The sequence below is a fragment of the Theropithecus gelada genome, chromosome 6 (genome assembly GCF_003255815.1).
Source record: "Theropithecus gelada isolate Dixy chromosome 6, Tgel_1.0, whole genome shotgun sequence".
NCBI classification, from domain to species: Eukaryota; Metazoa; Chordata; class Mammalia; order Primates; family Cercopithecidae; genus Theropithecus; species Theropithecus gelada.
The window spans coordinates 86,832,966-86,905,054 of record NC_037673.1 but is presented as its reverse complement, the minus strand read 5'-3'; the positions used below and the strand labels follow the sequence as shown (position 1 = coordinate 86,905,054).

The window sequence follows — 72,089 nt, the reverse complement described above, 5'->3', positions numbered from 1 at the left end:
ACCTTTTACACTCCAATAAAGTAAATCACTTCCCAAAGTAAGTTAACTAGTGGGGTTAGCAAGGAAGCCTTATTATAATGTCCTATACCTAAGGAAGTGTGCAGGTATCTCCACTACCAGCTACAGAGCTAATATTTATTTCACCCAACTACATATCTACAAATCAAAATCTCCCTTTTTCATTCCCCTTACCCCCCTCATTCCTCATCTCTATTTATGAATATTTCCACTTCAGTGTTCTGGATCAATCAATTTCAGTTCAACACATTAGTTCCCAAATAGAAATGTACAGGATGATAAAATAGTTATGACTCAGGAGATGCTAAAAACCTCTATGGTGCTTTTTCCATTTATGTAACCGTTAACACTGCCCCCAAATTCCCATTACTAATAACCGTAAGAGAAGGTTAAGGGCTAGTGTCTCTAGAACAACTCTTAAAATACGGCAGCTCTGGAAAATTAGAACATAAATAGACATTCACATGTTAGGGGCTCATATGCTAGGAATGAAAAACTCAGCAGCAAATAGCATAGACCTTGACATTTAGCTGTGATGTGATCAGTTATCAGCAGAATCACAGATTGAAAGACAGAAATGAAGAAATTAGATGGCATAAGAAGTTATAATCTGGGAGGAGATTTTTTAAAAGTCGGTGCAATAAGGTGAACTGCTTCCATGAGAATGGTGGGGGAAGGTCCACATTTGTGTGGAATGTAAAGTTACAAATAAAATTGGGGATAAAAGTGAATGTTGATTTAGTGTGAAAAAAGAAATAATGAATTGCTTATTTTTAAAAGCTGACATACATGACATACCTTTTTAATACACTTTTCCACCTTTCTTATTTACATATTCTTTGATCACCTTTTCAAATGGCAATAATTTGGTCTGTCTAGAAAGAATAGAAAAGTAATCCAATCTTCCTTTAGCCTGGCTGACAGACTTTTTTTTTTTTTTTTTTTACCAATAGATTCTAAACGTTTCTTTCAGTTTCATTACCTAATTTGTAACATCAAGCAAATTTTTAGGGTTGTTTGCCAATTGGAGAAAACCTCCCCTTAAGTTTCTTTTATACGTAACTAGTTTTGGGTTCTATACAGTTCCAACCTGTTTATCTGTGCTGCCTACATATTTTCAGAGCCAAGGACAGGTTTACATCACAATATGTTCTCTGGTCTTACGCCTTCAAAACAAGCTGGCTGGTGAGTGGGCACACTACAGGAAGCCATTCCTACACACCCTTTAGTTTTGAAACCACATTTTAAATGTAGAACATACATCAGTAGCTATTTTATTTTTATAACATTTCTCTCTGAACCAAGTTACAAAATACAGAAGCATTTACAGTAACACACAGATGTACACCTACTTTTAATTATATTCTATATAGAGTAAATCACATGACTATGCCAATAACTTCCTCCTCACCAGAGCCATTGGTTTTTCTGATTCTGCTTTCTTCCAGGCCTTTTTAGGTAACAGTGCTAACCAAATTACCCAATTATTCATAAAGCTCAATGAAACATTAGATCATATTTATTTTCACTAATTAAATTCATACCCAGGTGCTGAACAAGAAAAGCACTCCTTCTTACATAAACCAAAACCAGTTTTACAAAGACATTGCTCAGAAAGAGTGAATGTAATTGTATTAGTCCATTTTTACACTGCTATAAAAAACTACCCAAGACTGTGTAAATTATAAAGGCAAGAGGTTTAATTGACTCATGGTTCAGCATGGCTGGGATGGCCTCAGGAAACTTACAATCATGCCGGAAGGCCGAGGGGAAGCAAGGCACCTTCTTCACAAGGCAGCAGGAAGAAGAAATAATGCAGGAGGAACTACCAAACACTTATAAAACCATCAGATCTTGTGAGAACTCACTCACTATCACAAGAATAGCATGGGGGAAACTGCCCCCATGATTCAATTACCTCTACCTGGTCTCTCCCTTGACACGTGGGGATTTGGGGATTATGCAGATTACAATTCAAGATGAGATTTTGGGTGGGGGGGACACAGTAATGAATCAGAATATCCTACATATAAAGTTACATGTAGCAATGCAGGCAGTTGCACACGTGTTCATTTGCAGATTATAGGGAAAGTTGTACCCTTCATGTTATTTTTTTCTTATAAAATTGTATGTTCTATCATAAACTACACAGTTTACTAAAGAATTGATAATAGTTCCCAAAGTGTATAATATTGAAGCTAGATTTTAAAACCACAAAATAGCCAGGCATCGTGGCTCATGCCTGCAATCCCAGCACTTTGGGAGGCCGAGGTGGGTGGATCACAAGGTCAGGAGTTCGAGACCAGCCTGACCAACATGGCGAAACCCCATCTCTACTAAAAATACAAAAATTAGCCGGGTCTGGTGGCACGCACCTGTAATCCCAGCTACTCAGGAGGCTGAGACAGGAGAATTGCTTGAACCCGGGAGGCGGAGGTTGCAGGAGCCGAGATCACACCATTGCACTCCAGCCTGGGCAACAGAGTGAGATTCCATCTCAAAATAAAATAAATAAATATAAAACCACAAAATAAAAATAATATTTCCATAGAACTAATTGAAAGTATCCATTCACACTATTCTTATGATGGCTATGAAGTTTCTGATTTGTATCCTTTGATTTTATAAAATTAAAAAGCTCTATAGGCATTTCTTACTCTAAATTTCATAGTTTACTGAAATACAGAGACCTAAAAATGCTTCTTTATCATGCATTTAGTCCTTTACAAAATTCCTTTTGGAAAAACAAAACAAAACAAAAAAAAAACACCTGTTTAGGAGTTCAGGACAAGACAAATGTTTTGAAACTCTCTTTGATTATAGACAATAGTAAAATGTTACTTAAAGTCAGCTATTCACAATCTTGGATGCATATTAAAATCATCGGGAGCTTTTAAAAGTCCTACTGTCCAGATCACACCTCAAACAAATTAATAAGAATTTCTGTTTAAGTCCCAGGCATCAGTGCTTTTAAAGGTCCCAAGTAATTCCAAAGTGTGTTCAAAGGTAAGAACAGTTGTTTTACAGTGTGTTTATAATCAGCTGGCAGACACAAATACATTTTAGAAAGGGCAAAAGAAAGCACTTTAATTTGCTATGATTTAATTCAAAGGGGGAAACTGTACAAAGTATCCAAGTTGGGAAAAGTAGTCATTCCAGAAATAATGAACCATCTGATTTGACTATAATAATGAAGCTCATAGGTAGGCTAGGCCCAAATGCTATGAGGAGTGTCCCAAAGTGGGATCCATCATATGATGGTACATGTGGGGCTAGTGAGGAAGAAATCCCTCTTCAATTCTCTTTCTCTTCTAGTCACAAGGAGATGGCAGTGCCAGTGTTCCTGCAGAACGTCTTCACGACTTACTAATACTGCTTTTGAATGAGAGAGCCAGCCTTGGGCTCAGAGTATCAAATGAGAATTTAATAATTGTCTCATTATATATTTAGCAGGTATTTTACAATTATGGCAAGTGTTGCTTTTCCATTTACAGAAAGGAAACACGTTTTTCTTCTAAAATAAAGTTGTTTAAAGTTTTTTTAGCTGAGTCTTTTTAAATATTAGAAGTAAAAGTAGAATACTCATAGAATTTTTAAAGTCACAAAATGAGAAATAATTGTTTTAAAATTGAGGTCCAAGTTGACTGAAAGCTATGGCCACAAAGTCATGTTTATTAATCTTTAGACTCAGTCTCAGCATCACTTATTTATGAATGGCCTTACATAAAGATGCAATGGATCCAAGTAATCAACATTGAAAACTCATTTATATAAATTTCTAACAAACTGCAATTATGACTTATTGGTCAGTTGGGAAAACAAGGTAGTGTGGGTCTTACCAACATAAATTTTAAAAATAGAATATATTAGAAAATATCAGAGTATATCATTATCATACTTAGCAAGCAGAAGGGTTATTTTGTGATACTTTTGTTTCATTTAGCACATATATATATATACTGTAAAATATGTTTCTTACTGCAAGTCTCGGCTGAATACTAAAAACACTGCTTCTTGTATATTAACTGAACTGTTCAGGCAATCCTATAAGGGCTTTATTATTTTTATTGTTACTATTATTATCTGTAGACAAGAGTAAACTGAGGCTAAAACTTAAAAACATCATTCATTTGCTCCAGGTCACACAGAGAAAATGGAATAGCCAGATAGGGACCTAGGCAAGGTGACTAATAGTTCAGGCTCTTAAAACAGTTCTCTAATTCCATGAGTATCTTTCTTTCCCTTCCATAACTGCTAATTCATAGGTCCATGGAAGGAGGCCTGCCCTCAGCCATCTATGGATGAATCTCCAAAAGAATTTGCTCTGTTTTGTTTGCTGACATGACACAAATTAATCTAGTTCTCAGTAAGAGGCTCAAGGATTTCTTACCAATGTAATAATATCTGAAAAACATTGAAAAATATGTCTGTGGTAGATAAAAGATGGCTATACATTCTTTGATGCTCTGTCTGACAGGAAGAGTTGATGTCCCTCAACTTGAATCTGAGAATACTATGACTGTTTAATCAATAGTGTATGGCATAAGTGATGCTACATGGCATTGGAGGGTAGGTCACAAAAGGCCACGCAGCCTCCTTAATAACTGGAACACTTGCTCTTCAAGTCCTGAACCTTCATGTAGGAAGTTCAGCTACCCTGGGGCTTCCACACAGAACAGGTGAGGTACACTCACTTAGGTAGACTATACCAGCTATGTACTGCCTCCTAGCCAACCCAGCTAAGGCCTCAGACATGTTGTGAAGTAAATGTGGGCCTCAGAGACCAGACCATTTATAGAGTAGCATTGAGAGACTTCTGCAATGTTATATAAAACAGAATAATCATCCAGCTGAGCCCTGTCCAAGATTTCGATCCTCAAAATGCAAGCTATAATACAAGGGTCATTGTTTCAAGCCACCGAGGTTTGGGTTAGTTTGTCAGGCAGCAATAGTTAACTGAACCAGAACTTGGTTGTGGGGGTGCTTTCACAACAAAACCTAAAACATACAACATTGACTTTAGGACCAGATGGGGTCAAAAACATATAGGCCCTTAAAGTGACCATTAGCAAAAGCTGGAAAGTCCTTAAGGAGGGTGTTAGAAACTCTGGACAGGCCTCAAAGAGTTTGGCCAAAACTGGAAATGAGGAAATTGTTATTGGAGGTTGGAAAAAGGTGACATGTTATGCAGAAGAAGCAAGTTTGCAATGCTGTCACCTATGAAAACATGGAAAATAGAAAATATTCCTAATGCAGTGGTAGATTTGGCCAAGATTTGTTAGGCAAAATGTTAAAAGTGCTAACTAGTTTATTTTAGCTGTGTATGATAAGATATGAATACAGAAAGATGAACTGAGAAAGGAACTATTCTGTTTTTAAGCAAAATTCAGGGGAACGATAAAGGAACCAGCACAAGTTAGGTTTCAATATAAAACTCTTTCTCATTCCCAGCCTCTCCAGATGACAAAAGGCTCTCAAAATAAGAAGCAGTTTCAGGATAGAGATTACTTACTTTAAGGATGTGGCTATAAGACTTTCTGTTGACCCTCTCCATTAGACAAACAGACTTCTATGTCTAACAGGGGCTTTGTCTCACAGTATCTTGACTGTCAACCCAAGCTGAAGAGGAACTGCTCTTGAACAGATTTGAGGGTGTGGTGTTATCTAACAGAGTAAACCCCAACAAAATTTATAGAAAACCCACAAAACTTTTAAGAAAATTGTACTAACAAAACACCATTGACTTAGACTAAAGGAGACAAGGAAGTTAAAAAGAAGAGCCCATAGGCCACCCATGTTCTACAGAGGTTAGAAAGCAAGTTGAGAAATCTATGCAACTATCTACATGGAGCATGGTAAACCAAAGGAAGGATGATCCAGGGGATAGAACCAAGGAGCCCAGAGGATAGAGCCCAAAGCACAAAAACATACTCAGGGGCCAGAACTGGGACCCAATCATGGAATTGGCAACCTGTGCCCAGCTAGAGTTCAACTGCTGCCATACCAAACTACCACAAATTTAGTGGAGTAAGACATCATATATTCTTTATCTTACCATTCTCTAGATTAGAAGCTATATACATTTTTTACCAGACTAAAACCAAGGTGTTGGCAGGGCTGCCTTTCTGGAGACTCTAAGAGAGAAGTTGTTTCCTGCTCATTCTGAATATTGGCAGAATTCAGTATCTTGAGATTACACTATTGGGTTCCCCACATTCTTGCTAGCTGTAAAATGAAGGTCATTTCCAGCCTCTAGATGTCATGATATTCCTTAACTCACAGCCTCCTTTTTCCATCTTCAAAGCCAGCAGCAGCCTCTGACTCACCGTGCTGTCTTCCCCTTGTACTTTCACAGAGTCGGGTGATTAGATTTGGACCACAGACAAACCAGAATACTCTTTTCATCTCAAGTCCTTAAACTGAATCACATCTGCAAAGCCCCTTTTGCTGTGTAAGGTAACATATTCACAGGTTCTGTGGGTTAGGACTGGACATTTTTGAAGAGGCTTTTTCTTCCTGTCATAACTAACTGCTATAAGCCTTCTGTTGTCCTCCTTTTAAATGGAAATTCCTTTCTAAATTTTTTTAAGAGGAGGGAGCTCACTACATTGCCCAGGCTGGAGGGCAGTGGCTATTCACACGTGCAAACATAGCACACTATATCCTCAAATTCCTGGCTTCAGTTGATCCTCCCACATCAACCTCCTAAGAAGCTGGAACTACAGATCCATGCCACCATGCCAAACTTCAAATGGGAACATCTGTTGTGGCTCTGTCCTAGCAGACTATGTGCAGGGAGTGGGCATGAGGAGGAGTGGGAGAGGGACAGATAATCTGCTCTTTAATGTACACATGTTCAGAACAACTACAACTGAATTTAGGAGCTGTATCCAAGGAACAACACATGAGAAGCCTCATCCACATCTGGATCTGATTCAAATGAGGAGGTCCTGGATTTCGAGCTGATGCTATAATAAACTGGCATTTCAAAGGACCTTAGAAGGGAAGTGAGGATATTTTGCATGTGGGAGAGATGTAAATAATTTGCAAGCAGAAGGAAGGCTGTGGTAGATTAAAGATGAATGCAAATTTTTTGCTAGTCTCCTCAATGAGAGGTGGAGGCTACTTCCCCTCCCCTTGAATCTTGTGACTGTTTTGACCAACTATGTATGACAAAAGTGAAGCAATGTGACTTCCTGGACCAATTATTGTGCCTATCAGTGACATAATACTGGAAAACACTTGTGGAACAGATCAACAAATGAAGAACCTACCCTCTGTAGAAGTCAGGGCAGAGGATTACTTTAATTATTAATCATTTCAGGCCGGGCGCGGTGGCTCACGCCTGTAATCCCAGCACTTTGGGAGGCCGAGGCGGGCGGATCACAAGGTCAGGAGATCGAGACCACGGTGAAACCTCGTCTCTACTAAAAATACAAAAAATTAGCCGGGCGCGGTTGTGGGCGCCTGTAGTCCCAGCTACTCGGGAGGCTGAGGCAGGAGAATGGCGGGAACCCGGGAGGCGGAGCTTGCAGTGAGCTGAGATCCGGCCACTGCACTCCAGCCTGGGCGACAGAGCGAGACTCCGTCTCAAAAAAAAAAAAAAAAAAAAAATTATTAATCATTTCATATGGTCACATAACCATTTACTGAAGACTTACTATGTGCCAAGCAGTATGCTAAGTGTTTTTACATGTGTATACAATTTTATTTGATAACTATTATATGAAATAAATATAACTATCTCTACTTTATAGGTGAGAGCAGAGAGATTAAGTAATGTGACTATAATCATACAGTTAGTAGCATAATTGGTGTTCAACCCTGAGTCCCTCTAATGCCCGTCATCTTCTTGCTTGCTGGCTTTCTTCTTTTCTTTAATTATTTTTAACGTCCTTCATACAGCCAGAAGAAAAATACAAATATCGCAAAAGAGTATACTCTGTGAAAAAGATAGCTCCTTCCTACCTCTGACCCTAGTCTTCCAGTTCCCATTCTCAAAGAAAGGCACTGCTATTAGTTTCCTGTGTATCACTCGATATATATCCTATATATATACAAGTATATGTGTGTATCCTTTTTCACACAAGTGATAGTATTTTAAATACAGTTATTCAACGTTTCTCGTATTACAAGATGTCTCCAAAGTTTTTATTATTTTTTTGGGTACGTAAAAAGTGTATATATGTATGGGGTACATGAGATACTTTGATATAGGTGATATGGTTTCGGTGTGTCCCCACTCAAATCTCACCTTACACTGTAATAATCCTCACATGTCAAGGGTGGGGCCAGGTGGAGATAATTGAATCATGGGGTGGTTTCCCCCATAGTGTTCTCATAGTAGTGAATAAGTGTCACGGGATCTGACGGTTTTATAAAAGGGAATTCCCCTGCACAAGCTCTCTTGCCTGCAACCATGTAAGACATGACTTTGCTCCTCATTCACCTCCTGCCATGATTATGAGGCATCCCCAGCCATATGGAACTGTGAGCCAATTAAACCTCTTTCCTTTATAAGTTACCCAGGCTTGGGTATGTCTTCATTAGTCTGTGAGAACAGACTAATAGGCATGCAAAAGTAATAATCATATCATGGAAAGTGCGGTATTCATCCCCTTAAGTATTTATTCTTTATGTTACAATCCAACTATACTATTTTATTTTTTTGAGACAGAATCTCACTCTGTTGCCCTAGCTGGAGTGCAGTGGCACAATCAAGGCTCACTGAAGCCTCAATCTCCCAGGCTCAAGTGATCCTCTCATCCCAGCCTCCTGAGTAGCTGGGACTACAGGCATGCACCACCATACCCGGCTAAGTTTTTGTGTGTGTGTGTTTTTTTCTTTGTTTGTTTGTTTTTTTTGTAAAGATGGGAGTCTCACTATATTTCTCAGGCTGGTCTTGAACTCCTGGGCTCAAGTGATCCTCCCACTTTGGCCTCCCAAAGTGTTGGGATTATAAGTGTGAGGCACTGAACCTGTCCTCCAAAGTTTTTAAACAATATGCTACATCCTCATACACCAAAAAAAGGTAAAAACTTAGAAATCTGATAGTAATTTGAGGCAGTCTGTTTATTAGTTTAAACAATAAAACATTAATGTGTTCAAAATAAATCAAATATTTTATTCCTCAGGGCTTTTTCAATGAAATCTCTTAAATTATCTGTTCTACTCCTTGTAATGGTCAAGGGACATCAAGTATTAGGTTCACTAAGCAAATGGATAAAATATGTGATGTAACTTAAGTAATAATATCAAAGTTATATTCAAAGTATGGACACCTATGCAGTCTCAAACAAAGGATAAATGGCAGAGGTGTAGTCTGATGCTATTGAACTGATTTTAACCACTATGCAGGGGAAATGAGGAATATAAAAAGAAAAAATATAAACATTTCCACAGATTCTGAAATACTTCTTTTTAAACATTCTGAACCTATTGCTAATCATCATATGAAAAAAATTACCTTGACTGCCTCTTAGATAGGTTTGCTTCCATCTATTATTGATGCAAAATAAAATTTGAACAGAAGTTTTCTGCGGAGGTAGCAGAAAATTTTATTACTATAAAACAAGAAAATATAAATTTTACAAAAGATGAAAGAAAGACTTTGCAATATGAAAGATTAATTCAATACTTCAAGAATCACTCTCCTGGAATAGGCATTTATGTTCAAAATATGAGAAAATTATCAAACTGCATCTTTCAGGATAAATTTGGCCAATAAATGTCATACAAAATAAAACTATCAATTAATAAAATCTCTCTTTCCTTTAGTAGTAAGAAAAAAATGGCCCAAATGTTTGGTTATAAATTTTTCATCACACCTGAGTAACTTATACATCAAAGTGACACCATAAATAATATACATGAGAATAATCCACATTTGTCTTAGTTTGGATTTCCCCTAGCAGCACACTCTGCAACCAAGATTCCCCTGCAAGTTGTTGATTTGGGAGGAGATCTCAGGAGACACTGGTAAAGTGGGAAGTCAGTGAAGTGTGTTTTATCAAAGCAGTTACCACTGTGGGAGACTCGGAGTTGGTGTAGAACATGCCCAACCTAGGGGCAAGAGAGCTGGGGTATTTATCCATTGGCTCTCATTGTTTGAGGGCTACTCCCTAGAAGTGTTGATTCATGGACCCTTCCCACCTGCTGGGAACACAGGCAGGGTGCTAAGACCGGAAGAAAGCCCTAAGGCAGTAGCAAAACCACTGCACTACAGGGGTAGGACCTGAGGACATATGGACAGTCTCTGATATGAGATATTTCAGAGGAGGGGTCAGCAAACATTTTCTATAAAGGACAAGAGAGTAAATATGTTAGGCTTTGCAGGCCATTACAATCTCTGTCACAGCTATGCAACTGTGGAGTTACAGCACGAAAGCAGCCACAGACGATACATAAATGAGTATGGCTGTGTCTCAACAACACTTTATTTACAGATACAAATTTGAATTTCATAGAATTTTCATGTGTTATGAAATGTTATTCTTCTTTTGACTTTTTTCAACCATTTAAAAATGCAAACACTATTCTTAGTTTGCAGCCACGCAAAAACAGACTGTATTTAGCCTTCAGGCCACAGTTTGCCAATCCCTGTTTTAGACTATGAAGATATTTACCAAGCACTTATAAAATCTCAAGGGAGATGACATTCAATTTGCAAGAATATCACATGAGAACATTTAATAACCAATTGAACACAAAATAGCCCTAGCGTTTCAAAAAGTAATTTATTTTCATGTTGGTTCACTGCTGTATGCTGGAGTTACTAATGAATTATTAAATGAAATCAACATGTATATGAAAATCCAACTGGTACAAATTATCTCAGACTGATTTAAAAGCTGATAGAGTTCATCTCATTAACTTGTTCTTTTAAGGTAGAGTAATCTTATATCTGATGACTACTAAAACAAAAACGAGGCCGGGCATGGTGGCTCACGCCTGTAATCTCAACACTTTGGGAGGCAGGCAGATCACTTGAGGTCAGGAGTTCAAGACAAGCCTGGCCAACATGGCGAAACCCCATCTCTACTAAAAATACAAAAAATTAGCTGGGCATGGTGGTAGGTGCCTGTGATCTACTACTCAGGAGACTGAGGCACAAGAATTGCTTGAATCCCCGAGACGGAGGTTGCAATCAGCCAAGATCATGCTACTGCACTCCAGCCTAGGTGATAGAGCGAGATTCAGTCTCAAAAAAAAAAAAAAAAAAAAAAAACCTGAATGACTACATCACAAAGTTTTTCAAGTGCACTGTGTTAATTTGCATACTTAAATTAACTATGAAGTTTAAGTAATGCAATCTTAAAAGGCAACTGCAGACTACACTGGGCACACTGCCTATACGGTAGCCCTGCTCTGCAATGAACAGTAAAAAAAAGGCAACTACAGAATGTCATTTTATAAAGGGATATCAGTGAACTGGTTGGAAGCTGGGGCTTCTTTGTCTTGGGCTGTTTGCATAACAAACACATTTTTTTCCTTATTCTATTTATTTATTTATTTTTGAGATGGGGATCTTGCTATGTTGCCCAGGCTGGTCCCTAACTCCTGGCTTCAAGCAATCCTCCTGTCTCAGCCTCCCAGATTATTAGGAGCCATTGCACCCAGACTACTTTTCTTTAAATTGTAAATTTACTTGGGTCAGGCGGGGTGGACCATGCCAGTAATCCCAACACTTTGAGGAGCCAAGGTGGGAAGATTACTTGAAGGCAGGTATTTGAGACCAGCCTGGGGAACATAGTGAGTCCCCATCTCTACAAAAAACAAAACAAAACAAAAAATTAGCTGGGTATGAAGCCACATACCTGTAGTCCTAGCTACTCAGGAGGCTGAGGCAGGAGGATTGCTTGCACTCAGGAGTTTGAGGCTACGGTGAGCTATGATCATGCCACTGCACTCCAGCCTAGAAAACAGAGTGGGACCCTGTCTCTAAAAAAAAAAAAAAAAAAGTATAGATTGTGATTGGAATTTACTCGGAATTGGCTTCCAGGGTGAAAGGAAGAAATGCTGTAGATTACAGAAGAACTCAAAGCTTCCCTTTATGCCCGCACTATAGCAGGTAAAAGGGTCAGAGTACCAAAGAATCTAAGCTCAGTATTGTAAGGGACCAACCTAACCTCTCTGATCATCATTCATTTATAGAATAGTCATTGAACACCAACTATGCAAAAAGCTCCTTGCTAGATGCTGGAGATAGACACAAAAACCTTCCTGTTTGTAAAATGGATATAATTATGTGCCTTAGAGCAAGCATTCTGAATACACAGATAGGCTTCAAGACAGTCTGCTGAAAAATATTTGTTGATTAAACCAATATTTCTCAAATATTTCCTATGTACCAAGCCCAGTGCCAAGCCACAGGCTTACCACAAAAAACAAACACACACTAGATAAATTTGATGAATTCATAGGACCTACAGTATATAAAGGATACAGACATTTAATGAGTAAACAAAGAATAAAACAATTATAGATGTTTCTAAGTACTAAGAAGAAAATGAGTACAATGCTATGATAAAGACAGTAACAAAGGTCTTGGAAATTTTTTATTTTTCTTTTGAGTTATAGTTTGCCAGGAACAAATTTTTCTGAGGAGGTTTCATTTCAGCTGAGACCTGAGAGGAAAGATAGAGAAAACATTAAAAAAGATGATAGCAAGTGCAAAATCCTTTTGTGAGAAAGAACTTGATCTGCTTTCAAAACTGCCAGCATGACCAACAGATACAAGGCAGAATGGAAATGGGGTCAGAGACAGAAGCGGGTGCAAGTCATGTAAAGCCCTGAGAACATGAAGATACAATTAGAGAGTTAAAAAAATAAGAGTTGGAGCTGACTCCCAATTTTCTGATTATAAAGGATTGATGGTTACGTGTAATTTGCAGAGAAAATGGAGACTGAGGAAAAAACAAGTTTGGGTCTATAATCTAAAATTTGACTGGTATTAGCTTGAGGTATGTACAAAAGCCCAAGTGGGAATGTCAAAAAGGCATGTAGGTATATGAATCTGGAGTTCAGAGAAGAGGTTTTGACTGAAGAAATACTTTGGGAGAGTACTTAGCCTATAGGAATACTTTAGGGGAATATTTAGCCTATAGGATTGCAGGGTCTGACATTACCGGAGAAGAGTGCTACATTGTTCAATGAATATTTGCTGAATGAATAAATGAAACCTCATTTAAAATGTAAGTCATAAGTCAGAGAGACAAAAGTTTAAATCTTGACTGTGCCACTTGTGAGCTGTATGACCTTCGGTAAATCACTTAAGAACAGTCAGCTCAATTTTCTCATCTGTGAAAAGGGAAACAATAATAACCAACTCCTTGGTTGGTTTTGGGATTAATGAAATTACAGTTATAAAGTGTTTAACAGTGAATGACACACAACAGCCTCCAGTAGATACTAACTTTCCTCCCTTTGACTTCCACAATACCCAGTGCTGTAGGTGAAACTTCCTACTGCACCTTTACCAAGCAGCCCCTTTCCCCTTCTGCCTTTCTCCCTCCTTTCCTTTGCTTCCTTCCCTGTTGCTGTCTTGTGTGCTCTCTCTTTCTCTCTTTGTGTGTGTGTGTGTATGTATGTATGTGTCTTTTTGTTGAAACCCATTGAGTACCTGCTACCTATATGTATAATGCTTCTTTTGGACACTGAAGATACAGCAATGAACAAAAGTGTAGTAGCACAGAACACAAGCAATCTTACGGTTTACATTACCCTAAAAATAGAATTAAACCAAAGACCCACTTAATCTAATTAACAATGATAAAAGTGAGTCACTACAAAAGAAAAAAAAATGACTTAAAAGCAGCCATAAAGAATGAAATTTGGTCCTTTGCAGCAACATAAATGGAGCTGGAGGCCATTCTCCTAAGTGAATTATCTCAGAAAACAGAAAACCAAACACTACATGTTCTGATTTATAAGTGAGAGCTAAACAATGGGTACACATGGACAAAAAGATGGAAATAATAGATACTGGGGACTCCAAAAGGAAGGAGGGTGGGAGGGGAGCAAGGATTGAAAAGTTACCTATCAGGTACAATGTTCGCTATTTGGATAATGGATACACTAGAAGCCCAATCCCCACCACTACAAAATATGCTGATATAACAAACATACACATGTACCCCCGAATGTAAAATAAAACAATTTATTTTTTAAAATCGTCAGTAAAAAGAAGAGAAGCAAAGAAGTTTCCACTAGTTTCTAGAGAGGTAACTAAAAAATTCCACCAATATGAACTCTTCCCTCCCTTGGCATTTTGTTTACCCCATGCTGTGCCCCACCGAGTTGCTTTCTGGATTGTGAAAGGAAGCTCTAAGGAAAGAACGAGGCAGTATACAACTTAATGCAGAGCTACAATCACAGAAGCACTTTAATCAGGAGACACAGGAAACTTTTATCTTGAAAAGCTGAAAAAAAAAAAAAGACTAAAAGAAGTGTTAATCCAGTTTTTCTGTCGTAGCTTAATATAAGCAATTGCAATCATTCTGCTAAAATAAACAGCTTTCTCACGAAACTTGAGCATTTATGTCCTTAACCTCTTAGACACTGGTCCAGCAGTAAAGCTGGGACAACACTTCCCATTGGAAAGATGGTTGCGGAAATTCATTGAGACCATCCACTGAAAGAATCCAACCCAGCCCTGGGTACAAAGCAGGCCATTTTTTTTATTGTTATTATACTGTAAGTTCTAGGGTACATGTGCACAACGTTCAGGTTTGTTACATATGTATACATGTGCCATACTGGTGTGCTGCACCCATTAACTCATCATTTACATTAGGTATATCTCCTAATGCTATCCCTCCCCCCTCCCCACACCCCACGAGAAGCCCCGGTGTGTGATGTTCCCCTCCCTGTGTTCAAGTGTTCTCATTGTTCAATTCCCACTTATGAGTGAGAGCATGCAGTGTTTGGTTTTCTGTCTTTGTGATAGTTTGCTCAGAATGATGGTTTTCAGCTTCATCCATGTCCCTACAAAGGACATGAACTCATCCTTTTTTATGGCTGCATAGTATTCCATGGTGTATATGTACCACATTTTCCCAATCCAGTCTATTATTGATAGCCATTTGGGTTGGTTCCAAGTCTTTGCTATTGCAAAGCAGACAATTAACAATGTCACTACCAGCTCCTTCCCCCTCTCCCTCTTGCATTTTTAAAATAAATTCTGATATTCATACACTCACATACCCCTAGCTCAATCTTTTATAGAATTGTGAAAAAATAAATTTAGATTTTATTGAACTAGTCTGATTTCTTTTGGCGAAAGAATCTTCTCTTGTATTAAGAAAAAGATAGCAGATTTATGTGTATAATGCTTTCATAAATAAATCAAATACAAGTATAAAAGAACCCATTCAAGACTGAAATTCTGTCATATAACAATAGGTAACATAACAGAAATCTGTCTTTGATTTTTGTTCTCAAGTTCTTGAAATCAACATTTTAAATAATTTTATCTATTAATAGTGTTTATTGAAAAGTGCAGAATAATTCATTTAAGCCTTAAAAGAGAATCTGAAAAGTTGATATTTGGCCACCAGATGGCGCCAAACCTCCAACTATTTTTGTGCCAGGCATTCAAAGCGCTCAAAAGTTAATTTAGAGCTAAAGGTTAGGCACTTGTTTATTGACTTTTATGCTTATATGTACAGTCATCTTGAAGAATCATACAAAATAATTTCCCACAGATCACGACTCCTTTATGTGCCTCTACCAGATTCTTGCTTTGCTGTTCTCATTCTAATATATCCAGTTGAAGAAGTACTTTTCACCACCAGACCCTCACCACATAAGTTTAGTGAAGAACTTATTCATTAAACATTAAACCATGAATGACAAAAAAGTGTTAAATATAATTTCTCCCAGCTCTCAAATTTTAGTTATTTTAAATCCAAAACAACTCTGTAAAAACGGATTCAAACCAGCTTTCTAGGATCATTAAAGTTTGGGATAGAAAGTAAAACTGTTTCAGAGGTATTAATGAGACATGGAAATTTCATTCTTAAGTACTGTGCATAGCTGTTTCTTTCCAAAGAAGTTACCTTTCATATGTGTCTTCTTTTCAACCTGCCAATTTCAGTACTGTGTATTTTTAAATCTGTTCTACATGTTTCTGGATGATACTATAAGATTTTGAGTTGTCATCTCATTGAAATGATTTAGTTTTCAACATTCTATTTTTTATTTTTAAATGTAGGATATAGAATATACTGAAAGTATAGATATCTGACATTTTAAATTAATAAGTTAGAAATAATCAGAAAAGAATATTCAAAATTTTCATTAAGAATTGAAACTTATATCAATATTGATAGGTTATGCAGTTATAATCTATAACTTCCAAAACCTCAGAAAATTAAAAAACAAAGGTTTATTTCTTGCTCACACTCCAGCTTCACTGAAGGTCATTTTGGGCTCCTCCACATCAAACTCACTCTAGGGACCCAACTAAGGTGTCAGTCACCAACTGGAATATTCCTAGTTTCTATAGCACAGAAGAAAAGAGCTAGAAAATTTACACTTGCCCAAAAAGCTTCCATCTGGAAGTGACACATCACTTTCACTCACATCTCTTTGGACAAACTAGTCACATGGGTACACCAAACACCAGTGGACCTGGAAAGTAGAAAGCTGGAAATAGATGATGAAGATTCGCTATAATTCATAAATATTAAATCATTATACCCACATATAACAATGTTTTGGGGATACTATGGTACAAAACATTTTATAAGAGTTTCTATGTCCTTACCAAATCTTTGTATTTTCAATCTATGTAGGGTAAAAGATTAAAGAAAATGAAAAAAGTTCTTCTTTTTACATATATTTAAACTGGAGAGAAAAGACATATATGAAAAACAAAAATTCTGGCGACAACCAATGCCAGAAATTTTGACAAATATTCTCATAAGTGCTAAAGCAGATGAGTGAGGAAGCACAAGGTGTTAGTTAAAGACTAACTGAAAGCAAGGAGATTTTATCTGGGTGTCACCAGAAGTGCAGCATTTGTATTTAAGTAGCTGGAGGACATTAGAAAAAACAGAGAGATAGGAATAAATGAGGCTGTTAAGGAAGAATTTTACAAAATCTTCACTAAATTTCCCAGACCAGCAAACATTTTCAGAGAGAGAGAGACAGAGAGAGAGTCAACTCACTTTTCCCAAGGAAGATTTTTTTTAAATTCTTCCATCGACTATCAACTCAATTTTATGAAGAATATTTTATCACAAAAAGCTAAAATAATATTGAAATTTTAATTATGAATAACTTTAGCTTTATACAACCCTAACTTTATCATGTTACTGTGGACCAGTAAAAACTTTGTCACAAGCCAGCTTCTGTGAATAGCTGACCTGAAATGGAAAGTCCAAATTGAGATTAATAATTTCATCCAGTTGGCAATGAATAACTACTGTACATCTTTAAGTAGAGAGCTGCCTAGAATTGGGGGATGGAGCTGGAAGAAAGAATCTAGAAGCAGTGAGAACATTCAAAATGACCCTGATGTAACCCTGAAAGTTATGGGGACCTAGATTAGGGTGCAGACAGAGAAAAAGGAGAGGGGTATTTTAGAAGGAAAACCAAAAAGAAATCTTGAAAATAAACCTATTTTCACACTGGAGGAAAGGTTTGTTTTGGTTTGGTTTGGTTTGGTTTTAATGGTTTGTATAACAAACAGAGTTCTTAAATGTCTAACACATCAAAATGTTCCATAGATCTTGAAAAAATGCTATATAAACAAAGCTATAATCCAGCAATGAGAAAGAAAAGTATTTCAACATCTTCCGCAGGTTGGGGGCTATTACTTAAACCTTCATCTGGTAGACTTGACCCCTGGGGAAGGCAGCAAACTGATCTTGTTTATGTAACTCTAATCTCACTTTGGTTTTTACTTTTATCGTGACCCATTCAACCACGCAACTATATGAAAACAATGCTTAGGAACAGCCATGCACTAAAGTATGAGATGATTAGTTATTTCTACCTGTGCAACTCTGAAGAAGGAAAGCATTACTTAGCTTAGGCTACAAGTACTTATCAAGAATTATTGAAACTGGCCAGGCATAGTGGCTCATGCCTGTAATCCCAGCACTTTGGGAGGCCGAGGTGGGCAGATTACCTGAGGTCAGGAGTTCGAGACCAGCCTGGCCAACATGGTGAAACCCCCGTCGCTACTTAAAATATGAAAACTAGTCAGGTGTGGTGGTGGGAACCTGTAATCCCAGCTACTCGGGAGGCTGTGGCACGAGAATTGCTTGAACCCAGGAGGCAGGGGTTGCAGTGATGAGCCGAGATCATGCCACTGCACTCCAGCCTGGGTGACAGAGTGAGACTCCGTCTCAAAAAAAAAAAAAAAAAAAAGAAGAAGAATTTATTAAACTAAGAATCTGCAAGTAGTTTTAACCTAAGTAAATCACAGTACTTTTCTTTGTAGTAAAATAATACTTTATTTTTCTGGGGAAAAAAAACCTTTTTTGCATTAATTAACTTTTAAAACATATTTCTTTATACAGGGCATTCTTCCCCACTGCAAATAAATCAACAGATGGCATCATTTTTTTAAGATGAATAAAAATCCAACATCCAATCAAATTCATTATAATGTTATGCATCATTTTGGAAAATGCCTACTGTCATATGTTTTTAAACAATAACAATAGTAAATTTCCCCCTCTGTTTTAAATGTAAAATATTTCAAGCTCACCAAAACATTCAGGGAATAATAGAAATATCCAGGCCAGAAGCAGTGGTTCACGCCTGTAATCCCAGCACTTTGGGAGGCTGAGGCGGACACATCACCTGAGGTCAGGAGTTCAAGACCAGCCTGGCTAACATGGCAAAATCCCGTCTCTACTAAAAATACAAAAATTATCTGGGCATAGTGGCAGGCGCCTGTAATCCCAGCTACTCGGGAGGCTGGGGCAGGAGAATCACTTGAACCCAGGAGGTGGAGGTTGCAGTGAGCCGAGTTCGCGCCATTGCACTCTAGCCTGAGTGGCAAGAGCAAAACTCTAGAGAAGGGAAGGGGAGGGGAGGGGAGGGGAGGGGAGGGGAGGAAGAAAGAGAAAGAAAGAAAATCTAAGTGCCTCCCATAAGCTGTAAACATAAAACAGAAAATAAAATAATCTGGGCACCTCCACATACACACTAATTAGATTTTTTTCCCATCCCAGAGATAAATACTACCTCAATTTGATGTGTGTGTCATTATTATCACACATGCTGTTGTGACTTTGCTACATGCATAAGCATCCATAAGCAATATACAATACTGTCTGGCACATTTTAAAACTTTATATACAGCCTTTCCCATGTTCGTTTTTTCACTCAACATAACATTGAGATTTAGCCACAGGTTGATACATATAACTATGGTTCATTCACATTTTCCATCACGTAAAATATACTTAATCACTCCCCATTTAACAATTAGATATTTTTCCATAGTTGTATTATGAACAACACTGCCATCACTGTCTTGTCCCAATCTTCTCATATGCACATACAAGACTTTCTCTAAATTCCACATCATCACCCTGTACAGCCTCTCACCAGCAGTATAACTTCTTTCTTCTCCTCCACACCAACATGTCCTTTTATGAAATTTTCTGATTTCATGCAGTCTGATGTGTGTGAAATGATGTCACATAAAGATTTTAATTTCCTTTTTCCTGATTACCAGGGAGGTTAAGCATCTTTGCCTCTTCATCTCTTTACCTGTTTCTCTATTGAGTTGATGATTAAGTTTTTTTGTTTGCTTGTTTTTGGAGACAGGGTTTCACTCTGTTGTGCAGGCTGGAGTGCAGTGGCATAATCATAGCGCACTGCAGCCTTGATTTCCCGGGCTCAAGCGGTCCTCCCACCTAAGTCTTTCGAGTAGCTGGGACCACAGGCGCAAGCCACTGCCCAGCTAATTTTTTACTTTTTTATAGAGGTAAAGTCTCACTGTGTTGCCCAGACTGGTCTCAAACTCCTAGGCTCAAGCGATCCTCCAGTCGGCCTCCCAAAGTGCTGGGATTACAAGCATAAGCCACCACGCCGGGCCTTTTATTTCTAATTTTGTAGGTATCTCTATATATTTGCAATATCATTTCTTTGAAAGCCAGTAATAAGTGCTGTAAATCTCTCTCTCAATCTACGGCACATATATTTACTTCTTAATGCTTGTCCTTAATGCACATGAAGTAATATTAAAGGAAAACCCATGTGTATACTCCCTATGCAGATTGCTTTCTTTTGCTTTATGATGTTTTTTATGTCTTGTCTTTTTTTTTTTCCTAAATCACTATTCTGAGGGCATAAAGAATTTTCTTCTAGAATTTTTAAAGCTGTTCTTTCACACTAAAGTCTTTTATACACCTAAAATGTATTTTTTTTAGTATGATGTTAGGTAAGAATCTAATTTTATTTGTTTCTATGTGGGTGAAGAATTGCCCTGGCATCATTTATTGAATAATGCTCGTTGTTTCCTTGAATTTTATAGCATCTCTGTCATTTATCACATTTCTGATACGTAAACATCTGTTTCCGAGCTCTCTATTCTTTTCCAGCCAGCAGGGAACTTAAAAGGAGCAAAGCTTTATCTCACTCTTATCACTCATTATCTGAATTTTTCTGTAAGTTAAATATAAATTACAAGAAACTTTACATCTTCAAAAAGTATGAAATGAGCTTGATAAAATAGGTCTCTGCTTTATTTTCACCAACTTATCAGTATAAATTTTAATACAAAACTCTGATTCCCTAAGAAATGTTCCACATTCTTATGATCATTTGAGGTTAAAACAATCAATTTGAGATTTTTTTCCTTTTCCTTTTCCGCCTGGGGTGTCAGTCAATGAAATGAACACTTTTCCACAATGGTAAAATCTGCCGAGGAAGAGTAGGGGACAAGCAAGGAAAGAACACACACCACAGTTTGGGTTCATTGCTCACTTTATTTCTTCTGTCTTCTGGTTCTTCTGTTGTTTGCTAGACTTTTTTCCAACGTGTCTTCCTCAAATGTGATACCCCATTTAAGAGGCTGAGTGATGATGTAGTATGGAATCTCCGGAGCCAGATCAGTTTCATTGAGTCCTGGCTCTGTCATTTTCTAGCTGTGAGACCTCGGACATATTACATAACATCTCTGTGCCTCAGTCTCCTCACTGGTCAAGTGTAGATAAAAATGAACCTACCTCACAGGGTTATTGTGAGGAACAAATGAATTGGTACAATTAATATATCTAAGGCACTGAAGAAGTAACATAAGTATCAATAGATGCTACTCCACTGTCTTCTGGCTGCCTGGGTGGTACTAGAGAACTGATAACCAAGTCTGAAATGTTTTCCTATCTAGGACTTGTTCTTTCCACCTGAAGTCTTATAACATTTTCTATTAATAATTAGCAATAGGAATTTTATCATTATATACTAAGTATGTTTTTCTTCATGTCTCCAGTCTGGAACTTGGTGAGGTATTACCATCTACAAGCACTAATTTTTTCGTTTTTTTTTTGTTTTTTGTTTTTTTTTTTTTTGAGACAAGGTCTCTCTCTATCACCCAAGCAATGGGTGACAATGCAATGGCTCTCTGGCCCAATGCAATGGCCAAATCTCAGCTCACTGCAACCTCCACCTCCAGGGCTCAAGCAATCCTCCTGCCTCAGCCTCCTGAATAGCTGGGACTACAGGTGTGCACCACCATGCCTGGTTAATTTTTCTATGTTTTGTAGAGATAGCATCTCACTATGTTGCCTAGGCTGGTCTTGAACTCCTGAGCTCAAGCCATATGCCTGCCTTGGCCTCCCAATATGCTGGGATTATAGGCATAAGCCACCACTCCAAGCCTTTTTCTTCATCTTATGGAAACTGTCTTGCCTGTTTATTACTGGCTTCCTTTTTTCTTCTTGTGGAACTACTATTACTCACATGTTAGGCCTCCTAGACATATTTCCTAAGTATCTCCCCCAGATTTCCATCTTTTTATATTTTTACTCTGTACTTCAAGAAATGTCTTGGTCCTGATTTCTAGACAACTATTTCACATTTCAGCAGTGAGCATAGCATCTCCTCCCCTAGTTCCTCTACTAAATTATTTATTTGGAATTTTTTCTTAGCTCCAGAGAGCCTCTTTTGTGCAACACTTTTATTTCCTTGGGTGCTCTTATTATTTTTGAATTCAAGATTTCCTTTTGCTTCTCCCAGAAGCTCTATTTCAGTGATTGGTCTGCTGGGTCAGCCCCTCTGGCTCCTGACCCCATTTAAATAGGATGTTATTTTTCCTTTTAGCTCAGTTGGTTCGTTTCTGGTTGCTAGAGAACTCTGTATGGCAGTGGTCTTGCAGGATGCAAGGCAAAGATGGTGTCAAAGTGGCAAGTGGAGAAGCAGGCAGAAAGCCATTGCCCTATTGCAGCAATGGAAGGAAGCCACCCTCTTATCTGGCCTCTCAAGGATCTCCCAGCCTCGATAGCAGGGAAGACTCAGCGAACCTATTAAACTCCGTCTTGATTTTTTGGAGGCCAAGGAGACTGAGTATACTTGTGCTGAGACTGTACTTTCTCCCTGAGACGGCCAAAGTCTCCCCTGGATCCGTGGCTTTCTGGTTCTCCTCTGCCCTCCCAGCCCCAGGGCTTTACAGCTTACCTGTACTCTGTTTCCTGAATTGGGCTTAAGAAAGTACATAGACCGGAACTGGGTGTGGAAGTGTACCAAAAAATATTCCAGTCACCATCTTCCCAGTATCCCCTTATGTAATTTATAAAAAATAAAAGGAAAAATGCTTTAAAAAAAAAAAAAACCATTCACAGAAGTATATACAAGGTAGGATTCCTATAGGGAGGCCAATTTTGTTATTTCTATCATTTCCAAATATTATAAAACAAATATATATAATTTTAATAAATAAGAAAGTGTGGGGCTGGGTGTGGTGGCTCATGCCTATAATGCCAGCACTTTGGGAGGCCGAGATAGGTAAATGGCTTTGAGCCCAGGAGTTTGAGACCAGCCTAGGCAACATGGCGAAACCCCATCTCCACTAAAAATACAAAACTTAGCTGGGTGTGGTGGCAAGTCTCAGCTTCTCAGGAGGCTGAAGTGGGAGGATCACCTGAGCCCAGGGAGGTCAAGGCTGCAGTGAGCTGAAATCGCGCCACTGCACTCTGGCCTGGGTGACAGCCAGACCGTGTCTCAAAAAAAAAAAAGAAAGAAAAGAAAGTTTTGTGCTACTATTCATGTTAAAGCCACCAGAAGCTTTTGGTGGCTTAGATCATTTTAAAAATCTAAGCTTATTATTGGCCAAAACATGTCACATGCTTCAAATGAAAAATGTTACTATTATGATATATTTCAGTGAATCTGAATACATTTATAATCCAAATTACTGAATTAAACATTAGGATTAAAATGAGATCCAACAAATATTTCACCATAATATGATATCTTAAATTGTTACATGTGATGATTGACTACAGATGACTTTATGCAGATTTCATGGAATTGTTAAAGGTCATGCTGTTAGCAATAGCTCACTTCTACAAATGGCTAATGAAAATTTTCTATTTCAATAGGTGAAACACTATATTGGAAAAATGCCTAACCTGAGGGATAATAATTTCTATATATTAACTTTGAATTTGTTCTTGTCAATTAAAAAAAATATGTGCATGACTTAAAAATTCAACCAGTACAAAAAGGTACACAATGAGAAATAGGCTTATCTCCTGCCCAGACTTCCCAGTCTCCTCAGATCATAACAGTTTCTTGAGTACCACTCCATATATGCATTTAAATATCCTTCTAAAAAATGCAAACATACAGTACACAGAGTTCTGCACCTTGGGTTCTTTTAAGCAACAATATTTCTTGGATATCATTTCATATTTTTGAATGGCTATGTGTGGTCATCCATTTCTGTATAATCAGTAAATATGTTTCACATGTCCCTGACCACCCACAGAGGTCATTTTTTTTGTTTACTAATGAAAGCTAACACTTGCATAGCACTTACTATGTACCAGAGACCTTCTATGAGGTAAGGATTATTATTATCTCCGGTTTACTGATAAGGAACTGCAGTTCAAGGTTTTACAAATAGGAGAGCCAGAATTCAGAAAAGATTTGATATAATATTCTATTCAAGTTTTCATATTTTTACACTTTAGAGATGTGTTGTAGTCATTATCATTCTCCTGTATTGAAAAAGATACCCCAAAGTGACTATTTGTCTTTTACCAACTGCTGCTATTTCTGACATGATTTATTACAGTTTCCCTAGGCAGGATTCCTTTCCACTTTCATATATCCTCTTTTGCCTGGTTTGTAATAGGCCAGCGCCCTCATTCTGCCCTGCAAAAGGCCCAGCTCCTGAAGACCCTAGCAGTGCTTCTATTTGCCAGGCCATTTCCTTTTCTATAGCTTCAGAGACTACATCATATACATGATGTGTATATAACAGGTCCTCAAAAAACATCGTTTTGTCCATGTCGTTTTGTTGTAATGTTGGTAGGGGGAAAAAAATAAATTCCCAGAAGGGCCACTGTCCATGTAGAGTTTACACATTCTCCCCATGTCTGCATGAGTTTTCTCCGGGTAGCTTGGTTTCCTTCCACATTCCAAAGATGTGCATGTTAGGTGAATTGGAATGTCTACATGGTCCCAGCTTGGGATGGTGGCCTGGACAGGGCTGGTTTCCGCCATAAGCCCTGAGCTACCTGGATAGGCTCGGGCCACCTGTGACCCTGAACTAGAATAAGTGGGCTAGAAAAGCAATGAATGAATGAATGAATGCAAATGGTTGTAAAATAAACATGCTTAAAGTCTCCTGTAATCATACAAATGCATGACAATAAATGATGCCATCTGAAGGTGCTCATTGAGCCTGCCATATTGGTTGTTTTTGAACTGCCTGGTGGTAGGAGGTGCTCCTAACAATTTTCACTTTGCAGACTTTTATTCCTTGATTTAACCCCCCACCACTATATCAATATCACTCATTGATTCACCAAAAGTTGGGTAAATAATTATCTTACTTGTTTTTATTGATCTTTCTTAAATATATATATATATAGCTCACATTTATTTCAGTGTTTAATATTAGAAGTGTCTTGGGTCTTTGTTTAGAAGTTTGGTGATATTTTTGTGACAAAAATATGTGTTGTAGGAACTTAACTCTTGTTTATATCAATTAGCCTATGGTAAAATTGGGGGTTTTTGGTGGTTTTTTTGAGACAGAGTCTTACTCTGTCACCCAGGCTGGAGCGCAGTGGCATAATCTCAACTCACTGCAACCTCCGCCTCCCAGGTTCAAGCAATTTTCCTGCCTCAGCCTCCCAAGTAGCTGGGATTACAGGTGCGCACCTCCATGCTGGGCTAATTTTTTATTTTTAGTACAGACAGTTTCACCATGTTGGCTAGGTTGGTCTCAAACTCCTGACCTCAAGTGATCTGCCTGCCTCGGCCTCTCAAAGTGTTGCGATTACGGGTGTGAGGCCACAGCGCCTAGCCTAACTGTGTTTTATTACATGTTGTTTTGCTTAAAGTCGAAGTTTCCAGGAAGCTATCCACATTAAGTGAGAACTTACTGTACCTAGAAGCTCTTCTCATAGGCTAGTGGGTGTTAGACTAACTATAAGTCAAAGTAAATTTGAATAGCCATTATCTCTCAGTCAGGGGCTTGTTTTCATTGTGTTTTGCAGCCTCCTTGAGTGAAGAACAGCTGAGCTGGTTTCAGTGTCAAATGGAGCCTAGATGGTGACTCCAAGGTTAGAGTAAGATGAAAGTCATCACTCTTTCCTGCCCTGCTCCCAAGGCAGACATCACTAATCAATCCCTGCACTCTATACTGCTGAGATCTGATTAGGTTTCACTGTATTCTCAACACAGTGTTGAGAAACCACTCCCAAGTGACCCTCTATATCTACATAGTCTAAGATTATGCTATACCAGCTTTAGGCCAAATCACAAATGAAGCACATTGCATTCTTACATATTGGCATTTCCTTTTCATTATACATAAAATGATTCAAATACTTTGCTTTTATTACCTCTCCTATTTTTCAAACTTTATTTTTGATGGGTGTAATATTATTACTTTATTTTATTTAGTCTCTAAACATGGACAATTTGTCTTTTCAATTATAGAATGCTCCTAAGTGTATTAACAACAACTACTATTCAAAACAGGGATCTCTGAAGAACTAAAAATTAAGACAAAATAACCACTACTACAGTTTAGTCACTGAGTTCTCTTATTTAATCCAAATACATCTATTTAAGTGACTTGTCTGTCTGTAATCAGGGCTTTGCTGAGTTCACTGACTGAAATTATCTGTGATGTCTCAGAAATGCACAGTTACAAGAGTATCAAGTGGTAGCTGCACTTGCTGTGAAATACTATTGTGCAATTTTATATCTTACAAAGATGTAATAACTTTTGTTTACTCTAAGTATATGACTAACCATCTATACCCTAGATTCTGGACACTAGAAGATAATGTGTCAGCCTAAAAAGGTAAATAAAAATTAGTTTATATTTTATTGTGATTGAAATGGAAACAAATCTATGTTACAGGACTATATTTATTTAACTTTTAACAAGAGGCCCATGATCTAGCGAATGCTGGCTCATGAGGCCCTAGTTTGCCTTACAGAGGCGCTTCCTCTAGAATGCACTTTGCCAAAATAAAAAGTTGAAGATTGACCATGGGCAACAGAGAAAGGGCTGGGCTTTGGAATCAGTCAATCACTGCTCAGTCTTTACAGGAGTATATTTATTTAAGTTTTAACAAGAGGCCCATGGTCTAGGGAATGCTGGCTCAGGAGGCCCTACTTTGCCTTATAGTGGAACTTCCTCTGGAAGGCACTTTGCCAAAATAAAAAGTTGAAGATTGACCATGGGCAACAGTAGAAAGAGCTGGGCTGTGGAATCAATCTATCACTGCTCAGTGTCTTACTAGTTATATGATGCTGAGCAAGTTATTATTATTCTAGAGCCTCCATTCCTTTATCTGTGAGATAGAACTAATATTCCCTAACTTAAAATGATGATGTCATAAAGATTAAAAGTAGGTATATTTTTTAAAAGACAGAGCTTTATTGGTTGCTCATGAAGTTTTATTACTGCTGTTTTTGTTAGAATTGAAGCTGAGAAGACAGTGCTGCACAGGCCGGGGTCTGAGAAGTGACCTTCCAGGGTTAATTACCAAAAAGTCTACAAAGCTAGATTGAGTGATAGGCCTCCTATCCAGTTCGGATCTCTGACTCAGGATTTCAGACCCCCGCATTGGCTTGTTCCTTCCAAGTAGCCATGATTCCCCAAATGCTGATACTTGGGATACATGCACAAACATTTATTTCCATTCTGTCACCCAGCTGTCTACTGATGCTTCTCTACTACTCCAGCACCTGCAATTGCTCACACTGTCTCTGTGCTTTATTCTCTTTGTAACTTCTCCACTACCTGAAATTACATTCTAAGCTTACAGGTTAGCTTGCTCATTATTTAACTCCAATATTAAAAGTATAAATTTCATGAGGGAAGGCAATTTGTGTCTGTTTTGTACCACTTGATCCTCAGTGCCTAGAAAAGTGGCTGGAACATACAGTGAATTCAATAAATACTTGTTAAATGAATAAATAGCTTAAATAATGTATTCACTCTGTGAAGGTAAACACAAAACTCAGCTTTCATTCAAGAACTATTGAACAATTCACTTACACAAAAATATTTTTGGGCAATGTTGATTTTACTAAAGATTTTGTATAGAAAATGGAGAAAGGATTTATACTGGCACTCTTCATTAAAAATTGCTCAACTTCATAGGTAACAAAAAGAATGCAAATTAAAAGTGCACCAAGAATCCTGAGGTATTGGAGGCTATGAGGAGCGAAGAGAACTTCTGCTACAGATTAGAGTGTGGAGGAGGGAGATGCCAGGCACAAAACCCAAGTGCCTGACATGAAATATCAAAGTGAGAAAGGTATTTATGTGGGAGGAGGCAACAGTGTGGGACTTGTTACCTACAGGGATGTTGATGAAATATGTAAGTACATTAAGAATAACATGAGCCAGGACTTCCACTGTGAGAGAAGAGTGTTAAAAATATGGAATGGGAGAAAATTAGAATGGATCTGGTGATGTTGGCTAGGAGTTAACGGAATACACATCAACTAGTAGTTGTTTATATATGGAGATAAGTAATTACCAATGTACATATGTAAATGTTACTTGGTGGATGGACAAGTGAGAGCAGTGAGGCCCCAGGATGGTAAGGAGACTTTCTGGCCCACATTTTTATACTTCTGTTAAAATATGGGTCTCTATCATCTATTCATAACATTAATTTTGAAAATCTCTCATTAGACATTTTTGTTTCCCAAATTCTTTCCTTTAACCAAGCAGCTACTTCCCGTTCCTCCCCACATAAATGGTCCAGCAAGCTGGCCCTCATTTCTTTTCTCAGTATTCCCCCAGAATCTCACACTCCATTCTCCTCATAAATATCCAGCAACACAGCCCTGTGCCAAATGCTACCTCCAAACCTATGTATCAATCTTTAAGGAAATGAACAAAACACAGGCTCCTAATTGAAAGGCAATTTGTCCTTATTGGTTGGGGATAGGTTGGGGGGTAAAGGAGAACTACCCACAAGCAGTTTATTAATGTTTTTTTCCTAAATACAATACATACAATCTTTGCCAAAGAGAAACTCTGATGAATGAGATTTGTTCCACCTCAGTGAAGCACTCATTTACTCATGAGTGGTGCCCCTCTATCCACACACACAGTTTTATCCACCCTAGGACCCTCTCCTGCTTTTCATTTTGGTGGGTCCTGATCTGCATGTACCACCATCCCTCTTAACTAATGCTGAGCTAAGCTGCATCTGTCTCTAAATAGGCCAAAGGCACTGCCCAAATTTGGAGAAACATTTAAGAACTAGACAAAGCTGAGGATTTTTGGCTCAAACTCAAGATGAGAAGGATAAACAAACCCTGCCCAAATGGAATCCAGTTTGATGTATTTTCCTGCCTTTCTAATTAAAGCCAAATGTTTGAATATTTCCCAAATTACCTCTGATGAAATCTACTGTATCATTTCATCTTATAAAAGCAAACAAGTTTATATTTACAGTTAATAATTTTATTTCAATGCATGCTAGTTTTTAATTTTATTTGCCATGAGGTGTCATAAATCTCCACTATGGGTTGACTAATCTGCTCCATGGGCCACACATGTACCAAAGAACTGTGGGAACCAGAGATGGTCAGAATACAATCTCACACAATTTTATACCTTTATTTTTCTCACTGTCAAGAATACAGAAGAGGCCAAGCACAGTGGCTCACACCTGTAATCCTGGCACTTTGGGAAGCCAAGGAGGATCATTTGAGCCCAGGAGTTCGAGACCAGCGTGGGCAACATAGTGAGACTTCATCTCTGTTTTTTAATAATTTAATTTAATTTTAAAATAATACAAAAGAGCCCGGGGAAAGGATCGCAGTATATTAGGGATGAGTGGACATCAACAGTAGAAAGTGAAGTCTTCTGACTTGATATTTCAAAACAATACTAAAAATAATGATCCTAAACATTTTAGCAATGCATTTCAGAACCTTCTATAGGCTTTGTCCCATTTGATTTCCATAATTTGAGGTGGATATAATTATCCCCATTCTATCAGTCAAGAAATGAGGACTCAGATGATAACGAATTTCTCCAAATCACACAATGAAGAAGCAGCAAGTCTGCAAGGTGCCTAAATTAGGCTTATCTTCAATGATCTGAGTAAATCTGTATGATTATTAAATTTAATGATTCTATTAGTAATGGGTATTTCCAAGTTCAAATGAGTTTAAAATTTTATAAGGCTATCTAATGCCTCGAGAACATTGTCTGTGGAGGCTGGGAATTCTACAAAATAGGAGCTAAAAAGGTTAATTTATTCCGACAGAAGGATGATTAACACTAGGTAAGATTACCTATCTCTAATTAACCTAGTCCATTATTGAGTTCTTAAGAAGGATATGGATAGCAAAAATGTCACTCAGAAAAAATTCAGCTGAGAAAGTTTGAAGACAGTACTGCACTGGGAATGATAATCGTTATATTTGTTAGCCATTGGGTATGCTTAAAGTCATTTTCATATTTAAGCCAGAACCTAAAATACTTCTTTACTCAAACCTCTTTAAGGGAACTATGAGGCTTAAGATTAACAAATACATTTTAGCACTAACTTAAATTTTAAAACTGCCTATCAAAAGTTTTAAAAGGAAATCTGTTTTTTTTTTTAATTAATCCCAAATCTGCTTATATATAAAGGCCTTCTAATAAAAATCGTTAAACATTTTACTGAGTTATGTTCTTGACCAATGATTTCATGATAGGCTTAACCTCTCTCCCTCACTCTGACACCCATGTTATACCTACTATGTTCTGACAGAATGTAAAACAAAACAACTATAGTATTATTCATTAATAGTACTTTTGGGGACCTTGAAAAGTTAATGCTACTTCAAAGTTTCCTAACTTAAAAATCTTAAGCACTGAAAGGATCTGGTTTACCATATCCTGTGGGTTAGAGTTTGTTTTTTGCTTTTCATTATAGACCACAGTATCAAATAAGAATGGATATCATTTAATTTAGTTTTACCAGGCATGGTGGCTCACACCTGTAATCCCAGCACTTCAGGAGGCCAAGGTGAGCAGATGACTTGAGGTCAGGAATTTAAGATCAGCCTGGCCAATATGGTGAAACCCCATCTCTACTGAAAATACAAAAATTAGTCTGGTGTGGTAGCAAGTGCCTGTAATCCTAACTACTGGAGAGGCTGAGGCACGAGAATCACTTGAATCTGGGAAGCAGAGGTTGCAGTGAGAAGAGATTGCACCACTGCACTCCAGCATGGGCAACAGAGCAAGACTTCATCTCAAAAAATTAAATTAAATTAAATAAATAATAAACTGTTAAAAGGGATTTTTTTCTGTTGTCTTGGAATTGTTGTTATGACTGAAAAAATGACGATAAAAAGTCACAAAGATTCTAGGCTATTAAAGGCCTCTCTAACCACTGGGCCGGAAACCTCTCTGAGGGCTTATTCAGATGCAAAGGAACCACCTCTGCTATTCCCAATCAACATTTCAGCCCTGAGTGAGTGAGCAGGAAAATATTTTCCCTCAACCCACTAGAAGCCAAGTGAAGAGGGAGTTTCAAAGGAATACAGAGTGGGAGTGCTTGCACAGAGGAAAGACTGACAGCTACTACCTAGATGAATACTTACAGAGTTGGGAACCTAGAGACTCACCCCAAGCCTGCCTTCAAAGTTCACTAAGCCAAGTGAGCGAGTCTGTGGGAGAAACTGACACGTGTCTTTTGGAATTTGGAAGCATATCTGAACATCAAGAATTGCGCCTGATTCTTTCCTGAAGATTTTGAAGAAGGAAGACTTGCAGACAAATCCCAGAAAAGTGGAATTTTTTTAAAAAGACCATATTGTGAGGCACTTTAAAAGAAGGTGGAGAAAACATCCATCCCATTCTAGGTTTCCTTATTTTTTTTTTTTTTTTTTTTGAGACGGAGTCTCGCGCTGTGTCACCCAGGCTGGAGTGCAGTGGCGCGATCTCGGCTCACTGCAAGCTCCGCCTCCCAGGTTCAGGCCATTCTCCTGCCTCAGCCTCTGAGTAGCTGGGACTACAGGCGCCCGCCACCACGCCCAGCTAGTTTTTTGTATTTTTAGTAGAGACGGGGTTTCACCATGTTAGCCAGGATGGTCTCGATCTCCTGACCTCGTGATCCGCCCGCCTCGGCCTCCCAAAGTGCTGGGATTACAGGCTTGAGCCACCGCGCCCGGCGGTTTCCTTATTTTTTATGGACTGAATGTTTCTGTCCCCCAATCCCCAAAAATTGACATGCTGAAATCCTAATCCCCAATATGATGGTACTAGTAGGTAGAGCTTTGGGGAGGTAATTAAGTCATGAAAGTAGAGTCCTCATGAATGGGATTAGTACCCTCATTAGAAGAGACATGAGCTTGCCCTCTCTGATGTCCAACATCTAAAGACACAGCAAAAAGGTGACCATCTGCAAACCACAAAAAGTACTCCCACCAGACACGGGATCTGCAGACACCCTGATCTTAGAATTCCAGCCTTCACAACTGTGAGAATAAACATTTGTTGTTTAAGCCACTCAGTCTATGGTTTTCTGTTATAGCAGTCCAAACTGACTAAAACGTTCATTTACCAACGGTTGCAGAGGACTTTCAAGTTTGACTCAATTTGAAGGAATATAAAGAAGGTAAGAGAAGACCAGGCGCAGAGGCTCACGCCTATAATCCCAGCATTTTGGGAGGCGAAGGTGGGCAGATCACGAGGTCAGGAGTTCGAGACCAGCCTGGCCAACATGATGAAACCCCATCTCTACCAAAAATACAAAAAAAAAAAAAGAAAATTAGCTGGGCATGGTAGGGTGCGCCTGGAATCCCAGCTACTCCAGAGGCTGAGGCAGGAGAATCTTTTGAACCCGGGAGGCGGAGGTTGCAGTGAGCCAAGAATGTGCCACTGTTCCAGCCTGGGCAGCAGGGCGAGACTCCATCCCAAAAAAAAAAAAAAAAGAAGGGAGGAGAAAAGCTCAAGCCCTGGGGTTAACTAACAGCTGCTGCTTAATAGAGTTACCACGCACACCAAAGGCAAAACTAAAGGGCGACATGGGCCCCTCTCTCTGCAGGCATCCTCAGTGATACAGTGAATCAAGATGAAGCTAAACAATCCTAAAAATTGCACCAAGTTATAAAGAGACCACCAACAGCAATAAAATCATGTGAAGTATTGAGGGGAAGGAAACTGCCTCATCTCCAAAAAGCAACCCCACCATCTCTAATATTCCTCCTCCCTGGGAGAGGTACTAGTCAGACACTAATAAATGGAGCTGAGGAGATTATATTTGAATCAGACTTAAGATTGAATTTTTACACTGGAGTGAAATTAGTTTGGCTTTGCTTTGTGTTTTTAAAAACTAAAAGCGATGAGAAAGTTGTGGAATGTGACCAAGAAACTGTCTTGGGAGACTCTCTACAAAGTGCTGTTGGGAATTGTGATTGGAGGAAAAACAAACATTATTGTATTACTATCTACTAAGCAGAATGTACTCAATAATACTGGTTATACTAACAAGTTGACTTTCTAAAGCAGGCTGGGAGGGGTGTGTTTTTGGGGAAAAGTTATATATAGTCTTCATAATAGTAGACAATGGGAAAAAAAACAACAAAACCAAAGTGAAATATAGGGCTTATGGAAGCATATTTCAAAATAAGTTTAAAACTATATTCATATTTGATTGCATTACATAAGTTGAAGACACAAACTTATCTATATCTTTCCCAAAAGGAGACATTTTTAGTACTATAAACCTTGGCTGTGTATATGATCTTAGTTTTCAAAGCACCGTTTCATACTTTTACTTATGAGCAAGAGAACAAACTCGCATTTCCTATCCACCGTGTACACGACATAATCTAGACCATAGAAAATGTTCAGACAGTGATTTTCAAATTAATCTATCACTTCCTACCTACTTCTCCCCTTTGCTATCATATATAGCAATATTTTGGTCATTAATCCATATTAATTGAAGATCAGAGAAGGTGGACAAATTATTTTTACAACGTACATGTATTATTTTGTAATTCAGAAAAATTAAACTTTAAAAAGAATTTGCATTTTATTCAATGTCTCCCTCTTCATACCAACTCATGCTTTAATTTGCATAAGCTCAGTACCCACACACAAAATCTACAAATGCTGAGCATCTGTTGGTTTTGCCAATGGTGCTTCCATTCTCCTTCTTCTGTAAACAGCATCTCTGTTTTCCTTTGAGGAACTTCCCAAACTCCATTTCGTATACTCTTTTTGGGGTTTGTTTTGTTTTTGTTTTTGTTTTTGAGATGGAGCCTCACCCTGTCACCCAGGCTGGAATGCAGTGGCATGATCTCAGCTCACTCCCACCTCCACCTCCCAGGTTCAAGTGATTCTCATGCCTCAGCCTCCGAGTGGCTGGGATTACAGGTGTGCACCACTAAGACCAGCTAATTTTTGTATTTTTTTAGTAGAGATGGGGTTTCACCATGTTGGCCAGGCTGGTCTCAAACTCCTGACCCCAGTGATCCACCCACCTCGGCCTCCCAAAGTGCTGAGATAACAGGCATAAGCCACCGCACCCAGGCAATTTCATATAGTCTTGTTAGAATAGTCAATCTCCTGCCCATGAGGGTGGGCACAAAATCTAAGCAAGACCACTTAAACCGTAATCTTTCTTCTCAGTATTTGAACCCTAAGCAGTAACAAGAATGTACAAATAGTAGAACTAATTTTTCCCAGTAGTGATACTGAAGGTGTCCATTACTTTCAAAACCTTGGACACCAAAGCTGCAATAGTTTCTATATCTCTGAAGCATGATTTTTACTTCAGACTGAGTTTTAAATCTGTGAGCTACCTGATATATTTATAACATTCCACTTTCCAACCTCCACTTCACTCTTAAGTTAGAGTTGGTTTCTGATTGTTTAAGACCAAACCACACAAAAACCTTTGGGATAGGACATGACTCATCTACTGTCCTTCTTCCAGATTCTATCTCTTTACTTTCCTAATAGTTTACAGAACTGTTCAACATTTCAACATCCATTTCCTTCAATTTAAGCTCTCTCTAGTCAATATCCTCAACTCACTTGTCCTTGGTCTTTCTACTTAATTGTTTGCCTAATAAAAAAACTGACATATCCACTCCCAGCCCTGGGGGCTGCTGGAGAAAACCTGACAATCATTAGGGTTGGTGTCTCAATTCATTTTCAGTTTCTATTCTCAGTTAGGTTTTCCACAGTGATCAGAAGCCTTTCTGGTTTCCTGCTCATTTCACTTCTCATTCTCCACAGGATTTTCAGAATTCTCTTCAATCTCCTTAATCTCCAACTAGATCACTCCTTTTCAGCAATGTTTGCACAAAGTAAGTAAAAGCCATGGGATGGAAATTCACTCTTCTTGTGGCCAGAAGACTCTCAAACCAAGTTGTGTTCAAGCCATTCTTCTCTCCCACTCTGAATTTAAGTGGGAATGCAGTCTAAGACTAATCCTCAGAATTGTGCACCAGACCCTATCCCTTTCTTCCTTCTGAGAGAAGAGGTTTTATCAATTATTCTATCTCTTCTGTATCTTTAACCTCACTGTCTAGATTGGCTCCAAGGCAATTACAGGTAAATATGATGAATGCCATCCTTTTTCATCAAAAACTCTTGAAGGAGTCTCCTTTTAGCTACTGCTTTATTATTCTTTTCTCATTCTCTACTAAATTACAGTGGTATCTACTCAGCATGTAAAGGATGGTGATAGAGACAAGAAGGCAGCCAAGGGTCCCCCGGCAAAATCTCACCTTCAAGACTAAAACAGTCTGAGGTTGAAAAACTGGACTGCCAGTCCCAGTGAGAGACAGGACTAGCTGGATTTCCTAGGCTGACTAAGAATCACTAAGCCTAGCTGAGAAGGTGACTGCATCCACCTTTAAACACGGGGCTTGCAGCATAGCCCACACCCAACCAGTCAGAGAGCTCACTAAAATGCTAATTAGGCAAAACAGGAGGTAAAAAAAATAGCCAATCATCTATTGCCTAAGAGCACAGTGGCAGGGACAGGATCAGGATATAAATCCAGGCATTCGAGCCGGCTAGGGCAACCCCCTTTGGGTCCCCTCCCTTATATGGGAGCTCTGTTTTCACTCTATTTCACTCCATTAAATCTTGCAACTACACTCTTCTGGTCCATGTTTTGTTATAGCTCGAGCTGAGCTTTCGCTCGCCGTCCACCACTGCTGTTTGCTTCCGTCGCAGACCCCCCGCTGACTTCATTCCCTCCAGATCCAGCAGGGTGTCCGCTGTGCTCCTGATCCAGCGAGGCGCCCACTGCCACTCCCCATCAGGCTAAAGGCTTGCCATTGTTCCTGCACAGCTAAGTGCCTGAGTTCATCCTAATTGAGCTGAACACTAGTCACTGGGTTCCATGGTTCTCTTAAGTGACCCATGGCTTCTAATAGAGCTATAGCACTCACCGCATAGACCAAGATTCCATTCCTTGGAATCCGTGCGGTCAAGAACCCCAGGTCAGAGAACATGAGGCTTGCCACCATCTTGGAAGTGGCCTGCCACCACCTTGGGAGCTCTGGGAGCACCCCCCCCCCCCTGCCGCCACCCCATAACACCAGAGACTCTCTGACTGGCCTATGCACTGGGAGGATGGAGTGGATCCTTAGGACAAGGAGTCTGGTCTCTCCTGTTCCTGGGTGGTAGCCTGGGATTCAATCAGTGAGGTGGAGAGCCTGTTGGCAGGACCCAGTGAATTCCATTCCTCATCCTTCTGTGTGTCTGTGAGCCTAATCTTTCCTGGTTACGTGACAAGAACCAATATTTTTCCTACAACACTGGGGCACAGGAAAAGGGGGAGTGGGAGCAGTGTGTAAGCAAAGCCCACCTGATACAGGGTTCAGAAGGCACCAAACAAAGGCCAGTCCGCCATGGAGAGGTCCAGCCTGCATAGGGTGAGGATACATCCACTAGAGGGGCAGTCTGAAACAGGGTGGCAGAGCCTAGATAGGGAAAGAGGGCATCCACATTCAAGGGAGGATGACAGTGGAAACAGGAGATTGATCACATGCAGGGGGGATTGATCAAATAAGTCAATATGACAAGGCCAGTGGAAGCCTGCTTTCTCAGTGTCAAAAAGGTTACCTATATGGAAAGGGAGAAATTAGAAGAAACCCTGAGGTGTCAGATTAGAATTTATGGTATCACTATACACTCATGGTTTTACAGATAGAGATAGAGACAGGGAGAGAGACAGACAGAAATATAGATGCAATTTTCAACTGTGTGTCTATACATCCGTATGTACACATATATATATATATGATAGCCCTCTCCACTGGGGACAGCCTGAAAGTACCACACTCTCAAAGCAAGGTGTATACCTAGTGCTCCTTCAAAGACTCAGGGCTAACTTGGAGAAATGGCTGATTCCAGGGCTAGGCAGGGGAATTACAAGATGAGCTTGTTAAGTACAAGAAGTACAGGAGAAGTGTAAGATGAGCTTGTTTCATGTGCCAGAAAAAAAGAAGGTCGTTGAAATATGATGGAGATATGTCATAAGCCACTTTGAAGGGATTTCTACTAGCTAAATTGGGCACAATTTGAAGATCAAGATAAATAATAAATTAAGGCTCATATTAATCAATGGTCATATAAATAAACAAACAAATAGAAAGTTTGATAAGAAATGGGATACTTGCAAAGTTTCAAAAAACTACCATACAAAATACTTACAAATTCCCTAAGGTCAGGGTGGGGAACCAAGTAGATGAGAATTCGGACAGACACATCCTTATTCAAATGATCATTAGTAATGGGACAAACCAAAATTGTACATTATCTGATAGGAATCAGTGAGGAGAAAACAGCATCACTTTTGAAGTGTTCCTATCAAAATCGAATCATTCAGCCTTTTTCAGCTGAACCCCAGCACATAGTGACCATTTGCTCAACTCTCTCAAGAATGGCATATAATTAATGCCATTCTAAATGTATTTTTAAAACTTAATTATTTCATCCAATACATGCTATGGTAGTTAACTGTGTCTGTCAACTTGACCGGGCCCCAGGATGCCCAGATATCTAGCTAAAGGTTATCTGGTTATGTCTGTGAGGGTGTTTCTGGAAGAGATTGGCATTTGGATTGGTGGACTGAGTAAAGCAGATGGGCCTCCCCAGTGTAGGTGGGCATTATGTAATCCCCTGAGGGCCTGAAGAGAACAAAAAGATGGAGGATGTTTCAATCTGCTTTCTGATTGTTCGCACTGGTATGTGGATCTATTTCTCTCCTTAGCACTCCTGAATCTTAAGACTTGTTCTGAACTCAGACTGGTATTAGGTTGGTGCAAAATTAGGTTGGTGCAAAAAAAAAAAAAAATTCGATTTTTGCTATTACTTTTAATTAAAAGTAAATTAGTTTTACTAATTAGTTTTGCACCAACCTAATACTAAATTACACCACAAGCTTCCTGGATTTCCAGTTTGCAGACAGCAGATCATGGGACTTCTCAGCCTCCATAACATCATGAGCCATTTATTTGTTTTCTTTTTTTTTTTTTTTGAGACAGAGTCTCGCTCTGTCACCCAGGCTGGAGTGCAGTGGGGGATCTCAGCTCACTGCAAGCTCCGCCTCCCGGGTTTACGCCATTCTCCTACCTCAGCCTCCCGAGTAGCTGGGACTACAGGCGCCCGCCACCTCGCCCGGCCAGTTTTTTTGTATTTTTTAGTAGAGACGGGGTTTCACCCTGTTAGCCAGGATGGTCTCGATCTCCTGACCTCGTGATCCGCCCGTCTCCGCCTCCCAAAGTGCTGGGATTACAGGCTTGAGCCACCGCGCCCGGCATTTGTTATTTTTTAATAAATAAATAAATCCCGTTTTTTCTGGAGAACTCACTAATATAGATTTCTAAGGGTGTTAAGGCTTAATTCTCACCCAGAACCATGGCTGGAAAAAAAAAAACAAAAACAAAAACAAAACAGGTTGAATTGTACACAGAGGTACAATCTACAAAATATCTGGTCTTCAAAAGGGTCAAGATCATTAAAGACCAGGAAAGGTTATATTGCTGCTCCCAACAGAGGGAGACTAAAAAGGCCTGAAAACTGTATGTAACAGGTGATTCTAACCAGGATCCTTTTGCCCTAAAGGAGAGTATTGAGACAACAGACAAAACTTGATTGGGATTTGAGTATTACATGGTAGTAATGTCTAACGTTAATGACTTGATTTCCATGGTTGTACTATGGCTGTGAAGGCATAGTCTTTACTGGCAGTGAGGCATCATACTGGCAACTTACTTTCAAATGGTCCAGGAAAAAAAGTCTTCTGTACTGTACCTGCAAATTTTCTGTACATTTTGTATTGTTTCAAAATTTAAAAAATATAAAACTGAAATTCATCATCATCCTCCTTCCCCATGTTCCACATCTCAGTGAGGAACTCCACCATTTAGCAAGTTGCCTAGGCCAACCAGTGTCACCCTTGATTCCTCTTACCTCTAACATTCAATTAACACTCTTCCTCTATACCCATATTCAATTACACACCAAGATCTGATTTTACCTAATTATTTCATTATTTTAAAAAATAATTTTAGGCCAGGCATGGTGGTTCACGCCTGTAATCCCAGCACTTTGGGAAACCAAGGAGGGCAGATGACGAGGTCAGGAGTTCAAGACCAGCCTGTCTAACATGGAGAAATCCTGTCTACTAAAAATTCAAAATTAGCCAGGCGCAGTAGTGTGTGCCTGTAATCCCAGCTATTCGGAAGGCTGAGGCAGGAGAATCACCTAAACCCAAAAGGCAGAGGTCGCAGTGAGCCAAGAAAACACCACTGCACTCTAGCCTAGGCAACAGAGCAAGACTCCATCTTGGAAAAAAAATAAAAATTAAAAAATTGAAATAATCATAATTTTAAAAATTAAAAAATGTATATAAGATTGTTTTGACATCATATATATTTTAGTGACCAGGGTTTTGCATACCTGACTACTGAATTTACCAAACTTATGAATAAAGAAGTGCCTCTACACAGAAATGTTTTTAGAGATTTTAATTTCTAAGAGGGACATCGTGTAAGTGTGTGTGTGTGTGCATATATATATATATATATATAAAAAATATATATTTATATATAACAAAATATTCAGTAATCAAGACCTTTGAAATAAACCTTTCTATTATCTAGATGCAAATTGTTCAGAATACTTTAAACGTCAGCTATATAAGCTATATACTATGTTAAAAACACAGATTAACAATATTACAAATTTCAATTAGCTTCCTCTCAGGTATTTTGCTTTTTGCTGTGGTACACAATTGCACTTTTCCTTAGGTCCAATTAAAAGCAAGCTGAAAGATTCCTTGTTCATCAGTTTTAAATAATGTATCAAGTGTAATATAAGCAGAAAAATGCTAAAGGATAATATATGTTTTTTGTGTGTTTGTTTTTTGAGACGGAGTTCTGCTCTTGTTGCTCAGGCTAGAGTGCAATGGCACGATCTCGGCTCACCACAACCTCTGAGTCCTTGGCTCAAGCGATTCTCCTGCCTCAGCCTCCTGAGTAGCTGGGATTATAGGCATGTGCCACCATGCCCAGCTAATTTTGTGTTTTTAGTAGAGACAGAGTTTCTCCATGTTGGTCAGGCTGGTCTCAAACTCCTGACCTCAGGTGATCTGGCCGCCTTGGCCTCCCAAAGTGCTGGGATTACAGGCATGAGCCACTGCAGCTAGCCCAATATATGTATTTTTAATATTGCTTTTTAACCATAAAACTTTACTTTAGTCTAAGCTAGTAATCCTTATTTACTTTAACTGAAATTAGATACTTACTTCACCATACTGACCCTGTGGCAATCAGCATACATTTATAAAAATGATAGTTTGAATCTAAGTATTATCTAATTCATTAGTCTCGTGGTTTTCATGTGGTTATCCAGAAAAACTACTCATCAGTGTCTACAATGATACAATGAAAAATTTCTTAAAGATAACATTCCACTATCAATCTATCGCATATCAATAAACATTTATTGAGTGCATATGTGACAGGCACTATGCTACAAGCTGGAGATATGAAAATGTTTGACATTTGGGCACTAGATAAGACAAGGAAAGTGCCCTTGAGAGGCTTGGAATATTATGGAAGAGATAATATGTACAAACTATGTATAAAATTGTTAAGGAATAGGATTTTAAAAGGTGCTATGAACACAAAAGAGAAACATATAATCCAAACTAAGAGAGGGGAGGATGGTTACAGAAGCCTTCTCAGAAGAGGCCATATCTTATTGATAAAGAGTGTTATAGTACTTGCTTGCACTATAGCATAATGATCAAAAACAAAGGTTCAAATCCTACCACCACCATTTACTAGCTGTTTCAGTTTGGGCACATTACTTAATCACCTTAAGCCTGTTTTCTTCTCTATAAAATGGGTATAACAGTATTTACCTCATATAGAACTCTTACAAGGACCAAACAGGATAATGAGTGAAAAGCACAGTGACTGCCATAAAATAGGCCATTATTGCAGCTGTTAACAATATGATGTGATCTCTCTCTCGCATGCACACATACCCCAGTCAACAAATAACCTCATGGATTTTGGACTTCTTAGCCAATGTATCCATGTCCTATACACCTATAAAGGAAAAAAACTGCTTCACTCCACCACCACTTGCCACTCCTCCCACTCCTCTCGTCATCTGTTATCAGCCAAGCTTCCCAATCCCCTGAAAAGTTTTCTTGACTTCCTGTCATTACCAGACATGCCTGCCTCATGTTCACTGTTTAATGTGAGCCTAACCACCTGAGGTGTCTCTGGACTATCTAATACGACTGTCTTCTCATCCCTCTCTGTTCCCACATCTACCAGGAGACATCATTGTCTGCCCTTCACTCCCATACTGCTCCACTGATGGGACTTCCTTAATGATATTTTGGTAATTTTTATGCAATCCACTAAACTATCTTTGCAGTTATTCGCCACCACTATCTCCTAACTACTGGCCAACGTTTTATTTCATTTGGGGTGACCAGAAAATTTTAAATAACTTAAATTATGTGCAAATAAACATATAACAACAAAAACATTTACAAAGTAAAATCAAGAATCACTGCAGAGACAGACAAAAATAAAAAAGCAAAGTGTTGAGAACACAGAATCACTCGGGCTTGTGAAAATGAGAAAGGTTACTACTATAAATAGAATTAACAGTATCACCTTCTGTTTTTTTCCATATTATCCTCTCAAGCATCAAGAATCTATGTTACAATCAGCCAGGCATGGTGGCTCACATCTGTAATCCCAGTACTTTGGAGAGGCCTGGACAGGCAGGTCACTTGAGGTCAGGAGTTCAAGGGCAGCTTGGTCAACATGGTGAAACTCATCTCTACTAAAAATACAAAAAATTAGCTGGGCATGGTGGCAGGCGCCTGTAATCCCAGCTACTCGGGAGGCTGAGGCAGGAGAATCTCTTCAACCTGGGCAGCAGAGGTTGTGGTGAGCCGAGACCACCTGCAGTCCAGCCTGGGAGGCTGAGGCAGGAGAATCGCTTGGACCTGGGAGGTGGAAGTTGCAGTGAGCCAAGATCGCACCACTGTGCTCCAGCCTGAGTGACACAGTGAGACTCTGCCTCAAAAAAAAGAAAAAAAGAAAAAAAATTGCTGATCATCAAGGAAATTTGCTAGGTCATAAATTAAATGTGTGATTTTAAGGTTTAGTTGTCACCTAACCTATTTCCTGACCCTGAAACAAAATACTTACAATTCTCAGGGTAGCGAGTTCTCAGCAAACAAACTAAAATTGTCCCTCCTCCTTACAGCTTTCCCTTGGCAAACACTTCCTTTATCACACCTACTTCTTCCTTTTTTTTTTTTTTTTTGATATGGAGTCTCACTCTGTCGCCCACGGTGGCATGTGGTGGCACGATCTCAGCTCATTGCAACCTCCTCCACCCACCAGGCTCAAGCAGTTCTCCTTGCCTCAGCCTCCCAAGTAACTGAGATTACAGGCACCTGCCACCACGCCCAGCTAATTTTGTATTTTAAGTAGAGACGGGGTTTCACCATGTTGCTCAGGCTGGTCTCAAACTCCTGACCTCAAGTGATCTGCCCACCTCAGCTTCCCAAAGTGCTGGGATTACAGTCACGAGCCACCTCACCCGGCCTTTTTTAAAACTTTAATTTTAAGTTTAGGGGTACAAGTGCAGGTTTGTTACATAGGTAAACTTATGTCATGGGGGTTTGTCGTCCAGACTATTTTATCACCCAAGTATTAAGCTTAGTATCAATTAGTTGTTTTTCTTGATCCTCTCCTGTCTTCCACCCTCTAAAAGGCCCAATGTGTGTTGTTCTCCTCTGTGTGTCCATGTGTTCTCATAATTTGGCTCCCACTTACAAGTGAGAACATGCAGTATTTTGTTTTCTGTTTCTGTGTTAGTTTGCTAAGGATAATGGCCTCCAGCATCATCCATGTCCCTGTAAAGGACATGATCTCATCCCTTTTTATGGCTGCATAGTACTCCATGGTGTATTTGTACCACATTTTCTTTATCCAGTCTATCATTGATGGGCATTTGGGTTGATTCCATGTCTTTGTTATTGTGAATAGTGCTGCAATTGCTACTTCTTCAAGTAAAAGTCCCTAACACTAGGAAAGACAGTAACATAAAAACTGGGCTGATTAAGGATGGGCGAGAAGCAAAAATTCTCTCTTACAATTTTAAAATTATAACATAAAGATAATAATTAATAGTACATAAAACTAACTTTAGGTGGCAAACTGTTGGAAAAATATTCCATTAAGCAGTACTGAGAAGTTAGTGGCAGTAAATAACAAGTTTTGGGGTTTAAAAAATCATTTATAATAGTGATCCCCTTCATCAACATAGAAAATGTGGATACCTAGAAGGGCAATATGTCCAGGTAAGGTATTGAATATGAAATTCCAGCTAGCTATATGTAAGTTTGATATTTAAAAACTGGCAACCGGTTCCCTTCTGTTGTACTTTACCACTAAAACTCAATATGCATCAAGAAAGTATTTTTTGTAAAAGACAAAAATGACCAGGTGTGGTGGCTCACACCTGTAATCTCAGCACTTTGGGAGGCCAAGGTGGGTGGATCACCTGAGGTCCAGAGTTTGATACCCCTCTGACCAACATGGTGAAACCCTGTCTCTACTAAAAATATGAAAATTAGCCAGGTGTGGTGACCTGTAGTCCCAGCTACTCAGGAGGCTGAGGCAGGAGAATGGCTTGAATCCAGGAGGTGGAGGTTAGAGTGAACCAAGATCATGCCACTGCACTCCAGCCTGGGTGACAGAACACAACTCCATTTCAAAAATAAAAAAACAAAGAAGGAAGAAGATAAGAAAATAACAGATGTTGGCAGGCTGTGGAGAAAAGGGAATGCTTATATACTGTTGGTGGGAATGTAAATTAGTTCGGCCACTGTGGAAAGCAGTTTGGAGATTTCTCAATTAACTAAAAATTGAACTACCATTCGACCTGGCAATCCCATTACTGGGTATATACCCAAAGGAAAAGAAACTGTTCTACCAAAAGACTCATGCACTTGTATATTCATTATAGCAGTATTCACAATAGCAAAGATATGGAATCAACCTAGATGCCTACCAATGGTGGACTGGATAAAGAAAATGTGGTACACATATACCATGGAATACTATGCAGTCATAAAAAAAGAACGAAATCATGTCCTCTGCGGCAACATGGGTGCAGCTGGAATCCATTATCTTAAGTAAATTAACACAGAAACATAAAGCCAAATACTGCATGTTCTCACTTACAAGTGGGAGCTAAACACCGGATACATATGGACATAAAGATAAGAACAACAGACACTAGGGACTACTGCAGCAGGAGTAGGAAGGGTTGAAAAACTACCCATTGGGTATTGTGCTCACTACCTGGGTTATCAGATCAATCATACCCCAAACCACAGCATCACACAGTATACACATGTAACAATCCTGCACATGTACCCCTGAATCTAAAATGAAAGTTAAAATTTAAATAAATAAGAAAATAAAAACAAAAATAGAATGGGTTCTCCGGTTGCTTAAAGGCAGGGGGTTGACTTAATGATTTTAATGGGTCTCTTCAGCCCTTTCATCCCTGGGAGAGTAAAATTTTTCAAAGTAGATATGCTATATAAGCTACATATGCTATATAAAATTATCAAAATGTTGTCCAGGAACGGTGGCCCACACCTGTAATCCCAGCACTTTTAGAGGCCAAGGCAGGCAGATCACTTGAGGCCAGGAGTTCAAGACCGGCCTGGCCAATGTGGCAAAACCCTGTCTCTACTAAAAACACAAAAATTAGCAGAGTGTGGTGACACAGGCCTGTAATTCCAGGTTGAATCCAGGAGGCAGAGGTTTCAGTGAGCCAAGATTGTGCCACTGCACTCCAGCTGCACAACAGAGCTGTCTCAAAATAAAATAGTCAAATGTTTGAAAAACTTTTTTTTTTTAATTTTTTTTGAGATAAGGTCTCACTCTGTCACCTAGACTGGAGTGAAATGGCACAAGCTCAGCTAACTGCAGACTCAACCTTCCAGACTCAAGTGATCCTCCTACCTCAGCCTCCTGAATAGTTGGGACTACAGGTGCATGCCACCATGCCTGGCTAATTTTTGTATTTTTTGTAGAGACAGGGTCTTGCTATGCTGCCCAAACTGGTCTCAAACCACTGGACTCAAGCAATCCTCCCACCTTAGCCTCTCAAGTTCTGGGATTACAGGCATGAGCTACCACACTCAGCCAGAAAATATTTTATTATAGCAAGTAAAATTTTACCCTCATTATACAAAGTTGTGCATAGTCAAAATTTATAAAATAGTTCAGAAAAGAAATTTAGCATTCGTAATTCTTTCTGTAGACCAGACGCCATTTGAGCTTAGATGAATAAACCTTACCAACTCATCTTCTACATGATAATATGCACTGTCATAGCTTAACTGGCAATGCTTTTCTTTAGTTGTACATCTAGATGAAAATACACCAAAATGTTAACAGTGGTGTCTCTGAATGGACAGACAGTAGAATTATGGGTGATTTTCTTTTAATCAAGAAACAAAATATAACAGATTAAATGGTGTTCACATAACACAAATTACACTATTAATGAAGGAGAACAGAATCCAAATTTGATAGTAATTTTCATCACAAAATCCATAACATATATAAAAGTCTATTAACTATGAAGAATATAACAAACATAATATACATTATGTTTGTAATAGCTCTCAAATCTAGAAAACGAATACTACTCATTTTGCTAATAATAGCAAATCTTCTCTCCAGTCTGCATGCCAAATTTGCTGCACCGTGAGAATATTAAAGAGTTAAGTCAGAGTTACAAAATCTTGAAATACAGAGTTAAGACCAAAGGGGAAGAAAAAACCCTTAGTTTCATAGCACTCAGCCTATCAGCTGCTAGTTAAAATACAGTAAGCATAGATTTCATATTTTTCTTTATGAAACAGATTCTGACTACTGGTAGGGGTTTTTTTGGTTTTTTTTTTTTACAACCAAACAACAAAACTTCCAGTTGAGATGGCTTCCTTTTTTAAAAAAAATAAAAATATTGAGCATGTTGATATAATATGCAAAAAACTCCAAACTTGGCAGTAATCTTGACATATGTCCTCAATATCATACACCTTGATAGCAATGATCATTTATCAGTCTTTGATAGAGTTCTTGAGATTGAGTTCAAACTTTAATATATTAAGGTGAAAGAGCCATTTGACTCAAAAGCCAAAAAGCAAATATGAAAAGAGATTCCTACTTAAGCTCTGAAGAAGCAATGAAAGGGGGATGGGAAGTTAGTCTAGTTGGAATTTTACTCAGTTGTGCCAACTGCATCTAGTGGAGGGATTAGAAAAAAGCAAAGGAGATAACATAGTAGTGGGATGTTATTCTGGGCACCAAAAGCACATGTAAGTGCACACTGGCAACAGTGAGACAAGCTAACAAAGGGGACAGAAGATGTACTTGACAGGAATATAGAAGAGTTAGCAGATGAGTAGGCGGAGATGGCATATGAGACGTAGGCTGGGGAGCAGTAGGAAAGAGCCTTGGTGGTAAAGACAAATAGTTTAAATATAATACAAAATACAATAAGGGCCCAGTGAAGAAAGCTGAGAAGCCCAAGATAATGTCTACAGTACAGCATTTCAAGCTGTCTAAGAAGTAGATATTTAGACAAAAAATCTGAAAGGGGGAAGTTATGAAAGCAACAAGAGAAAACATTCAAAATCTGGTCCAAGTGTTTTTGTTTTTCTTTTAAGAAATGAAAAGATAAGGAGAGACCAGGAGCGAGCAGCTCAGGTCTGTAATCCCAGCACTTTGGGAGGCCAAGGCGGGCGGATCTCTTGAGGCCAGGAGTTCGAGACCAGCCTGGCCAACATGGTGAAACCATCTCTACTAAAAATACAAAAATTAGCCGGGGGTGGTGGTGCGTGCCTGTAATCCCAGCTGCTCTGGAGGCTAAGGCAGGAGAATCGCTTGAACCTGGAAGGTGGAGGCTGTAGAGAGCCAAGATTGTGCCACTGCACTCCAGCCCAGGTGACAGAGTTGAGACTCCATCTCAAAAAATCAAAATGAAAATGGTAGCTGGTAAGAATTTCTTGGAAATTTGCCAGTTACCTAAGTATTTAAGAAGACACAGTAAAAAGAAAATTTAAAAAATAGCAAAATAAATAATAAAGACAACTATTCAAAAGATCCTGAAAGCTTCAAACACAAAGAATAATGTACTATACAGTAACAGGAATGAAACACTTAATATTTTAAAACAATTTTCCAAACTACAGATAAATTTCTTAGAGTTCTGTTTTATTAAATGCAATTCTGGTGTATTTAATTCTTTTTTCTGAAATAAGTTATATTCTAATTAAATAAATTTTACTAAAAAAATCTGAATTCAGCTATTGTTCACTAACCCTTAATAATTTTTAACACAAATGTAGACACAAATGTGCAATGAATTTATGTATTCATTGTGGACTACACTTTTAAATCCATTCCTTGCTCAGTGGTTTTTGAATGCTTATTAAGTATCATTGACATTATGCTGAGGAAAAGCTGTTATTCTAGGAAATTCACCACTTCTACCACTAGGTGGAGAAAAAACACAAGTAGTATCTGTAATCAAAGCTAGTACAAGGCCCCAGGTACTTTACCTAGAATTTCCACCAGGTGTCAACCAAGAGGGGGGGAAAAAGATAAGACTGTTTTTCCCACTTAAATATGCAAATTTATAATTTTACGCATAGTGATCTAAACTCTGAAATAAATGGCCTGCTCATTGTCTAGTTTGCATATTTATACTTTTTATATATTGCTGTTGAGTCCAAGATACTGCCTTGTCAACTAAAATCCAGCCCCCAAAAGCTTAGTTTCTTTTGAAATAAAGAAAACAGCAAGACCAATAAGTTTAGTTTATTGTGACTCATAGGCTCAACCTACCCAAATACACTACGCAAAAGAATCTAAAATGTTTAGACACGGACAGCCAAAAATCTTCCAAGGTATTTTTGTTCATACATATATAGAGAGAGAGAGAGATAGCACCAGATTCATATTTTTTCTTTCTACATTTCTCTTGTAAGGCAGTTCTGTTGATTGCCAGTAATCTAGATGAGTTTATGCTGTTAGGCTCTGAATCCCAGTGTGATGTGACGAAAGCACTGCTATTTTTTACCAAACATTCACAATAAAAAGAGAAATGTACCTATATTTAAGATGTATCATGAGAATTACTACGTTAAATGGTCCAAGGCTCTTTCGGCCGAAAATTAAAGCTTCACAGTTAACCCCTATTTATATACCAAATCATGCTTTTTAAAAACAATTTTATGCGCTTCACTAATTTCTAACAAAGATTTTCCGATTCTGTTGCAAACAATATGTCAGCTAAACCACTATGTCATATGCCTTTTATAAGGTGGTATTTTTTTAGGCCGAACTCTATTCTTATTCCTCTGGACACAGGAGTTGTAATCATGTCTTACTCTGCAAATCTAGCCGTAGGTGGTGTCTTAAAAAGGACTTTTTCTTCCTTCGAGGAAGTGGTCAAGCTTCCCCCCAGCCCCCACCCGTGTCATCCTGGAAACAACTTGGTTGTTTTTCGGTGCTATCTAATTAAGCGATGTAGGAGAAAGAAGTTGAGGAGACAAAAAAGCCTATTGATTACATTGTACTTGCTTCTCTACCTCGCTCTTCAAAGGACTAAGGTTCCTTTGACCTCGACTGAGTTCATTTCCACCTTGCCTACAAAGTACTGGTTTAAAAAAAAAAAAATACAAGCCAAGTATGCTCTTGTCTATGAACAATACTTCTTGTCCAGTTTTATTACGTTTTCTTTGAAAATTCGTTAGATTATGCTCAACAATCGGCCGCTTGCCCAACCGGTTTCTCCCTTCCCCCATCTCTCTTCACACATCACTTTTTCCTCCTCCCATCCAGGCAGTTGGTAAAACGCTGCAGTGCCAGTAACGCACGCTTTGGGGTGGTCACTGCAGTTTATCCTTACTTGGCTTTGCAAACTCCCCACCCAGGCCTTGTCCCCTCGCGCCCCACTCTGCCATTATCTTTCCAGTAGAGTGTGCTCGGTAAGGGGCTCCAGATAGCACGTCGAGGGTATACGGCAGCCTGCCTACCAATAGGAGCCCACAATGAAGAGAAGTCAGCTTCAGCCGGCCGGCAGCTCCAGTATCTCCTTCCCCTAACTCTACACCTACTGTACCCGGGAGCGAGCGAGCAAGGGAGGGAGCGAGCGCAGCGCGGCGCGGCGCGGCGCGGGAGGGGGCGCGCAGGGAGGGCGGACAGCAGCCGCGGCCTGCGCCTGCGCATTGGGGTTGTTTTTCACAAAGCTGCTCTTAAAGTGAGCTGGCAGCCTTTAGCCGCCCGTCTTTGTAAGGAGACCACTGAGACGAGCGGGAGCGCGGAGCAGCAGCTTCTGCTGCCCTGACTTTTTAAGAAATCTCAATGAACTATTTGTAGAGAATCACTGATCCGGCCTGCAAGCATTTTGCACGGCAAAAATATCGATCAGTGTTAAGTGAAGATCACATTTTATATGCGATCTTGACTTTTTTGTCTTACATTATATTTTTATAGATTTTGTTATAAACATGGTGCTGGGAAAGGTGAAGAGTTTGACAATAAGCTTTGACTGTCTTAATGACAGCAATGTCCCTGTGTATTCTAGTGGGGATACTGTCTCAGGAAGGGTAAATTTAGAAGTTACTGGGGAAATCAGAGTAAAATCTCTTAAAATTCATGCAAGAGGACATGCGAAAGTACGCTGGACTGAATCTAGAAACGCCGGCTCCAATACTGCCTATACACAGAATTACACTGAAGAAGTAGAATATTTCAACCATAAAGACATCTTAATTGGGCACGAAAGAGGTAAGTTTTTCTGTTATTCAGAAGTCATTGGACTCATTTTCTTTGGAAACGTACCTTTTCAGTTTTCTGAATTAACGTGATTCTACTCATAGTATAACTAAGCAGTTTGATAAAGGTTAGCAAAGTTGGAAGGTTTGGATTCTCCTTGACGTTCATCGTGTGTTAAGCCGTAATGCATGCAGGCATCTGCAAAGTGACTGCAAACTACACTTATTCAACTACCTCTATACCCGGCTTGGTCTGTGCCATACGCGCTTGTAGTCCATTTGCACCTTATAAATTCTGCTTGAATCTAATGCAATCGTTTTACTAATATATTTTCAAATGAATTGCTAAAAGCTGCAGTCTTAGATTTTTGCCCTTTTACTTGCAACCTAAGATGTAAAAACTGAACTTCAATCAAGAAATGTAATAACATTTTTAAGAGGCTTAATGGGCGTGTTTCATTTTTAATTTTGGAATGCAAAAGACTTTAAAGAATTGATCACTGTGCTTTCATAAAAGGTTTATGTGGCTTATTTTGACATATGGTATCAACACCCCACGTGTTTTTTTCTCTATTCTTTCCCATTCCTTTAAAAATTTACACCCAGCATTCCTTATTTTAAAGGGTACTGTCTGTCATTATGATAGGTATCGAGTCAGTTTTAGAAGCCATTTAGGATCAGTAATTTTCTTTTCCGAGCATCATGTCTAACTTTGGAACGTGCATTCAATGAAACCCATGCCAGTCAAATGGAATTGAAAAGTATAGGGCACACTCGATTTGATTTTTGGTTAGAAGAGGGAGATAAAAGGTTGTCAAAGGGAGAAGGAGTCCTGAGATTTCCAATCTATTGTTTAAATGGTTACATTGTGGAAATATAGGAGAGTCTAGGCTTGTTTTTCTAAGTTTCCACCCTTTGTTAGAAGCGGTTCAATCCTGTTTCGGACCAGTTCTGGGGGGTGGTGAGGAGGGGCGCTTGTTCTGCTCTCAGCAGATTGGTTACACGCGTCAGGTGGTGGCGATGACTTAATTCCTAGCCCAAGAAGAATATAATGTTAAAACTGGTTATGTAATTTTTGTGCCTCTCCTTTTTAATGCAGTATTTAGTTCAGATGTTGGCGATTTTTCAGAAAAAAATCAGAGACATATTTTACCTTCTTTTTTATATTAAAAACGTACATCCTGGAGAGGTGCTGATGACTGAACTAAGGCAAGTGAGAAATGAAGGATGCTTTGAGGGGCAGTATTAATGCATGATTTCTGAAACTATTAAGGTGAACTCAGTTCTTTAGTAGGATTTTTGTAGATACAGGTACTTTGCATCCTGAAATAACTAATTAATGTCTCCAAGCGTTAACACTGATAGGAGATGCAGATGCCTAATGACAGTCTTGGTATTTGTTGAAAAGCAGATAGATGAGTTTGTGTTTCTACCTTTCTGAATATTGCAGCCTTTTATGAAATGGGTGAAAGAAACAGATTTTTCTTCAAGAGGTGGAGACTTGCAATGGGGGAAAAGTAGAACAATGAGTTGTGAGGACAAATATAATTTCATTAGTTACACCATGATTTCATAGTAAAGAAAACTAAATGCCCTGCACCCCCTACAAAATGCCCCCCAAACCCTGCAACGCGTAGACGAGCTCAGTCTGGAATAGTTTCAATGACTTGAAACTGGGAGCTCTCAAACTAGCCTGGTAACTGAGACTCCGCCCCGGGCGCCCGGGATAGGCGGAGCCAGGTTTGTTAGCCTGTTGCTAAGGCGATGGCAGGCGCTGATTGGATTGGGCGCGGGCGGGTGGGGAGAGGGGGCTCGCGCCGGTGCTGGGGCGAGGCTAGGAAACCGGCGTGCGCCGGTAAAGGTCCCTCCAGAGCCACCCCCACCCAGTCCATACTCACGTTTGTTCCCGGGCTTCTGGGGGCGCCCGGCCCGTGTCACATCACGTTCTATCGCCCCTCTTTTGGGCCTGCTAAGGACCATCGAAAGGAAACGACTTCAGGCTTTAGCTGAGTTGAGGGCAGACGCTCCTGCCGGCCTTACAGGTGCCGGATGGCCCGGGACCCAACTTTAGTGGAAAATCCTTTTCAGATGGAATTTGGATGGGAAGGGTTGGCAGGACCCCCGTTAGCTATCTTCCGGGTAGGAGGTGTCAGGGGACTCCTGTGAACGCTTCTGAAACAAAGCGTGTTCCCCGACCTCTCCAGTCGCCACACTGGCTACCTTGAGTTGACCTGAGGGGACAGAGCAGAGGCTGGCCCGGGGAAGAAAGAAAATGATTCCAATATCGAAATCTGGGTGGGGGCTTCGAAGGGTATTCTCTGCCCCCTCCCCCATTGTTTTCCGAAAGCTTCAGGCCCCCGCCTCCCCTCGGCCGCCCCAGTTTTCCTCGCGGAAACTAAAGGTGTCAGAGTGGCCCGAGCCAGATCGAACCGGTCGCCGGCTGGGGCGTGTAAAGCGGAAGCGCCGCGGCTCGCTCGCCCCGCCCCTCGTCCAGCAGGCTAGGTTGTGCGGGCACGGGCGCGAGCGCCGCGCGACGTATGCCGTATGTATAGCGGGGCGCGCGGGCGGCGGCGGCGGCGCGCGAGCAGGCCGGCTGGGATCTGCTCGCGCCGGTTTAGGCCGGTCCTCTCCTGCTCCGGTCTAGTTCTTGATTGACAGCCCGGCACTTGTTTACCACGGCGCGGCCGCCGCCGCTCGCCTCAATGAGACTGCTGAGCTGGCACAAAAAGGGAGCGAAGAGGGAAGAAAGGGAGAGGAAGGCGAACTTTGGGCGCCTTCGAGGGGAGCGAATTTAAATGGCCCCCAGCTCATCAGCTAGTTTTTGGTTCCGAAATCTGTTCAGGGGATTTGCACAGGGGACGAGGAAAATTGTATGGAGACATAAGCGAATTACCGTGATTTTTAAATAAAAGTATCGACGTATACATGCTTTTCCCCCCTTTTCTCGTTTGATATCAGGGAGGCATCACGTTTTTTGTGTATATTCAATACTTTGCTGAAGGAAAGTTAAATAATATGCCAGTTTTTTCTACTCTGGGGGCTAATCGTAAAGGTTTCTACACCGAGAAAACTAAAAGATATTTCTGTAATTATTTAGAATGCTAAATAAGTATTTTAATTATCTAGAACCCCCTCCCATATTTTCGATTATATTTCTTTATTTCCATGCCACTTGAAAAACAAATTTGACCAAAAAAATTGGTTGTAAAATGAAAGGTCATTCCTTTTTTTATAGAAACTGGAAACTGTTAATAATTAGACTTCATCTTCTTCAAGAATGTCCGACAATATTGTTTCCTTATAAGTAGGCACCTCCTAAATGCGGTTCTTGGTAATGATCTAAGGTATAGTTTATGCAAATTTTAATCGTTGCTAGGACTGAGTGTTGTGATCACTTTAGGTCAATAAATAATTATTTTTAATTACAAAACTGACAAAATCAATGTGTGTGCCTTTTTTTTTTTTTTTCTACTCCATCTATTTGACAAAGTTTTCTAGTGGTTTTGGAGTATCTATTCTATTCACATCTTTGGCATTATTTCCCCTAAACTGACATATGTTTAAAAGGGTTGCACGAACAGTTTTTATTTGATACATTGTAGTCTTCATGCGATAAATTTTAGCAAACAGCTGGAGACAAAGATAACATTATCTTACCATGATGTGAGACCCGAGCCTTTTGAGTATATATACTATTTTATCAACAGATGCTTTACAGTTTGGGTCATTTTCCATTTAAAAAATAAAAGTCTGTGGGGTGTGAGTATTCATTATCCCCATTTTACGGATAAGGCAACTGAAAACGGGATTTTTATTTCGTCCAGAGGAAATGATGAAGTTAGAATTAGAACTCGGCTCTCTCAGACTCCAAAGCTTGTTTTGTGGTCTTAATTATTATGTAAGCATCTTTAAAGTTATGCCACCCTGCGGAGTATGTAAATGTCAAATAATAAACTCTTTGTTTTCTTTTTATGTTTCTTTTAGATGATGATAATTCCGAAGAAGGCTTCCACACTATTCATTCAGGAAGGCATGAATATGCATTCAGCTTCGAGCTTCCACAGACGTAAGTATTATAAATAATAGGCATTTTTATACATACCCATGATCAGCGCATTTCTTTAAAATTAAGTATTCTAAATTTAAACACTTTTAGTTAAAAAAAAAAAAAAAAAAAAAACCCTTTTCATGACTGGAACTTGCTAGAGGAAAACAATATATTAAACATAAGAAGCTATTTTTTAATCTACCGTGGCAAAATTATAGAAAGCATACTCAAATTTCAGTCTTCTATCCCAATGTTCATGAGGTTTTTAAAATAGGAATAGTGTTTCCTTTAACATGAGTGAATTGGAAGGTGCTAGTCAAATAATAACCACTTTATACTTAGTTTATTATCAATTGTCATTATGAGAAAAGACCCTATCAAGTCTCAGTAGCTTCAATTTATAAAAAGTTCTGTGTTCCACCTTTTCTGCTAATACTAACCAATAACTAACCGATAGCAGTAAGCTTCAAAAGTAAAAATAATTAGGAATATCCTAACTTTAGAAATGTTGTTCTCCTGATATGAACTTAATAACTTCTGTACAAAGAATTATTGGGAAGGTCACACAAGAGATATGACCCAAGCTTAAAAGGAAAAATACATCAAGGATACGTTGATACAAAACTTGGAATCTAGTAAGAAAGGAAAAAGGAAAGTGGTGTATTCTTGAATTAATGACAGATTGTTGGAAGAGATTATACAAACTTTTTTTAAAAAAATAATGCCTTTTAGCAAATACTAAAACCTGCAAAATGGCACTTGTGCCGATTATTCTGGAGAATAAACAGATTACATAAGATTTTGTCAGGTGACAAATGTACATAATTCTACATTTGTTAATTCTAGTGCTTGAGATGTTATATAAAGAGAGAAGTCATAAATGGTATTTTTTAGAAAATTCTATTTACTATATTATTTGAGAATTTTATTTGGAATATAATGCCCTCATCTAATTTCTGAGAAAAATATTAAAGTTTGTCAATAGAATAACGCTAATATGGGGCCTGAGTATTTTCAGGGTCATTTAATGTTAAAGTTCTATCTGTAAACCAAAGTCATTTAACATAAACTTTGGATAATTATTAGCATACAGTTTAAGATTTTATTTCTCTGCTATATACAAGTTAATATGGGAGTCTAAAATGCAAAAAAAAATGTGAAAACACCAGTGTTCCTTATACTAATCTAAGCTAGCACTCTTCCTTGTAACTAACTGAACACTGAGTATTTTACTAATGAAATTATGAAAAAGAGACTGAACTAGCTAAAATAAAACCTTTCACAAGTAAGATCTGACAGTTAAAAAAAAATTTTGATTCTCTTGACATAGATCAAGAGGACTATTTCTTTTTCTTTTGAAGCCTGTAAAGTTAGAGAACAGCCAAACAAGAATTAGAAAATGAGTAAACTGAGAGATACAAAAGTAGTTTTTCAGTAAACTTATGAAATGTGAAATTTTTGAAACTATAATGACTATTCCAGGCCTTTTCTAGACCTTAATTAGTTGCTATAAAAAGATGATAATCTGACTAATGAGAAGTGGAGTACTATAGGAAATTTGGTCTGAATGTTTAACCAGTGTCTAGAATTTATCAGTAGAAATAGTTAAACCATTCTCAACTTTGTTTTTGAATTCTTGGCCTTTTCAAAAAATGTCCATTAAACTTTCATAATTTTGCCACCATCATTAAAAGTAGCCTCCTCTTAGTTTAAATGGATTGTATTCTTCTGGCTTTTTAAAGCAAAATTTTAAAGATATTTATTGTTTATTGTTACTTGGAAACAGAAAGTTTTTTCCCCAATGACTTATCCCTTTGGAAATTTTTTAAATTACATGTTTGATACCTCATTGGTACATAAACGATACAATATATTAACACTTCTATTCTGACCTACTGTGTAATTGTTAGAAAGAGGTATAAAATTAATATATTGACCTTTATATTCTGCACAGACCACTTGCTACCTCATTCGAAGGCCGACATGGCAGTGTGCGCTATTGGGTGAAAGCCGAATTGCACAGGCCTTGGCTACTACCAGTAAAATTAAAGAAGGAATTTACAGTCTTTGAGCATATAGATATCAACACTCCTTCATTACTGGTAAGAATTGACTGAATTATTCATTCTTTGTTTTTGGCATATAAATATTAAAGAATAATCAATCACCTAAACTATGCAGTTGTCATAATTTAGAAATACTGGTTTTCTTTTAAAATTCCATAAATATACATTTTCTTAAATACAGTCAAGAACACTGAAATTAATGACAAATATGCTCATATTTTTGACATTGTAGTACCTTTAAGTAAATATGAAACTAAGACCAGTATATGATATGAAGTATCTCTTACTCACAATATGAGTAACAAAAGCCATAACAACAAACAGATCTGGTCCTTGGATGATTTGAGTGGAAGAAGGACAGTAGTATCTTTTATTGTAATACAATATCACTTAACTTGACAATATCATAATCTAAAATTTGTACTATACTTTGTTATTCCAATAGAGGGATAGTTGTCAAATAATGGGGAATCATTCGTTTCATTAAAAAAACTCCTTTTTTAAAAGAATCTATTTTTAATTGCATTTGTCTGAGAATAAATCAAATTTGACTTAAAACTGTATTTGGTTTAAACAAATGATAACATCTTTAAAGCAAATAAGAAATGGGCATTTTCCTTTTTTTACATTTTTTTTATATTCTCAGAGAAAGATGTTAACATTTGGAATTATAGTCAGATTGCTTTCTGTGCTGCCTTTTTAAGGCAGTTTAAATGGAATGTGGAAAGGGTTTTTTTTATTTGGTTGGTTTTTCATTACTGTATTTGTAAATAGTGTGAACTAAAAAACTGTTTATGGGAAAGGCTGTACACCCTTTACCTTTTTTTTCTAATTGAATGGAAATTTATATAAAAATAAAAGTAATGGTATAATTCAAAACCATCAATTAGTTAAAAAATAAGAAGTATATCTGGATCCAAAAAAAAAAGCAAAACCAGTTTTAATTTTTATTTTTCCACAAATTTAGGATTATATTTTAAAATATTCTGGTATTGATTGTACCAATCCATACACTGACCTTTTTCTCTAAATTGTTTTCTTACAGTCACCCCAAGCAGGCACAAAAGAAAAGACACTCTGTTGCTGGTTCTGTACCTCAGGCCCAATATCCTTAAGTGCCAAAATTGAAAGGAAGGGCTATACCCCAGGTATGTATGAGGTAGATTCCCACAAAAAACTTTCTTCACTTAGCTTTTGTGTATAAATTTATAATATAACTATTAAATATCAACATAATATCGTATTCTTTTGTGAAATTACAAATTGTGCTTTTCCATTTGTTTTTTCACAAAATAGAATGTAGTTTCCTTTTTCAACTAGCTACTGATGAGTTCATTTCTATGACTCTTAAGTTATTTGCAGTTCCTAGGACACCTTTTCGTGCATGTTAGTTGCTCTTTCTTACTTTAGCTTTAAGAATCTTGATTTCTTGGCCAGGCGCGGTGGCTCAAGCCTGTAATCCCAGCACTTTGGGAGGCCAAGACGGGCGGATCACGAGGTCAGGAGATCGAGACCATCCTGGCTAACCTGGTGAAACCCCGTCTCTACTGAAAAATACAAAAAAAAAGAAAAAAAAAAAAACTAGCCGGGCGAGGTGGCGGGCGCCTGTAGTCCCAGCTACTTGGGAGGCTGAGGCAGGAGAATGGCGTAAACCCGGGAGGCGGAGCTTGCAGTGAGCTGAGATCTGGCCACTGCACTCCAGCCTGGGCGACAGAGCGAGACTCTCTCAAAAAAAAAAAAGATTCTTGATTTCTTTTGTTATTTTTTTCTAACAGTAGATATGTATATATTTTTCCCTCTCTAGGTGAATCAATTCAGATATTTGCTGAGATTGAGAACTGCTCTTCCCGAATGGTGGTGCCAAAGGCAGCCATTTACCAAACACAGGCCTTCTATGCCAAAGGGAAAATGAAGGAAGTAAAACAGCTTGTGGCTAACTTGCGTGGGGAATCCTTATCATCTGGAAAGACAGAGACGTGGAATGGCAAGTTGCTGAAAATTCCACCAGTTTCTCCCTCTATCCTCGACTGTAGTATAATCCGTGTGGAATATTCACTAATGGTATGTACACATTTAAGAGGTTTTTTCCTTTCTTTTTTCTTTTTTGAAACACCTGTCACCCAGGCTGCAGTGCCGCGGCACAGTCTCAGCTCTGCTGCAGCCTCTGCTTTCTGGGCTCCAGTGGTCCTCCCACCTGAGCCTCCCAAGTAGCTGGGAATACAAGTGTGCCTGTAGCCAGGGCTGGATAATTTTTGTATTTTTTGTCATGATGGAGTTTCACCATGTCACCCAGGTTGGTCTTGAACTCCTGGGCTCAAGTGATCCACCCACCATGGCCTCCCAAAGTGTTGGAATTAGAGGCTGAGCCACAGTGCCTGGCCCAAGAAGTCTTTGGTGTTTTGTTTTGTTTTGTTTTTAATCTTAAAGTTATGGAGACATAATTTTGTCTTACATCCAGGTTTTTTAATTCCATATATAGTGACATATGAAATACATAACTCTTTATATAGTTTGACTTATATGTAATGTACTATACCTTATATGTAAATGTACTATATAGAATTATACATAAAAGAGAAACTTTTCATGTATGTAAGATAAAAAATGAAGTAAATGGGGGTTTCAAATAACATTAAAATTGGTTATTAGTTTTTGAAAAGGAAATCATACTTGGCATTCTAAACGTAATATTTCTTTGCAATGTTTAGGTATATGTGGATATTCCTGGAGCTATGGATTTATTTCTTAATTTGCCACTTGTCATCGGTACCATTCCTCTACATCCATTTGGTAGCAGAACCTCAAGTGTAAGCAGTCAGTGTAGCATGAATATGAACTGGCTCAGTTTATCACTTCCTGAAAGACCTGAAGGTAATTTGATAATACATATCTAAGCTTAGTCTCTTACTATTATTATCAAGAAAATTATTTTGCTTCTGATATTTTATGACCCTAAATGAATGTAATCTTCCCCTAAAGAAAGTAGATGTGCCCCTAATATTCAGTTTTGATTATATGTCTTCATAGTTTTAATCACCAAACAAATAATTATTATTTTACCTTGACATTGCTTTTTAATACCTACTATTTTGTGTATTTTGACATGCATAAGAACATGCTGTTCGAATTGCGTGTATCTTTTTCCTTCAGCACCACCCAGCTATGCAGAAGTGGTAACAGAGGAACAAAGGCGGAACAATCTTGCACCAGTGAATGCTTGTGATGACTTTGAGAGAGCGCTTCAAGGACCACTGTTTGCATATATCCAGGAGTTTCGGTTCTTGCCTCCGCCTCTTTATTCAGAAGTAAGTACCTACTCTTAAGTATGCAATGAACTGGCTGTCTTGGGAAATAGCATTGCAGGCATTTTTTTTTTTAATGTAATTAGATCTTGATTATCATGATAATAACAGAACAAATAATTTAAAATGACAGAGTAAAAGTTAAGATTAAGGTTGTCAATATTTACTAAGTTTGAGATAGAGGTAGGACTGTTCACTTGTTAGGGAATTAAGACAATGATCTAACCTCAGGTTGAATTACTAATTTTTTTTTCTCTTAAACTTGTATCTTGAGACACATTTTTTGAAGGAAGAAGTTTGTATATCCAAGCATCAATAGGAAGAACTGGCATTTTGCAAACAGTGATTTAATAGCTAGAATTTATCTTATTCATGATTCTTTTCCAATTCTTGCATATTTTGACATTCTCAGTCATAAGAAATAATGTATTTGTGATAACATCTTAAAACAACATTCCCACATGGTTAGACTATTTTCATTTATCTCATTGATGGCAGCTAAGCACTTAAATGTAAATAAACATAGCCCTTAGGAGAAGCCCACAGACTACTGAGGAAAACAAGCTAAGAAGCAAAATATTACATCATAATGTGATAAAATGCACAGCTCATTTGAGGAGCAGCTTATTGGGTCTTGGGAATCAGGTGGGGCTTCTTGAAAAGGTGACCGTTAAGCTGAATTGTGAAGAATGAGTAGTTCTCAAAAGGCAGAAAGAACAGTATATGTAAAGACAAGGAGTAAGTAGGTAGGGTATCTAGCAATTTCACGATATTTCAGAGTGACTTTAGCCACTAGTACACATTTTTAAGGGGTTTTGGAGTTGGTTTTGATACCAAAATAATTCTGTAAATTACTAGAATCAGCTTTTTCTTTCGGTTACTGTAATTTACATAGCTGTTTTACACTGAAATATTACTCCCAAATTAAACATCAGGGGGATTGTTCATCAAATTTCTCTCTTTTTTTTTTAACACCATAACTGGAAGGGTCAGTTTTCCTTGGGATGCAATAATATGAGATCTTCTTCATTCATTGATTATAGAATATTCAGAATTCTTCATGAGACATAATTTTTTTCTACTAATACATAAAATTTCTGTTAGATGCTAAAAGTGTTCTGTCACTTGCTACAGATTTTGTCATTACATTTTTACTTGGACATTTCTTTCTTGCTTATTATAAGTCAGTCATTTCTGGCTTGATTTGAGGCTCCCTAGCTGTTCAAGGAGGCATTTTAAAAAGAATGGCAATCTAAGTATAGTTCACTTTTAAGCAATTTGTGGGAAAATTTTGCCACCTTTTAAAAAGCACCAAAGATAATTTGCAACTTTTAAAACTCTAAAATATGTTCAGGGTGTGATTTAACTAAGAGTTATTTGACTTTTTTCCTTCAAAAATGTGTTTTACCTAAAGCTTCTGAGGTAATTTGGGTTGTTCCACATTTAAATGCAAGTGGATGGGTCTCATCCAAAAGCTCTTTCAGTAAAAAATATATTAAACCCAACAATTTGCTTTTCTGTGACCATTCTATTATCTTTGTACCTGAGAAGCAACTTTTCATTAAAAATATGTACAGGCCGGGCGCGGTGGCTCACGCCTGTAATCCCAGCACTTTGGGAGGCCGAGGCGGGCGGATCACAAGGTCAGGAGATCGAGACCACGGTGAAACCTCGTCTCTACTAAAAATACAAAAAATTAGCCGGGCGCGGTGGTGGGCGCCTGTAGTCCCAGCTACTCGGGAGGCTGAGGCAGGAGAATGGCGGGAACCCGGGAGGCGGAGCTTGCAGTGAGCTGAGATCCGGCCACTGCACTCCAGCCTGGGCGACAGAGCGAGACTCCGTCTCAAAAAAAAAAAAAAAAAAAAAAAAATATGTACATATGAAAGTCACTCCAAAGATAAAGAAGGTGAGAGAAAATCTCTTGAGTATTTTGGGTTCAGTAGTTTTACTTCCTGATACACACACTGCATTTTTTGGCCATCTCTGGAGTTTTACACCCATGAGTTATTACCTCACATAAGCACATTGTTTATGTAAGTAAACAAATTGTTTGCACATTATATAAACAAAGAGAATTGTTTACACAATTTCATTTTTCCAAAGTCAGAGGAAGCAGTGGGTTAACTTTTTTGTAGAAGGATGAAAAGGGGTACTTTACAAAAGGAGATGATTGCTATGAAGATATTCTATATTGTGTATTTAGGTCTTAATTAAGTACTACTACAATACTGAGTAAGTCTTCATTCAATGATAAAATTTTACTGTTAATTTTTATGAAATAGGCGACTATTCAGACATACCTTAATCTTGTTAATCTAGTAATTAAATATCAGGTACTTTATAGGTACCAGCACCCTTTCCTCCCCACATAGCATTTCAGATATGAAAAGAGAATAATTGGATACAATATGCTATAATTGGCTACAATATGCTAACAAGCTATGTATGCTCTCTCTGATTACATTTCTTGACTAGTATTCAGAATTGTAATCATTTGCTGCATTCTTCCTAGACCTCATGAAATAACTCTGTAAACTTTTCTTCTCATTTCTTTCTAGATTGATCCAAATCCTGATCAGTCAGCAGATGACAGACCATCCTGCCCCTCTCGTTGAAGGAACACTTGGTTGAATCAAGTTGATGTGGGTTCTGAACTGTATCTCCTCCGGCTGAGGACAGAGAAGTATCTTGGAGACACGTTTCAGAGGAAGTGGAATTGTTTTTGCCCAGAAAAATGGCGAATACATGAAACAACCAGTGATCATGCTTTAGAAGCCTACAGCAACATTCTGGGACTGCTCCAACATGCTTGAAGATCTAAGCTTTTCTCTTTTAAAACTGGCACATACTCAGAGCAGTCTTCTTAGCCTATGGTCGTACGTGTCAAGACACCACGTTGTAAAGAGGGATGATCTCCTTCTTTTGATTTGAAAATTTGCACATGCTCAATGCTTACATTGTGCGGTTCGATGTCACTACAGCTTTTTTTTTTTTTTTTTCTATTTTTGCCAGACTCTTGATACTCTTAAAACTTGTTTGTGGTCAGCACAACAAGGAACAAAAGAAAGCTTTGAAAAAACTTTAACATGAAAAGACGCACTGACATTTTTTTTTTTTAATTTAATATAGCCTGGACTTTACCTGCGTATGCACATGCTCAGAATTGTCCTACTAGGCTGACCATGTATCACCTCTTCAGCTTGGATCCAATTGTGGATTTATTTACAAACATCAAATGCCTTCAAGCCAATCCTTTTTGCTGTATGTTTTGCAGCCTACTGTAGTAGATACGCAACAGATAATGTGGGGAAAAAAGAGATGAGAGGAGGAAGCTAATAAGAGACTGTCAAGATTGTATACCTTCTTGGTTTCTTTTAAAAATTTGTTGCCTTTCTACTATTACAGCAAAGCAGCATTTTGTTACTGACTGCCTAAAATCACTTAATCTCAGGTGAACGCATCACTTGCCAAACTGTTGGAATGCTATTTGTGTTTTGTTGCACTGTTTTTTTTTTTGTTTGTTCGTTTATTTGGTTGGCTTTTTGGAGAGGGAAATTTGGAAACGGGACATACACAAAAGTTATAACCCACCCACATTCCCTTTTTATCATGACATGCAAGAAGAAACTAGCTGAGCTAAGAATGGAGTGAAGAAAGGCAGTATGGCAGGCACCAGCAAAGAGTTGAGGGCTGTTGCTCTTAAAAATTATTTTTATTATTATTATTTTAAAAGTATGGAAGTTTTCCATTCACTGGGGAAAGGAGGGAGAAGTGCATTTATTTTTATACAGAGTTACTTAATTACCTCCAAAACACATATGTTGGAAATCGTTTTTGCTGGTGCAAAGTATATTAATGAGCAGGAATACATATATTAAGGTTATGATTAGAGAGCTCAATTTGTACCTTTGCTATCTTGCTCAGGCTTGATATAGCATGAAAACTCAACTTTATTCCAAAAGTGTATAACTTCAAAATTTAAAATACTAGAACGTTTGCTGCGATAAATCTTTTGTATTTTTGTGTTTTTCTAATGAGAATACTGTTTTTCATTACCTAAAGAACAATTTGCTAAACATGAGAAATCACTCACTTTGATCATGTATAGATTACATAGGAAGAACAATCACATAAGTAAATTATAGTTTATATTAAAGGTAATTTTCTGTTGGCTCATAACAAATATACCAGCATTCATGATAGCATTTCAGCATTTTCCAAGGTACCAAGTGTACTTATTTTGTTGTTGTTGTTGTTGTTGTATTTTAGAAGGAATTCAGCTCTGATGTTCTTAAAGAAAACCAGCATCTCTGATGTTGCAACATACGTGTAAAATGGGTGTTACATCTATCCTGCCATTTAACCCCACAGTTAATAAAGTGGCTGAAAATAATAGTAGCTCTGGCTTGGTGCTTGACCTGGTTAAATACTGTCTTAAAGCTCATACAAAACAAATAGGCTTTTCCATAAGTGGCCTTTAAGAAAACATGGAAGACAATTCATGTTTGAAAAATGCTGACAGGGTGAAGAAAGCCCAGTGTAAAAATGAATCGCGTTTTAAGTGATTCGGTTAAAGGGTTTGGGCTCCCGTAGCAAACTAATACTAGATAATAAGGAAATGGGGGTGAAGTATTTTTTTATTGTTAAATCATTTTGTGAATGTCCCCCTCAAAAAAAAGCTAATGGAATATTTGGCATAAAGGGCATTTGGTGGTTTTATTTTTGTTTTTGGGGGGATTGTCAGAAAATCCCTTTTCTCTCTTATGTCTGACTAGGGAACAATTGTTGATATGCATAGCATTGGAATACTTGTCATTATATACTCTTACAAATAACACATGAAGCAAGAATGACCAATATTCTGATAATTGGCACTGGATCACAAAATGTGATAAAACTTTAAAATGTATAAAACTTTATCAAATAAAGTTTTATTTTCCCCATTAAAAAGTATTTCTTTAGAGGCATTACTTTTTAAAAAATATTGGTCAATTCCTGACATAAGATGTGAGGTTCACAGTTGTATTCCAGTATTCAAGATAGATTCCTGATTTTTCAATTAGGAAAAGTAAAATCCAAAATGTTAGCAAAACAAAGTGCAATATTAAATGTTTGCTTTATAGATTATATTCTATGGCTGTTTGTAATTTCTCTTTTTTTTTCCTTTTTTATTTGGTGCTGAATATGTCCTTGTAGGCTCTGTTTTAAGAAAACAATATGTGGGAAATGATTTAATTTTTCCTATTGCTCTTCCTTGTGGAAAATAAAGTGTTTTGTTTTTTTCTGTTTTGTATAATTGTTTGGAGATTTATTTGAATCTTGATCATATTACTAACTCACCATACATGCAAATACATTAAACTTATAATTAAGCTCTATTTTAAGCCATTCTGGGTAAGAATTGTATCTAGGTCTGTACTAAAGAAAATTACTGACCAACTCTTAGGCTAAAGCAGTCCTCCTGTCTCAGCCTCCCAAGTAGCTAGGACTACAGGTGCACACCACCACACCCAGTTAATTTTCTAATTTTTTTGTAGTCATGGTCTCACTATGTTACCCCAGCTGATCTCAAACTCTTGGCCTCAAGCAATCCTCCCAACTTGGCTTCCCAAAGCACTGGGATTATAGGCGTGAGACACTATGTCCAGACTCTAAATTTCAATCTTAAATATGAAGCAAACTTAACCACGTGAAATAATTCACTTACAGGCACCAATTCCTTCTCACTGTGTTGTGTTGAAATTACCAGTGTTTCAAGAGTACATAAACATAACATAGTTACATTTTTTTTGTTTTTAAGAGTGTGTCTCACTTCATCGCCCAGGCTGTAGTGCAGTCGCAGGATCTCGGCTCACTTCAGCCTTGACTTCCCAGGTTCAAGCAATCCTCCTGCCTCAGACCCCCAAGTAGCTGAGACTACAGGCATGCCCCACCATGCCCGGCTAATTTTTGTGTTTTTTGTAGAGATGAGATTTTACCGTGTTGCCCAGGCTGGTCTCAAAGTCCTGGACTCAAGTGATCCACCCCACTTGGCCTCCAAAGTGCTAGGATTACAGGTGCAAACCACCACGCCTGGTGTGAAAGTTACATTAATTTCTAATTTTTGAAGAATATTACTAAATTTCTTTAAATTTTAAAAACAGTGAATATTCTTTGTCTTAAAAGAATCAATTTTATAGTGTCTGATAACCTTAGAAGTACTTTTGGAGTCACATTTAGAATTTTTCTTTCAGTGTTTATACATTCATGCATGAGTTATCAAGTTGTATATGGGCCTTACTATATGATTCTCCAATATTTCTTCCCAAATATATATTCACATGCAAAGTATGTTACAAAGAGGCATCTAGACATACACTTCGGATTTTTTTGTTTTGTTTTTTGAGACAGGATCTTGCTCTTTTGCCCAGTCTGGAATACAGTGATATGATCACAGCTCACTACCTCCCAGGCTCAAGAGACCCTCCCACTTCAGCCTCCCCAGTAGCTGGTACTACAGGCACATGCCACTATGCCTGCTAATTTTTATTTAATGTTTGTAGAGCTGGTATCTTGCTATGTTGCCCAGGCTGGTCTCAAATTCCTGGTCTCAAGCAATCCTGCTGGCCTCCCAAAGTGTTGGGATTACAGGCAAGAGCCACAGAGCCTGGCATAGACATACAAATGTATACATTTTATATACATTTATAGCCACTTAATTTTAGGAAGTACTGTCATCCTTTTCACTCAACCAGAAGCCAGCGATAGCATAATAAAGTCTTAATACATTAAGGAATAACAAGCCAGGCCCGTAATCCCAGCACCTCTGGAGACTGAGGTGTGAATCTGCTGAGGTCAGGAGTTCAAGACCAGCCTGGCCAACATGGGAAAACCCCATCTCTACTAAAAATACAAAAATTAGCCGGGCGTGCATGCGCCTGTAATCCCAGCTACTCAGAAGGCTGAGGCACAAGAATCACTTGAACCTGGGAGGCAGAGGCTGCAGTGAGCCAAGCTCACACCACTGTACTCCAGCCTGGGTGACAGAGTGAGACTCTGTCTAAAAATAAATAGATAAATATGGCCGGGCGCGGTGGCTCAAGCCTGTAATCCCAGCACTTTGGGAGGCCGAGGCGGGTGGATCACGAGGTCAGGAGATCGAGACTATCCTGGCTAACATGGTGAAACCCCGTCTCTACTAAAAATACAAAAAACTAGCCGGGCGTGGTGGCGGGCGCCTGTAGTCTCAGCTACTTGGGAGGCTGAGGTGGGAGAATGGCGTGAACCCGGGAGGCGGAGCTTGCAGTGAGCCAAGATCACGCCACTGCACTCCAGCCTGGGAGCACAGCGAGACTCCGTCTCTAAATAAATAAATAAATAAATAAATAAATAAATAGATAAATAATAAGGAATAACAATGACAGTGTGGAAGAGGGGACTTGTAGAATGAGAAGGGTAGACCTAGGTTCTGGGTTCAGTAACTTTAGATGGAGCATAGAACAAAATGCAAGTTGATTTCCTCATCTACAAAGTGGAAAAGTAGCTACCCAAGGTCATTTTCACCACTGGAGGTGTGAGCTTATACTTTTTTTTTTTTTTTTCCCAAGACTGGGTGTCTATCCTCCTGCCTCAGCCTCCAGATTAGCTAGCACCACAGGCATGTGCCACCATGCCCAGCTAGTGTTTTATAGAGACAAGAGTCCCGCTTTGTTGCCCAGATTGGCCTCAAATTCCTGGTCTCAGGTGATCCTCCCCCTTCAGCCTCCCAAAGCGTTGTTACACATCTTTTAAGTAAAAAGATAATGCTGTAAATCAGCTATATTGGACAGTCACCACATTGCTTCTAGGACTGTATTAGAATACTTAGAGACGTTGAGTTCAGCACACGTCCCTTAGGTTACATAAGAGCATGAATTATCTTCTGCTTTTGTATTAACTCAACTACACTTTGATCAAAGTCCTATTGCCATTAGTTATAATTTGTTGAATGGCTGAACTTGGTATATTTACCAGGACTTTTGGTTGTAGGATAGGGAGAAGTTCAGACTAGCTTAAGAAAAAACTGAATATATTAACTTGTAATTCCAGGAATAAAATATATTAAACACATCTGAATCCAGGAATCCAAACAATGCCCCGGGGACATACTTTTTTATTGCTTCATCTTATCCCTTTTTATATTGGCCTTATTCTTTCATATTAGCCTTACTTTTTCATGTTAGATAGACCAGAAAAGATCACCCCTTTTATACTTGAAGGATGACATACCACCTAGGGTCCCAAAATCACTTTTTTTTTTTTTCTTTTTGAGTCAAGGTCTCGCTCTGCCACCCAGGCTGGAGGGAAATGGTGCAATCTCCGCTCATTGCAACCTCCACCATCTCACAGGCTCAAACCTTCCTCCCACCTCAGCCTCCCAAGTAGCTAGGACTACAGGCATGCACCACCACACCAGCTAATTTTTGTATATTTGGTCGAGATGGTGTTTTGCCATGTTGCCCGGACTGGTTCTGAACTCCTGACCTCAAGCAATCTTCCCTCCTGGCCTCCCAAAGTGTTAAGATTACAGGCATGAACCACCGCATCTGGCACCAAAAGCACTTCTTAAAAGAGATTATGATTGGCCCATACCTGGGTCATATTTTATACCACATAAAATGGGTTTCTCAGTAGAAAGAGTTCTGTTTCCAGAAAGCACAAAGTGATTACTACATTCTTGCTATTTCGAGTGATGTCCAAACCAGCAGCAATGGCATCCCACAGAAGCTCATGAGAAAAATCAACTGTCAAGATCTACCCTAGAACACTGACCCACATGACCCAGATGACATTTTTGAGATAGAACTTTGTAACTACTGAGACAGTAGGCAGTTATACCTTCGGGATTTTTTTTTTTTTTTTTTTTGAGAAAGAGTCTCACTCTTTTGCCCAGGCTGAAGTGCAGTGGCACAATCTCGGCTCACTGCAACCTCTGCCTCCCGGGTTCAAGTGATTCCCCTGCCTCAGCCTCCCCAGTAGCTGGGATTAGAGGTGCACACCGCCATGCCTGGCTAATTTTTGTATTTTTAGTAGAGACGGAGTTTCGCCATGTTGACCAGACTGGTTTTGAACTCCGGACCACATGTGATCTGCCCACCTCGGCCTCCCAAAGTGCTGGGATTACAAGCGTGAGCCACCACGCCCAGTCTTACCTTTGGAATTTTTATGTCAGCAATCAACATTTCTCAAAACTTCCATGACAAAATAATGACATAATTCTACCTTTTCATTTTTTGATATCAAAGTCAATACAGAAGGGAGACAAATGTTTCCAACTAGACAAAAACTTTATTAATATAGTTTATTTTGACTTTTGAGAAATATAATCTGCAATATTTAACAAAAAAACTGAGAAAAATAATGAGGAAATGAAATGAATGAATGAATATGGAAGGATCACTACAAATCCAAGACAACCAGTGGTTTGAAAATCCAAAGGTATGTCTACCTGGAAATGGAACCAGTATCACTGTATTTGACTGTTGGACAGCATAAAGTTAAACATATAAGGAAAAAAATTTTTTTGAACCACCTTTGCAAATACCAACTTAAATGATGTCAAGATAGTATATCTTGACATAGCAAAAAAGCAATAAAGTTGCTTTGGAATAGTTTCTAGCATTTACATGTCAAAAATATATATCCTAACATTATTCAAGAAAACAAATGTTTACAATGTTTATATTACAAATCTCTAACACAGCATAGCTAATTCTAACTGGAAATGGATTTTTGCTACTTCTGAATTCAAGACCTAGATAAGTTCTCACATCAATTTCCTGTCCAAATAATAATTATTACTCCTGGCATTGGTAGGTCTCTGGGGAAGTTAATAAGACAGTAAGTTAGGACATAACTTTGTATAACTTGGAAGTCTGTTTACTAGTTACATAGAACAGTCTTACCAGTGAATAGAAGGAAATGAGAGATTAAAATATACTCTCTTAATTTTTAACCTTAAAAAATGATGTTAATTTCACCAATTCATGGGTGCAGTGGCTCACACCTGTAATCCCAACACTTTAGGAGGCTGAGGAGAGAGGACTGCTTGAGCCCAGGAGTTCAAGACCAGCCTGGGCAACACGCAGAAACTCTGTCTCTACCAAAAATACAAAAATTAGCCAGGCACTGTGGCTAATTTTACTTGTGGTCCCAGCTACCTGGGATTCTGAGGTAGGAGAGTCACCTGAGCCCTGGGAGGTGGAGTCTGCAGTGAGCCATGATCATGCCACTGCACTCCAGCCTGGGCAACAGAGTGAGACCCTGTCTCAGAAAACAAAGTTCACCAACTCATAGATCTAACAGTGATAATAAAACTAATGATAGTCAAAGTATTATGCAGTAATTATTTTAGATAATGTGAATTTTTGCCAAAGGAAAAGCTGTTCGATTCTTATAGAATATAGGAATTTATACTTATTAGGTAATTTTTGTCAAATTAATTTACAACTTAATAAGAGAAAGGCAAATCGTTAGAATAAGCAGTCAGGAGGATCTGGTTTATTTGCTTTTTTTTTTTTTTTTTTGCTTTTTTTTTTAGGGAAATTCCACATTTCCACCTTCTAGTGCAAGACACACTTTTATAATCCAGACAGCTTGACAAGTCTGAATCCCAAAGAATAGTATTAAGATGGCTAGAATAAAAGGAAAATAGCAAGAAACTAAGATAACAGCACACACATCATGCAAACTAATAGTATGCTGGTAGCCTATAAATGCATATACAGAACCTACGGCAATAAAATCATATATGCTTTCTTTTCTAGTTTGTCAATTCCAAATACAAAAGCAGAGGAGAAAATGTTATGTTCCCTCTCTTTCACCATTCTTCCTCCCATTTGGAAAGCCAATTCTAGAAAACCTTTGTGAGGAAAAGCCATCGGAATCTATGCTGTGTAAGGGAAGCCATGGACAAATGCCCCAGGCTGGTGAACTTTCATGAGTCTTGAGCAAACTGATCAGCAGACTGATGGGGAAAATCCCGATAAATTCTCCATTGACTTGCTCCCTAGGTGAGTTTCCTGTGGCTGCTATAACAAATCACCACAAAGCTTAGAAAAATAGAAATTTATTCTCCCACAGTTTTGGAGACTAGAGGTGGCAAAAACAAGGTATTGGCAGGACCATATTCCTCTGAATCCTGTAGGGAAAAAATATTTGCTTGCTTCTCCTAGCTTCTGGTGGTGCCTGATGTTACAGTTTGGATGTTCGTCCCCTGCAAATCTCATGCTGAAATGTGATTAGTGTTAGAAGTGGAACCCAACCGGAGGTGTTTGGGTCACGGAGGCAGATCCCTCAAGAATGGCTTGGTGCCTTCCCCAAGGTAATAAGTGAGTTTTCACTCTATTAGTCCATGGGAGATCTGGTTGATAAAAAGAGTCTGGCACCTCCCTCTCCCATCACTCTCTTGCTCCTTCTTTCACTATGCTTGCCATTTGCCTTCCACTATGACTGAAAGCTTCCTAAGGCCCTCATCAGAAACAGATGCTGGTTGCATGCCTTTTGTACAGCCTGCAGAACAATGAGCCCAATAAACCTCTTTTCTTTGTAAATTACCCAGGCTCGGGTATTTCTTTTTTCTTTTTTTTTCTTTCTTTACTTTATTTCTTTTTTAAAAATACGGAGTCTGGCTCTGTCACCCAGGCTGGAGTGCACTGGCACAATCATAGCTCACTCGCTGCAGCACTGCAGACTCAATCTCCTGGGCTCAACTGATCCTCCTGCCTCAGCCTTCCCAGTAGCTGGAACTCCAGGTGTGTGCCACCATACTCAGCTATTTTTTTTTAGAAACGGTGTCTCATTATGCTGTGCAGGCTGGCCTCGAACTCCTGCCCTCAAGCAATCCTCTCACCTCGGCCTCCTAAAGTGCTGGGATTACAGGCACAAGCTTCCACTCCCAGCCAATATTCCTTTATAGCAACACAAGGTGGACTAACAGCTGGCAATCCTTGGCATCTCTTGGTTTGTAACTGCATCACTCCAAAGTCCACCTCCATTGTTTTAGGGCCATCTTCTCCCTGTGTATCTCCGTCTCTCCATATGGCTTCCTTCTCCCTGTGTCTCTTTCTTCAGAAGGATACCAGTCATATTGGATTAAGGGCCTACCCTACTCTAGCATGACTTCATATCAACTAATCACATGTACAATGACTCTGTTTCCAAATAAGGCCACATTCTGAGGTATTAGGGGTTAGGGCTTCAATATTTCTTTTTGGAGGATATAATTCAGCCCATAACACTCTCCTTCTCTCCCCAAAATAGAACATGATAACAGTACAGTATCCATAAGGAAGAGCTTCCTGTTTAGAGTAAATATAGTTAGCTATTCCTAACTTTACAGAGCAGACTCAATCCTGAACCATAAAATCAATAGAGATTAAAGGAAACTTTTTTTTTTCTAGACACTGGTACTGTGGTGGGTGAGTACTCAAAATGGGAGATAACTAACCTGAGTTCTGTGTCACTAATCATCAGAGAAACGAAAAACAAAACCACAATGAGATTGAATGTGGTTTTTGTTGTGGGGAAAAAAAGAAAAAAACCACAATGAGATATCATCTCATGCCAGGCAGAAGGCTAT

At 38.7% G+C, this 72,089-nt stretch overlaps 1 protein-coding gene and 1 long non-coding RNA gene across 6 annotated transcripts; one reads left to right on the top strand and one right to left on the bottom strand.

Moving 5' to 3' along the window:
• Nucleotides 1-14,676: 14,676 nt before the first annotated feature.
• Nucleotides 14,677-52,531, bottom strand: LOC112626464. The gene is made up of 3 exons (XR_003119896.1): nt 51,974-52,531; nt 16,603-16,665; nt 14,677-16,519 (listed from the first exon to the last, which is right to left on the bottom strand). It is a non-coding gene; the product is annotated as an uncharacterized LOC112626464 (long non-coding RNA).
• ARRDC3 (arrestin domain containing 3) lies at nt 49,528-64,787 on the top strand. Of its 5 annotated transcripts, none has more exons than XR_003119895.1 (8): nt 49,528-50,088; nt 54,060-54,141; nt 56,078-56,225; nt 57,235-57,337; nt 57,994-58,250; nt 58,898-59,060; nt 59,302-59,494; nt 62,050-64,787. XR_003119895.1 is itself a non-coding variant. In XM_025388561.1 (8 exons), the coding sequence occupies exons 1-8, from the start codon at nt 49,809-49,811 to the stop codon at nt 62,104-62,106; spliced, it is 1,245 nt and encodes a 414-aa protein (XP_025244346.1). In that variant the 5' UTR covers nt 49,528-49,808; the 3' UTR covers nt 62,107-64,787. The 5 variants fall into 5 exon arrangements, 4 of the variants coding, with proteins under 4 accessions (XP_025244346.1, XP_025244348.1, XP_025244347.1 ...); XM_025388561.1 differs by having other exon boundaries at nt 59,340-59,494; XM_025388562.1 differs by lacking the exon at nt 49,528-50,088 and adding an exon at nt 52,583-53,419 and having other exon boundaries at nt 59,340-59,494.
• The last annotated feature ends 7,302 nt before the right edge of the window (nt 64,788-72,089 follow it).

What these genes read in the sequence shown, in the direction of transcription:
- ARRDC3 (XM_025388561.1), top strand. Translation starts at nt 49,809, where the DNA reads ATGGTGCTGGGAAAGGTGAAGAGTTTGACAATAAGCTTTGACTGTCTT. An exon ending in AAGGAAGGGCTATACCCCAG is followed by an intron (nt 57,338 to 57,993) that starts GTATGTATGAGG and finishes TTCCCTCTCTAG; the next exon opens with GTGAATCAATTCAGATATTT. An exon ending in CTCCGCCTCTTTATTCAGAA is followed by an intron (nt 59,495 to 62,049) that starts GTAAGTACCTAC and finishes ATTTCTTTCTAG; the next exon opens with ATTGATCCAAATCCTGATCA.